We start from the raw sequence: 72,089 nt of genomic DNA, 5'->3' as shown, positions 1-72,089 counted from the left end.
AAATTTTCTTCAAAGGAAAAGAAGTAATAGAACACGAGGACATGCACTGAAACTGGAGGGAGGTAGGTTCAAGGGAAATGTTATAAAGAATTACTTCACAGAAAGGGTAGTGGATAAGTGGAATAGCCTCCCATCAGAGGTGGTAGAGGCTAAGACAGTAGAGCAATTTAAACATGCTTGGGATAGGCATATGAATATCCTTACAAGGATTAAAAAGGGTTGAGATTACCTAAAGGGTAAAAAAAGGGGCAGACTAGATGGGCCAAATGGTTCTTATCTGCTGTCAAATTCTATGTTTCTATGTAAAATGTGCAGAGAGAATTAGATTTGGGTGAGTTATTTTGTTTCTGTGTAGGGTAAATACTGGCTGCTTTATTTATACACTGCAATATAGATCTCACTTTGAAGTACAACCCCACCCAAATCTAATTCTCTCTGCACAAGTAACATTTGCCCCCCTGCAGTACACATGGGCCCTTATTCTGATCTGTGCGGCCGGAGCCGCATACGTTGCTCCGGCCGCACAAACCAATCCCCGCCTACAAGACGGATCGCCACGGCCGTCCGTACGCGGACGGCTGGCGATCCGCATGAAAATGGTGGGGCGTACGCCTCCACCATGGTGGGAGCTGCCCCCTGCATTCGATGGTCGACGACCATCGAAGGCAGGGCCGCACGCTCCACCAGCTCACGCAAGCTTAGACCACACGGACAATCGTCCGTGTGAAAGCTTGTATGGGGGCGGAGAGCTGACATCCGGCGATGTCAGCTTTCCGCCCCCATCACTGGCATCATAGCCTCATTACCATGCATACGCCCCGCGTTTGCATGGGAACGCCCATGAAACGCGGGGCGTATGCATAGGGAAATGAGGCTATTAAGCCCCTCACGCCCCTATACGCCCCCTTTGCGGCGTATAAAATTTTTGTGCGGCGATTTCGCCTGCACATGCGCAGAGTGACCTCTGCGCATGTGCAGAGTGAAAACATCGGCGGTACGGCCGCACGCGGGCCGTACCGCCGAGATCAGAATAAGGGCCATGGTTTTGTCCATCTAAGAAGGATTTTGTCAGAAAGAGTGAACTAGAATAAGGCCCAAAGTACCAGCCTACCAGCTTCTAACTGTCATTTTTTCAAACACACCTTGTAACATGGCAGTTCGGACCCAATTGGCTGGTACTTTATTTATCTCACAGGCTTATAAACAGACCCGAGAGTTAGTATTTCAGTGCAAAGATCAAAGGGGACAACTAGTAATTTTTGCCCTGATAGCTATAATGTATTTACAATGCGTATTGCAGCATAATGAAGACTATGAAGATTCTGTAACAACGGCTATTGTTTCACTGCTTACATTAGTGGTTTACCCACTGTGCCGTGGCATGCTAGTATGCCTTAAGCTGTTCTCTGTGCCACCAGAGCTAGAGATATTCACACCAGTGTACAGTCAATACCACCATTTCATTTCTTATACACACTGGTCTCTTTATTTCACGTGGTGGCCAATGTATTTTATTTTTGTTATCTGTGTGGACCAGTGTGATAATTTTTTCATATGGGGGCCGCTGAGTTTAATGGTGTACCTTGGCAATTTCAAAATCTTGTTTGGTGTAACGCAAGTTGAAAACGGATGGGAAATCACTGGCTTAAATAGTGCACAAGCACAAATACTGTAAATGTTTTAACCCTGGAGGGGGAATCGGTGGGGGGGGGGGGGGGGGCTGAAGAGATTCATCAGTAGGCCGTGGTAATTTATGACCCTGACCACTTTTTAGGTGGGTGGGGCCTAACAAAAACTTTTAATGTCTCTGGGTAGTCATTAGCATACCCAGGGCCGTTTCTAGACAATTTAGCTCCAATCATTATACACTATTTATCCGTGATGCCAATTACACATGACGCCGCACACCGTCATGACAATTACACATTATGTCGCACACCGTGATTACAATTACACATTATGTCGCACACCGTGATGACAATTACAAATTACGCCGCACACCGTGATGACAATTACACATTACGCCGCACACTGTGATGACAATTACACATTACGCTGCACACTGTGATGACAATTACATATTACGCCGCACACCATGATGACAATTACACATTATGATGCCTGTTACACCCCACACTGTGATGGCAATTACACATTATGTCCCACACGCCGCTGCCGCACAACTCATGCCATTTACTAATATGCCCCCACAGTGCCACACATATGCCCCCACAGTGCCACACATATATGCCCCCACAGTGACAGCTATGCCCCCACAGTGCCACATATATATGCCCACACAGTGCCAAATATGCCCCTAGTGCCATTTACTAATATGCCCCCACAGTGGCAGATATGCCCCCACAGTGCCATACATATAAGCCCCCAGTGGCAGATATGCCCCCACAGTGCCACACATATGCCCCCACAGTGCCACACATATGCCCCCACAGTGACACACATATGTCCATACAGTGCCAGATATGCCCCCACAGTGCCACATATATATGCCCCCACAGTGCCAAATATGCCCCTAGTGCCACAGATATGTCCCCAGTGCCACACATATGAGCCCACAGTGCCACACATATGCCCCCACAGTGACACACATATGCCCCCACAATGCCACAGATATGCCCCCACAATGCCAGATATGCCCCCGCAGTGCCACACATATGCCCCTACAGTGCCAGATATGCCCCCAAAGTGCCACATATATGCCCCCACAGTGCTAAATATGCCCCCACAGTGCCACACATGCCCCCAAAGTGCCAGGAGCACAACTCACTGTCGGCCAGATGTATCAAGCTTCAAAAAGTGATAAAATGGAGAGTGATAAACAACCAGCCAATCAGCTCCCACTTGTAATCTTTCAAATCCAGCCTGTAACATGGTACTTAGGAGCTGATTGGCTGGTTGTTTATCACTCTCCATTTTATCACTTTTTGAAGCTTGATACATCTGGCTCTGTCTCTCTGGGTCTCCCCCTCCAGTCTTCCGCCGCTACCCGCTGGTGCTGTTGCTTTCACTGTGTCCCTGAGCCATCAGCCATTCATACCTCCCGGGCTGGCTCCTGATTGGCTGGCAGCCCGCGAGCTCCTCTGATTGGCTGACAGCCCAATGACACAGTGAGTGAGGGGAAGGAGAGATGCGCGATGCGCCCCCCTCCCCTCCCCTGGGAAATCAGCTCGTGCTCACGCTGTGCCTGTTCATTGTGGACGGGGAGAGGGGGAGGAACTTGGAGGCGGCGGCGGCGTTGGGGGGAGATCAGCTGCCGGCCAGTGGCCCCGGCTTTTAACAGAGGCGGACAAGCCGTGCGGTGCCCCGGGCTGCTGCGCGACTTGTCCGCCTGTAGAAACGGCCCTGAGCATACCTCCCAACTTGACCCTCTCCAGGAAGGACACAATGCTCTGTTCCTGGACTTCCATCTTAGGGGGAATTTTACTAAGATGTGTATTCTACTTCACATGTGATATTGCTATGGGCAACCAATCAGATCCTGTCTACTATCTTCTAAAGGGTGCTAAATAAATAAGTAGATTCTGATTGGTTGCCCATAGCAACATCACATGCAAAGTAGAATTCACATCTTAGTAAATTTCCCTCTTAATGTATGATTGCCATCACCTTTGTTGAAACACCTTTCTTATCAATTAACCTGTTTAAAACAGGGGTCAGCAAGCATAAAGTGAGAGGAAAGTCCAGGAGTAGAGTAGTTTGTCCCTCCCGGCATGGGTCATGTTGGTAGGCATGTGGTAGTGGACGACTGACCCGGCGGTTGCAAGATTGTTTGTTATTGTCGCTGGGTCAATCATTGGCTACTGACTGCCTGGCTGGGGGAGAGAAGAGGAGCTGGGGCAGGCATGTGGGTTGCATTGTGATGTCATATGACCTGCCTCGCATCTGATGTCATCCCTCTGGGGGACCCTTACCCTCTCAGTCCGACCCTGATGGTGGAGTTTGATTACTTCTGCCCTATGTAATTAAATAGTGGCTACTAACTCAATAGATGTTCATATTCTATATTGAATCAGATGGTTCACCAAAAATGTTACTCTCTCTCTCTCAGTATAACACATATCCTCATCTGCTTCCCCGCAGCAATACAGTGAACTCGTTGCCACAGAGGCTCACCTCGTTTCATGTTCTGCCAAGTTCCATAGCAGAGAACCGGAAGGGATTACAAGAGCTCACACTAATAAAGTTACAGAATAACATGATTATTATGTTATTCGATGTGTTACAAGTTATTTTAATATAAATTACTAGTTGGAGAAAAATAAATTAAAACCTTTATGGAATATTATTTCTAGGAAACCGCTGCTATCCTACTGATGCTCCCATCTCCCCATACTTCGGGGATCGCATGAAAATCGGAACACTCTGGACCCCGGAAGGCCGGAAAGGACCAGGCTCTGTGCAGCAAACTCTGCCATTCTGAAGCTTGCAGTGCTCGTCCACATCCGGTTGGTGTCCCCACCAGGTGGGTATGATCCAGGGATGGGGTAATATCTAGTCTGGACCTAATGGGGGGGCTGTAGATCCACCCTCCCGGTAATAGCTGTCTCAGACAACCACCCAGCACTCTCTGGACAGGAGTTAGGACACCCCTGGACAGGGACCAATGGGGGCATGCACCACAAGTTCTGTATAGAGTTTTCTGTAGGGAGCTGGTCCAGTCCAGGATTTTGCAATCTGGGCCTTCCCACTTTTTACCTAACCTCCATACTTGTGCACACATGTCCTTATTTGGTTGGCGTATTTAGGGATTGATTTATCAATGCGTTTCATCATACTGAAATGATTAATGGTGCTCCAGACAATCACCTCCTGTCATGTGTTTGAAAAATGACAGTCGGAGCTGATTGGACGGAAGACCATTTTTCTTATGCAATAAAGGGCCCATTCAGACCTGTTCGCACAGGTCCAAATTCGGCCCCAGTCCCGATGTTGGGGGAGTGCGCATGTGCGTAGTAGTCGCACATGCACCCCCTTCCCCGAAGCAAATGCCTTATTGCCAATATTGCATATTTATGGTCAGGCGGGGTGGCGGTTGTAGGGGTCCGCCCACCGGACTCACAAGAACGATGGCCAGTAGGCTGCGATTATATGATGTCATGCATCCGCCCCCAATTTACCAATCTCTGTGCAGGATAAAAGTAAGTAGAGGCTTACTTTTATCATGCGAGCAGATTTGTAAGCATACACATCCGCCGGCATGGTAGCGCAGGGATTCGGGCGGGGTTGAGTTTACCTGCTTGCTATGCAGCCTAGCAGGCAGGCTTGAATTGCCCCCTAACTTTGAAAACTCATTGCAGATGATAAAACTCATTGATAAACCAGCCGTTTTGTAAACTCATGAAACTTCCATAGAAATGGTTTGTATAAAAGCTACTTCTTGTATTTGCTAATTAGCAATATGTCAACTACAGTATATAAAGCAATTAATTAAACCTTTATATAGAATTGTGTATATGTAGCTTTTAGGGGAGAATCCATAGTGTTATTATGCTGCCTGGCATGTCCAGCAACAGTATGCACACACATTATGGAGTTTATTCTGGTTGACTCGCAAGGCTGCAAATTTTGTCCCAGGCCGGCCCACACCGCACACACTGCACCCAGTTTTCCAGCACTTACAATCGGGAATCCAGCGGCGGCAACAGCAGCGCTGCCAAGATCCCAGAAAAATTGTGTGGCGGACATCTTTCTGGGAATCTGCGCATGCGCAGTGGAGTCTGAGCGCGCTAGTGCAATGCTGGCTGTGAAAACCGATAGAAAATGGCTTCCACTCCAATTTTCCAGAGGTTTGCGAATGCATGCATGCAGGTGTAGTATTACACCTCGCCGCAACAACTGCTAGTATTACACCTCACTGCTACTATAGGTAGTATTACATCTCACTGCTAGTATAGGTAGTAGTACGTCTCACTGCTATTATAGGTAGTATTACATTTCACTGTTACTATAGGTAGTATTACATCTCACTGCTATTTTAGGTAGTATTACATTTCACTGTTACTATAGGTAGTATTACATCTCACTGCTATTATAGGTAGTATTGCATTTCACTGTTACTATAGGTAGTATTACATCTCACTGCTATTATAGGTAGTATTACATGTCACTGTTACTATAGGTAGTATTACATCTCACTGCTATTATAGGTAGTATTACATTTCACTGTTACTATAGGTAGTATTACATCTCACTGCTATTATAGGTAGTATTACATCTCACTGCTATTATAGGTAGTATTACATCTCACTGCTATTATAGGTAGTATTACATTCCACTGTTACTATAGGTAGTATTACATCTCACTGCTATTATAGGTAGTATTACATCTCACTGCTATTATAGGTAGTATTACATCTCCTTGCTAGTATAGGTAGTATTACATCTCACTGCTACTATAGGTAGTATTAGATCTCACTGCTACTATTGGTAGTATTACATCTCACTGCTACTATTGGTAGTATTACATCTCACTGCTACTATAGGTAGTATTAGATCTCACTGCTATTATAGGTAGTATTACATTTCACTGTTACTATAGGTAGTATTACATCTCACTGCTACTATAGGTAGTATTAGATCTCACTGCTACTATTGGTAGTATTACATCTCACTGCTACTATTGGTAGTATTACATCTCACTGCTACTATAGGTAGTATTACATCTCACTGCTATTATAGGTAGTATTACATTTCACTGTTACTATAGGTAGTATTACATCTTACTGCTATTATAGGTAGTATTACATTTCACTGTTACTATAGGTAGTATTACATCTTACTGCTACTATAGGTAGTATTACATCTCACTGCTATTATAGGTTGTATTACATCTCCTTGCTAGTATAGGTAGTATTACACCTCACTGCTACTATAGGTAGTATTACATCTCACTGCTACTATAGGTAGTATTACATCTCACTGCTATTATAGGTAGTATTACATTTCACTGTTACTATAGGTAGTATTACATCTCACTGCTACTATAGGTAGTATTACACCTCACTGCTACTATAGGTAGTATTACATCTCACTGCTATTATAGGTAGTATTACATTTCACTGTTACTATAGGTAGTATTACATCTCACTGCTACTATAAGTAGTATTACACCTCACTGCTACTATAGGTAGTATTACATCTCACTGCTATTATAGGTAGTATTACATGTCACTGTTACTATAGGTAGTATTACATCTCACTGCTACTATTGGTAGTATTACATCTCACTGCTATTATAGGTATTATTACATTTCATTGTTACTATAGGTAGTATTACATGTCACTGCTAGTATTGGGATCATTACATCTCTTTGTTACTTTTGATATTATTACACCTCATTGTTACTATTTGGATCATTACAACAAATGAAAATGAAGTATCCACACTCTTCTTATCCTCCTACTCCACTACCTCTCCCCTAGATATATTACCTGCACAAGTCATTAAAACTCTATCTCCTGTGCTTATCCCAACCTTAACTAAAATCTGCAATCTCTCTTGCTACTGGTACTTTTCCATCTCTGTTCTAACATGGTGAATGATCTGGTAACGGCTAAGTCTAAAGGCCATTACTCACTACTTATTCTTCTAGATCTTTCTGCTGTGTTTGACACTGTTGATCAGACTCTTCTGATACAAACAAAGCACTCCTTAGGTCTTAATGATACAGCCCTTTCCTGGTTCTCATCTTACCTATCTGATCAATCTTTCAGTGTTCGCTTCTCTGACTCTACCTCCTCTTCATTACCTCTGTCAGTTGGAGTTTTGCAAGGCTCAGTCTTAGGTCCTCTGCTTTTCTCAATCTATACTTCCTCTCTTGGCAAACTCATCAGCTCTTTCAGATTTCAGTATCACTTTTATGTGGATGATACTCAAATCTATCTATCAACCCCAGAGTTGTCACCAGTGGTTTTGGGCCGAGTTTCTAAATGCCTCTGCCATCTCATCCTGATGTCTTCTTGCCACCTCAAACTCAAACTTTCCAAAACAGAATTACTTATATTTCCACTGGCCAAGAACAGTTACCATCCTGATATCTCCATAACTGTTGACAACACCTCAATTTATCATACCCCACAAGCTCGTTGCATAGGAGTCATCCTCGACTCTGACTTGTCCTTTCTTCCTCACATTCAATCTTTCTCCAAATCATGTTACATGCATCTAAAAAACATATCCAAAATACGATGTATCTCACACAAGAGAACATGGGAACATGGCTGCGGCTCAGTGAAAATGGCCGCCTGTCTCCTGCACTAAGGACCTGTCTAGACAGTGCAGGAAGTTGCTACAGAGGGCATGGCTGTGGGTGGACGAGGGGGCCATAGGAGGAACCAGGAAGCAGCACATCCAGCCTGCCTGCCTGTGCCAAATACCGATCCTCACACAGATCCATCGGTATGTGCGGACCGAGTGCCGGAGAAATTGGAACACCCTCCCCCGGCCTGAGGGAGCTGCTGCAGTGTGGGGCTTAAAGCCCCCATACACTATGCGATTTGGTCCCGATTTCACCCAATTCAGATGGATCGGGCAGTGAAATCGGGCCAAATCGCAGGTATAGACACACGGTCCGACCCAATGCGCGGTCCCGTGCGCATCGGGTCAGAGTCGGGAGGTCGGACCGGCTGCACATAAGATTTTCTAAATCTTATGTGCAGCCGGGCAGGGGACACAGGCGGCGGATGCTGGCGAGGGAGATGGGCAGGGGGAGCCGGAGCTGGGAGCTGTCAATGCTCCGTCCGGTGGAGGGAGCAGGGAGGGGGGGGGTGGGGGACGCTTCTAGTAGCGCAGAGGCAGCGGACGCTGCGGGGGACACAGGCGGCAGTAACATAGAGGCAGGCAGGGGGAGCCGGGAGCTGTCAGCGCTGGAGAAAAAAAAAGCCCATACAATGAATGGGCAGACTGTGATTGGCTGAGCGCTCTCTCAGCCAGTCAGCAATTGGCTGAGAGAGCGCTCAGCCAATCACAGGCCGCCCATTCATTGTATTGGCTTTTTTTTCTCCAGCGCTGACAGCTCCCGGCTCCCCCTGCCTGCCTCTACGTTACTGCCGCCTGTGTCCCCCGCAGCGTCCGCTGCCTCTGGGCTACTAGCAGCACCCCCCAGCCACCTCGCAGCGTCCTGCATCCGCCACCTGGATGTCCCTTGTCCCCCTGCTCCCTCCACCTTGTAGCTCCCCAGGAGTTGCACATGATACATCGCATGCGATGTATCATGTGCAAAATTTGGCACATCAGTGCCTAATCGTGTGTCCCCCCTCCCAGGGAGCTGCAGGGGGAAATCGGGTCTGACTTGTCCTTAGGACAAGTCGGACTAATGTATGGGGGCCTTTAGCTTGGCAACAGTGGTGCTGCTGGGATGGTCGGACTCCCGTAGGCAATGACGCGGTAATCATGTCGGTGGGTGGTGGTCAGGGCCGGCGCTACCCACTCAGCAGAGGATGCAAAGCAGGTAGGCGCCGTGCAGGAGAGGCGCCACTGTCCCTGCTCTGCATCCTCTGCTGTCCTCCGTGCCTGCCGGCTGCTGCGCCTGTCACACTTCATCACAGGCAGCAGTGCCGGAGGCACAGAGAGATCCCTCCTGGCCAGTTGCGTAATTTGGGGTCCGCAGCCCCGGCAGTGGCGGCGAGGAGCCTGTGCCACCGGGGCGCAGGTTTACAGTGTTCTGATGTAACCCAAGGGCAGTGGGCATGGTGGAAGGGGGAGCGCTCTCTGGCTGTCTGTGTGAGAACGCAGTGACAGGCTCCCCCTTCCTCCATGCCCGCTACCCTTTCGGCTTGCAATGCACGCTGCTAATGTGTATTTCTGGGCTGGGCTCCCTGGCGGCGAATGTACTCAGCTATGTACGGCGGACGCGGGGATGGCAGTTAGCAGGACAGCGCTGAGACCGTTTTTCTGCCTGCCTCGCTGCTCCTGGCCACAGTGATCAGATAGGCTGTCTGATCACTGTGGCCAGGAGCAGCGCGGCTGGTAGAAAGCGGGGGTCGGAGATGACAGGACGCAGGGCGGAGAGGAGGAGAAGAGGGCAGATGAGAGAGCACCAAGCCCCAGTGCTCACCTCCGCCGGCTATCATCCCCCGCCGTGTCAGCTACCAGCTTCCCCTGATCCCCATGTGGAGCGGCTGGTGGAAAGCGGGGGTCGGAGATGACAGGACGCGGTAAGCAGGGGGGGGGAAGGAGGAGAAGAGGGCAGATGAGAGAGCACCAAGCCCCAGTGCTCACCTCCGCCGGCTATCATCCCCCGCTGTGTCAGCTTCCAGCTTCCCCTGATCCCCGTACGGCGCTGCCGCCACTCCGCTCGATCTAAGGTGCCTGCTGGCATTTAGGGGGGGGGGGGCCGCAGATTTTTTGGGGGGCAGGGGGGAGCAAAATTGCTAGTTACGCCACTGCTCCTGGCTCATTATCAGATAGTCATCGGCAGGGTCCGAACGGGGGCGGAGCTACACGGACGGAGGGGGCGTGGCTACACGGACCAGAAGGGGCGGAGCTACAAGGGAGCAAGGCTGGCTGACTGAAGACACCAGAAAACAGGAAAGGATGAGCTGCCACCATTGTAAAGTGTAAGTGTACTAATGTCGGCAACTGATGTGGGCACGTTTGTAGGCAGCACTACTAATGTCGGCAACTGTTGTGGGCACATATGTAGGCAGCGCTACTAATGTCGGCAACTGGTGTGGGCACGTATATAGGCAGCACTGCTAATGTCGGCAACTGGTGTGGGCACACATATAGGCAACGCTACTAATGTCGGCAGCTGATGTGGGCATGTGTATAGGCAGCGCTACTAACGTCGGCAACTGGTGTGGGCACGTGTATAGGCAGCACTACTAATGTCGGCAACTGGTGTGGGCATGTCTATATGCAGCGCTACTAATGTCGGCAACTCGTATGGGCAAGTGTGTAGGCAGCGGTACTACTGTCGGCAACAGGTGTGGGCACATGTAGAGGCAGCACTACTAATGTCAGCAACTGGTGTGGGCACGTGTAGAGGCAGGGGCGAATTTAGGGGTCAGGCCGCCCCTAGGCACAACATTTTTGTGTGTCCCCCCCCCCCATTTCAATGTAATCATATATGTATATACATTGTTATTTATATATTTCATTAAAATGTAACTGTAGCCCACCTTAATATTTTTTTAAGCACTCTGGACTGCTCACTGCACGGAGGACCCGGAGGGAGGGAGGCACTTATTAGTACAGTGATTAGCACAGTGTCTCCGTCAGTCTCTCTCTGGCTCACACACTGACTGACTGAGTGCTGGGAGGATCTGTGCGCCGCTCAGCTGCTGGATACACAGCAGCCAATAGACTGTGTGTGTGTAGAGTAGCCAATGGGCGGGCGCCGGCAGCAGTGAGCCTGAGCCATTTCCGGACGTGCAGGGGGACCATTGGACCCAGCCACTAAGCGGTGATGTAATAGGCATGGCAGAGTGGGTGGGCAGTGGCGGGTACACAGGAAAAAACAAAGGACAATTTAAGGTTACAACGCTGTAACCTTAAAGCTGTGGAGGAAGAACTTCTTAAAACATTGTTGATTACAATATCTGTATCATTCCATTCTTGTTTTACATATTCGTATCTGTGATTTGGAGAGAAAAAAACAGTTTGGAGATCATATTGGAACACTTATAGCGCAAGGAGACAGACTTTTTGCTTTTGTATTTGGGCAGTGGCGGGTGATGAGCGGCGCTGCCGCCGATTTCTGGTCGTCACTCTCCGCTGCCCACCCGCTGTGCCATGCTGCTATTTAACAGAATGTCAGCCTGACTGCCGCCCTTAATTTGTGCCGCCCTGAGGCCGGTGCCTCACGGGCCTAGGCACAAATCCGGCCCTGTGTAGAGGCAGTGCTACTAATGTCGGCAACTGGTGTAGGCATGTGTACAGGCAGCGCTACTAAAGTCAGCAACTGGTGTAGGCACGTGTAGAGGCAGCACTACTAATGTCGGCAACTGGTGTAGGCACGTGTAGAGGCAGCGGTACTAATGTCGGCAACTGGTGTAGGCATGTGTACAGGCAGCGCTACTAAAGTCAGCAACTGGTGTAGGCATGTGTACAGGCAGCACTACTAATGTCAGCAACTGGTGTGGGCATATGGTTACACAGTGCTACTACTGTCGGCAACTGGTGTGGGCACGTGTAGAGGCAGCGGTACTAATGTCGGCAACTGGTGTAGGCACGTGTAGAGGCAGCACTACTAATGTCGGCAACTGGTGTAGGCACGTGTAGAGGCAGCGGTACTAATGTCGGCAACTGGTGTAGGCATGTGTACAGGCAGCACTACTAATGTCAGCAACTGGTGTGGGCATATGGTTACATAGTGCTACTACTGTCGGCAACTGATGTGGGCACTACGTATAAGCAGAGCAACTACTTTTGTCAACTGGTGTGGGTGTTATGTATAAGCAGAGGTACTACAAAGATTGTTTGTGATATAAACTGTTTGCTTTCAGCAATTCATGAAGCATAGCAACTAGTCACTATACTGTAAGTATATACGTAATAAACACTTCTGTAAGCTAAAATCATTTTGCAGAAAGTACAAAGTGTAAAAGGCGCAGACACTTCTGTGTCAACTTTGACTATTGCCAGCAAAGGCAAATTGATCAGTGAAAATATAGCGCACAACATAATAATAAGTATATTAACATCAACTGCTATCATAAAGAGTGTGTATGACTGACCCTAAGGCATCCTGATAACTATTCAGTAATACCAGGACTTGGTAACAGTCTCATTGATCAATTGGAGAATAAAACTATGTAATTATACATTTTGTACTATACTGTGATCTCACAGGCAACACTCTGCTTTACTTTCATGGTTTCTCTCATTCTGTTACCTACGACATTTTTTCTGCAAGTGTATCCCAACATCAGAATTAACAATTGTGATAGGTGACAGAAAAGCAGAAAACCATAACCTATGTACATTCCTTCTGGGTGACACCTGGCATTCATCTCTCATCTGTCATTCTATGCTAATATAGCAGATGACAGACAGTAGAATGATACCAGTTTGAATAACCCCAAATACCCTTCAAACTTTTGAGGTACGCAGCCTTGTGGAACTCCTCTGCCTACGCAGGTTCAGTGTGAACACTCTTAGTCAAAACAGCCGGGTGAAACATCTGCTCTGCATATTTACTGCAACAGTGACACTCTGAGCAGTATAGATTTGACTATATAGAAGGTTCGCACTACTTTATATCTATTACCTATCCTTACAGTGCCATAGGTACCAGTTGAACTAACTCTCACTCAGTATTTGACGGTAACACATGATACTGAAAAGCAGAAAGGTTCCCTAGGGAGAGACAGGCACTACCTGTACACACTATTATTTTCTCTGTACTATCCCTTACAAACCTGATCACAAACCCTCTCAAAGGAACATAATCCTTTTGAGTGTGTTTTGCAACAGTGTCTATCTAAGTGTCAACACACAGATCACTGATTTACAATGTTACTAAATGCTGAAACAAATGTTTAAACAAATTGTCTATACTAAAAATCAAAGCCGCAGTATATGATTTTGTCATCGAGACCTTTCTGTTTCCCATTTCTGGAACAGAAAGCAGGAGAACTAGTGCTGGGACAGGGAGCAGTAATATACCCTAAATATTAAAATAGGGCAGTACAGAATACTGATCTCCCATTTTTTCAGCGATATTTTCGCAAACTGGTAAAATCTGGGAAACCAGAGGAACAAGTATATAACCCTCTGTGTAATCAAAAATTGTGATCATAATTCTGATCGAATATTTTTATGAATGTTGATTATGCATGAATTATTCATTTATGTTTTGTATTGACAAGCACTATTCGTTTTAAGGTATACCTATTAAAAGTTAGTTTTTAAACTATAACACTATTACACCTATCAAATTAATAAAGAGTGCCCTGGAAAAGACATAATCAGTCTTTCTTTTCCTTACACCCTCCTGTGAGGAAAATCCCCCTTAACAGAGTTTTCCTGAACTTATTCCGGGAGCACCACCAACCCTGTAATATACACTAATACAAATCTGTAATTTGTTTCTATGTTGGTTTTTTCAATACAAAAATAATTATTGCCAAGATTATGTGCGGACTCACACAAGTCTAGTGTACTACTGTCAGCATCTGGAGTGGGTATATGGTTACGCAGCGCTACTACTGTCGGCAACTGCTGTGGGCACTACTTGTAAGCAGAGCAACTACTTTTCGCAACTGGTGTGGGTGTTAAGAATAAGCAACGCTACAAATGTGGGCATATGCAGGAGTACTCGGGGCATTATGTGTAGCATAATGTGTGTCAATGTCATATGGGCATTATAATGCATGGCATATTATTTAAGGGGAATTACAGTGTGTGGCATAATGTGTAATGGGCATTATGGTGTTCTGCATATTGTGCAAGGGGCATCATGATGTGTGGCATTACAAATAATGTGCATTACTGTGTGTGGTTACTATAATGTGTTATGGGCTTTGAGGTTTGAAGCATAATGTGTTATGGGGATTATGGTGTTATTGGTACTTTTATGTGACCACGCCAATTCCCCATGAAGCCACGCTTCTACAATTTTGCGCGCGCCTTCGGCGCGCACTGTCCCTATTTTTTCACACATGGCACCAAAATTGCTAGTTACGGCACTGGTGCTGTGTTAGGTGAATAAGATTGTGCTACTGTGTGGTGTAATTTGGAGTGGGAGTATTATTGTGTGGCCAAACCCCTCCCTTTGTAAAGTTTGGGTGGGCGCAATTTTTTAGTTTGCAGGAGGGCGCCGAACCCCCTAGCACCGGCCCTGGTGGTGGTGGACAATGCCTGGACTGTACAGGACTGAGGAGTAAGGACACCACAGGCTTCTTCCAGAGAACTTCTCTGAGAGAAGCCTGTGGTGTCCTGACTCCTCAGTCCTGTTATTATGCAGGGGGAGCAGCCTGTGGTGTCGTTATTGTGCAGGGGAAGCAGCCTGTGGTTATTGTGCAGGGGAAGCAGCCTGTGGTTATTGTGCAGTGGGAGCAGCCTGTGGTTATTGTGCAGTGGGAGCAGCCTGTGGTTATTGTGCAGGGGGAGCAGCCTGTGGTTATTGTGCAGGGGGGGGGGGGGGGGGGCAGCCTGTGGTTATTGTGCATGGGGAGCAGCCTGTGGTTATTGTGCATGGGGAGCAGCCTGTGGTTATTGTGCAGGGGGAGCAGCCTGTGGTTATTGTGCAGTGGGAGCAGCCTGTGGTTATTGTGCAGGGGGAGTAGCCTGTGGTTATTGTGCAGGGGGGGGGGGGGGGCAGCCTGTGGTTATTGTGCAGGGGAAGCAGCCTGTGGTTATTGTGCAGGGGAAGCAGCCTGTGGTTATTGTGCAGTGGGAGCAGCCTGTGGTTATTGTGCAGGGGGAGCAGCCTGTGGTTATTGTGCAGGGGGGGGGGGGGCAGCCTGTGGTTATTGTGCATGGGGAGCAGCCTGTGGTTATTGTGCATGGGGAGCAGCCTGTGGTTATTGTGCAGGGGGAGCAGCCTGTGGTTATTGTGCAGTGGGAGCAGCCTGTGGTTATTGTGCAGGGGGAGTAGCCTGTGGTTATTGTGCAGGGGGGGGGGGGGGGCAGCCTGTGGTTATTGTGCAGGGGGAGCAGCCTGTGGTTATTGTGCATGGGGAGCAGCCTGTGGTTATTGTGCAGGGGAAGCAGCCTGTGGTTATTGTGAGGGGGGGGGGGCAGCCTGTGGTTATTGTGAGGGGGGGGGGGGCAGCCTGTGGTTATTGTGCAGGGGGAGCAGCCTGTGGTTATTGTGAGGGGGGGGGGGGGGCAGCCTGTGGTTATTGTGCAGGGGGGGCAGCCTGTGGTGTTCTGTTATTGTGCAGTGGTGCAGCCTGTAGTTTCCTGTTATTATACAGGTGGAGTAGCATGTGGAGTCCTGTTATTATACAAGGGGAGCAGTCTGTGGCGTCCAGATTGTGTCATATTCTGTAGTGGGCATTATGGTGTGTTCCATAATGTGTAATGCCTCCTTTTTTTTCTGATGCCACACCTCATGGGTGTGGCATGAGACCACGCCCCACGCAAGGGTCCCTTCTACTGCATGTGGTCCTGTATGCTCAAAATGCCAGGGCAGATTTCTGGTCCCAGTCCGGCCCTGTGCACCAGTATATATCTCTTTACTTATCACAAACTACTGTATCTCCCATCTTGACCACTCCGCTCTGCGCTAGATCTGCGTCTCTCTTCTACACCGATCACTAGCTTCCGTTCACTATTACAGGACTTTTATTGGGCTGCTCCCACCCTTTTTGAATGCCCTTCCACGCACAATAAAACTCTCTACTAGCCTCCAAACTTTTAAGCGTTACCTGAATACTCACCTCTTCAGGCAAGCCTATCATATTTAAGTACAACACACAGTGCCAGATTAAGCCTTCGGGGGGCCCGGGGCACTTTAGACAGGTGGCCCCCCTTGCACTTGTCATTACTGGCCGCAAACTGTACTGGAGAATATTACACTGTCAAAACACAGAGTAAAGACAGTATAAACCAGTGGCGTAGCTAAGTTTTGGGCGCCCCCCCCCCCGCCACCCCGCCAAGCACCCGCCGCCCATGCAAACCCCCCCAATCCCCCACCTATCGCGTGTGTCCCGGCGGCTCCGTTCTTCTGCTGAGGACCACCACAAAATGGCCGCCCCCATACAGCAGACAGTTTCAGAGAACTGTGTGCTATAAGGGGGACGACCATTTTGTGGTGGTCCTCAGCAGAAGAACGGAGCCGCCGGGACCAGCGAGATAGGTAAGTCTGGTGGCGGGGGCTGCGGTGCTATAGTTAAGCCACTGGTATAAACTTGGTCAATGGGTAACTGCAGGGAGGATATATATATATATATATATATATATATAAAACTAGGTGATTCATCGCGCCCTACGGGCGCTTTTCACACCGTCGTAGGGGGCTGCGCCCCATTGGAGGCTATGGCTACACATGGCAGTGGGCGAGGGGCAGTGCGGTGAGGGTGTTTTGGGGAAGTGGTGTAACGGCGCATACACAGAGGCCCATGCTCTGTGCATCGCAAGGAGAGGCTCCTTTAGGAGGCCTGTCCCTGCGTCCATCAGGTTACACATTGGTGGTGAAAGTCTTGCTTTTACAAAGCAATTATGGGCGCTAATGGGGGCGGTGGTGGTGTGGTGGGGTTATGGATGTTATTGTAGGTAGGTGTAAAGTTCATGGGGTGGTATAGTTGTGGCAAGAAAGTGTGTGTGTGTGTGTGTGTGTGTGTGTGTATTTGTGTGCATGAAGGGGTGTTACAATGGAGTGTGAAAAGTACCTTTTATCCGTTGGTGGTATAGTGCTGGCCTGGTGTTGGCAAACATGCAGTTGAGAGATGAGTGGCCTGTTGGTGTCCACAGCGGGCAATGGTGGCAGGCATCGGCCACAGTAGTTGTGAGGAAGGAGGGGGTGGCAGGCAGCTGGCTCAGGCGGCCGGTGGTGGCATGCATCAGCCCAGTGGCGTAAGTTTGTTCCAGTTGCCCGGAGGCAAGATATATATTGGCGGCCCCCCCACACACATACAACCCTATATAACCTTATATAAAATATATATTTCTGTTTAGATAGATAGATAGATAACACATATAGATTTCAGAACTCAGCCACAGAAGCAATATCATTGGCTTTTAAATAACTGATTTAAACGTCCAGAGGGAGGAGAGGTGCCCCCTTGGGAGCAGGAGCCCGGTGGCAGATGACTCCATTGCCTCCCAGAGTTCTGCCTCTGCATCAGCCACAGTAGTTGTTTGCAGGGCTGCCAAGAGAAATCCTGGGCCCCGGTACAATAGTGTCACGGGGCCCCCCTGGAGTGGCGAGCTACAGAAAAGAGGTGTGGCCATTAAAAGGATATAGGGGTGTGTATCACACCATATACCCTTTATGCAACACAATAGTAGACTCCTTATACTTGCCCCTTACACATTATACTACACAGAATGAGCCAAAATTCACATGGAATGTCGTAAAATTCACATTATGCCACATGGAATGACACAAAATTCAAATTATTCCACATGGATTGTGCCAAAATTCACATTATGCCACACAGATTGTGGCAAAATTCAGGGACAGTGAGGGGAAAGGTGGGGATGCAGGGAGAGAGATGGCGGGGACAAAGGTGCATAGAGCGGGATGCAGGGACAGAGACGGTGGTGACGAAGGGCCAGAGGGTGGGGACAGAGATGGTGGGGACGCAGGGACAGAGACAAATTAGGTCTAGAAGGTCGCAGTGCAGAGGCCGCAGTGCAGAGGCAGGCATCGGGTAGACACGTGCGACGTGGGAGGCCCGGCGGCGAGCAGGTTCCGGCGTCGAGTATGATGTGGGAGGATGTGGGAGGCCCGGCGGCAAGCAGGTTCCGGCGCTGGTGGTCAGCGCTGCGGCCTGCGCAGCGTGACTTATGATCGAGACACGCAGCGCAGGCCGCACGCCGGGTCGGGAACAGCCGGGCAGTGTCTGAGCGAGCGATACATTATGCCACACACCACCATTTCTCTGAAACATGATGCAGCTCACCACAATGCCTATGATACTATGCTGCACACTGTAATGCTCCTGACACATTATGCCACACATTGCAATGCCCCTCACACCTAATGCATACCTCCCAACTTTGGCAGTGGAGAAAGGAATATATTTGCGTGCCAGAGGCAAAATTTTGGGGCGCCATTTTGTCGCTGTGAGGGCATAGCCAGTGCTGTGTGAACTGCTGGCCATGCCCTCAGCCTCCTTGCCTGCCTGCCTCATTAGACGCATGCAGTGTCTAATTCCCGCAGGACCGTCCCAAAAAAATGGGATGTCACACAAAAGTCGATACACACTGACTATGCCACACCACATTGCCCCCCACAGTAAGGCTTCTAATAAATTATAAATTACCTGCTTGTTGGCAAGGGGGTTAATGTCCGTTGCCAAGGGGGTTAATGTCCGTTGCCAAGGGGGTTAATGTCCGTTGCCAAGGGGGGTTAATGTCCGTTGCCAGGAGTTCTTGCTCGTTGCCAGGGGGGGGGGGGGGTTAATGTGCGTTGCCAGGGGTTCTTGCTTTTTGCCAAGGGGGGTTAATGTGCGTTGCCAGGGGTTCTTGCTCGTTGCCAAGGGATTAATATGCATTGCCAGGGGTTATTGCTTGTTGCCAATGGGTTATTGCTTGTTGCCAACGGGTTTATATTTGTTCCCAGGGGTTAATGCTCATTGCCAAGGGGGGGTTAATGTCCATTTCCAGGGGTTCTTGCTCGTTGCCAAGGGGGGTTTATTGTCCATTGCCAGGGGTTCTTGCTCATTGCCAAGGGGTTAATATGCGTTGCAAGGGGTTATTGGATGTTGCCAAGGGGTTAATATTTTTTGCCAGGGGTTAATGCTCGTTGCCAAGGGGGATTTCCGTTGCCAGGGGTTCTAGCTCCTTGCCAAGGGGTTAATATGTGCCCGTGTGTCCGGCCACCCGCCCATCAGCTGCAGCTGCCCCTACTTTACCCTGCCTTCCCCTGAGCACAGAGAGACAGACGCTAGAAGTCATTTTTCACTTCCAGCGTCTCTGACAGGGAGCACAGGCCGGCAGCGTTACCAGGAAGTGCAGAGCTGTGCTTCCTGTCAGACGCTAGAGGTGAACTATGACTTCTAGCGTCTGTCTCTGTGTGCAGGGGTAGGACAGACAGGGGAAGGCAGGGGCAGCCGCAGCTGACGGGCGGGTGGCCGGACACATGGGCGTGCGGGTCCTTGTCATCCCGGCGCACCCGCAGCCCAATAAATATTTTTTTTAAAGTGTGTGTCCGCCGGACCCGGGCCCCCCTGGCAGGCCCGGGCCCAGGTAATATGTACCCGCCCCCCCTGCCTCTCGGCGGCCCTGATTGTTTGTGCGGAAGGTGTGCCAGGCAGAGTAAAGTAGTCTTGCGGGGCTCAGCGCAGGGTTAGCAGCAGGAGTCAGCGGGCGCACGGCTTTCTCGGCACAGTGTGTCTGCGGAGCGTGTTCCCGCCAGATTTTGTTTGTGACGCGACACTGACTGCCCTGAGCGCTGGAGCCGGGGCACAGGGACCGGGACCAGTGTTCCCTCTAAGCTGTGCGCACGTGCGCGCGCACACAACTCGACGAGCATGCGCACAGACATTAGAACAGAGCGCACTAAGCAGCAGTGGTCCCTTTATGCAGTTGTGGACTCAATTAATGTGTGTTTCACCCATTAACTACATTGTGTGCTGTGTTTTGAATGTTTAAAATCATTTTGAAGTAAAGTTAACACAAATGCTGAATGTCATTTTCCAGTTATATATAAGTGACACACAAAATTTTTAATTTCCTTCCAAAGTTGCACAGCCAAAATCTTATGCCGCACACAGCCCTCGTAAAATTAGAGGGAACATTGACCGGGACCGTGCTGGTGGTTTTTGGTGCATTGCTGGTGTTTGAAGGTGTGCGTTATTGCGGGGGTTAGGTGGGCATAGGTGTGTGGAATGCAGGGTTCTCTTCTTTCTCTTATATATTTGGCTACGATTTTGCAGGCTGGGTGGTGTGTGACCCCGCCCAGCGTTAGAGACGCAGATGATTGACAGATGTAGCCAAATATATAAGAGATGGATCCAATAAACACACTGTACACGCTTCTTGAGTACAACGTTTCAGCGCCTGTGGCGCTTTTGTCAAGAACAATTTTACAAGTGATACGCTCACTATTTATGAAGGAGCTCAGGTTGGTACAGACCACGCTGCCATCCCCTTCCGTCCTCCCGGCCACTGCCCGGTCGCCCGGAAGTGACGCTGCGTCCGTGCTCCGGTTCCCTAGCAACCTAGGTATACAACCAAATTGTCGCAGTGTCACTTCCGGGCGACCGGGCAGTGACCGGGCAGTGACCGGGAGGACGGAAGGGGATAGCGGCGTGGTCTGCACTGACCTGAGCTCCTTCATAAATGGTGAGTGTTTCACTTGTAAAATTGTTCTTGATAAAAGCGCCACGGGCGCTGAAACGTTGTACTGAAAAAGCGTGTACAGTGTGTTTGTTGGATCCGAGTGCCGCCGCCAACGTCCATTATGTATTGCCAACTACTTTGATAGCAGCATCTGGAGGGCACCGGGCTAAGTAAACTATATAATCCAGAGTGCCGGGGACCAGACCCACTTTGGTGGAGCTCATTACATGCTTCTCAGGCCCATGGAGGACAGCAACAGCAGTCTAGTCATGGGAGGGTTTTAATCAGAGGCAGCACTGAGCCTGTGAGGTCTCCTACAGTCCTACAGAGCAAGGTGCAGAAGAACAAACACAGGCTTTTCATGTGGTATTTATATATGTGTTGTCTCACCTACACCTTGAAAACGGGGGCTTGATCCCCGAAATGTCGGAGTTTGCATTTACTCAATAAATGCCTTTTTGATACCTTTACAAGACCCTGGAGTGCCGCAGTTTGCTTTGCAGTATAACCAATACAAATATCATCCGGAGGACACCGGGGCGGACGAGAATTGGGAGAGTGCCAGGCCGCACGCCGAGTATATATATATATATATATATATATATATATATACATATATACATACATACCACATGAAAAGCCTGTGTCTGTCCTTCTGCACCTTGCTCTGTAGGACTATAGGAGACCTCACAGGCTCAGTGCTGCCTCTGATTAAAACCCTCCCATGACTAGACTGCTGCTGCTTTCCTCCATGGGCCTGAGAAGCATGTAATGAGCTCCACCAATCAGAGCTCAGCACAACCCTATCAGCCTCTGCCCTCATGTGCAAAGTGTTATGGGACTTAGTCAACGCCCAGTAATGTACTGCACACTTGTGCAGTCAGTGTGCCTTGGCTCCCGATGCTCAGCACCATTAATCATTGTCACATTGGCAGATAGGAGAAGCTGCAGCACTACGCCACTCCCATGCACAAAACCTTTAGCTAAAAATACAAAAACAATTTTAATTAAAAATAAATAAATTCATGCCAACCACAGGGGGCCCCTAGCTAGAGGGGGGTACTGACCCCCTTTGCCCCCCTTTAATCCAGCCCTGACCACACACACCTTTGAGGCACTTATGTATTATATAGCTTCCCTTCTGGACTTGTAACTTGGTGGGACTGCTATGCTATTACTGGTGCCTGTCCTTGGGTTTCCCTCCTACTGTATATACCTATAGATTGTAAGCTTGCAGCAGGGCTCTCCTACCTCCAAGTGGGTCTGTCTCTACCCAGATTGTTTTATCGGGATACGTTCGATTGGTCAACAGCATGTTGGTCGACAGTCATTAGGTCGACACCACTAGGTCGACATGCTGAAAGGTAGACATGGGTCCAGGTTGACATGGGACAAGGTCAACAGGTCATTAGGTCAACACAAGTGTTAGGTCGACATGGGTCTAGGTCGGCATGGGTGTAGGTCTTAAGCATTTGGTCGACATGGGCAAGCATTAGGTCGGCATGGGGTTTTTCACTTTTTTTTTAGCCGACTTGTGCCGACAGCTGGTATTTCATGCCCTACCATCCACTAGGGTCCGTGGGGAGAATAAAATATTGTGCTGAGCGCAGCGAGACACGGAGCCCGAAGCATGGAGAGCGCAGTGGTGCTACATTTCAGTGTCAATGTTGACTGTGTCGACATTCGGGTCAAAAAACAGTGAAAAACACCATGTCAACCTTTTGACAGTTGACCTTGCCCATGTCGACCTAATGCTTGTGTCGACCTAATGACCTGTCGACCTTGTCCCATGTCAACCTAGACCCATGTCGACCTAGTGGTGTCGACCTAATGGCTGTCGACAAACATGCTGTAGACCTAATGATCCACACCCGTTTATCACTGTCTACAATTGTTAAGAGCAACGGAATCTGCTGCGCTATATACGAAATTGTAAATAAATACATAAATTCCAACTTTCTGTCAATAGGAATAATGTTGGCTGTGTTTCCTTCTGTGCAGGGTGACACCAGCCTGAAGATGGACAGATGTGTGTCGCTGTGGGTGTTCCTCGTACTCCTGACAGGTAATAAAAATGCTGCATGCACAGAACTTTTAATGAATTTATAAATACTGAACTGATTTCTTGGAATACATTATAATTGCAAAGGTTTTATGGGTGTGTAAGGAATTTAATTGAAAGAGGAATTAATCTGCTCTAAATTTATTGATATGCTGGGTATGTGTCCTTGTAGCCAAGTATTACTGCCAATAATGCATACCTCCCAACTTAGTCACTTTTGGATGCGGGACGATGCTGCTTTGCACCGGAGGCGCGTAGAAATTTTCGGGGGGGGGGGGGGGGGGGGGTGGTGTGGTGGCCTAATTTGGGGCGTGGCCTATACTCGCGGCTCTTCCGCGAGGCCACGCACCCATTTGGCCGCTATGGGGGCATGACCCAGAGGCTCTGTGAGCCTCTAGCCATGCCCCCAGCCCCATGGCTGCGGGAATAAACGCTGTGCGCATGCGCACAGCGTTTATTCCCCGCTGTTTAGCAGCTGACAGGGGGGGGGACTCCCAACAGCCCCCCCACACCGCGGGACACTGCCGCCCGCGGGTGGGACAGCGGGACAGGCCCTGACAATCGGGACTGTCCCGATAAAATCGGGACTGTTGGGAGGTATGATAATGTCACATCGTAATGAGAATTGGTATTAATACAGACTAGTACATCAGACTCACTGACAGCAATTGTTCAACTTTAAGGACTTCTAATGAATAACATTTAATTGTCAGTGTTTAAATCAGGCATGACCAAACTGTGGCCCTCCAGCTGGTGTGAAACTACACATCCCAGCGTGCTTTACATTCCCTAATAGCAAAACTGGCAATGCATGATGGGACTTGTAGTTTTACAACAGCTGGAGGGCCATCGTTTGGACATGCCTGGTTTAAATGAATGCCACTGATTATTTGTCATTGGTTAAGGCCCAGAGGTTCCCAAACTTTTTTGAATCACGCCACCCTAGAGTATCAGAATATTTTTCAGGGCACCCCTAGGCCAAAGTTTGTTACCAAGAACAAAAAAAATAAAAATTAAATGAAATAGGTTGTGCTTAAATTTCATCCATTATCCGTAGGTCCAGTTATGTGGTGAGTAACATGATTCACTTCTGTTTCCCCACATATTTATAATTGGAAGCCACAAGCACTGATTTTGCCGGTTTCATTGGCCATAAATAATTTTATTTGGTTCTGGACCACCAACCTGAGGCACCCCTGCAAGTGCTCCGAGGCACCCCAGGGAGCCTAGGCGCACAGTTTGGGAACCAATAATTACATAGTTTGTCCAGCATTACGTCCACTCTAAAAAAAAAAAAAAAAATTAATTAAGCCCAGCACAAAAATCCTGTATTTGTTCCTGTGCCACTCCTTAAGAACTCACTGCAGATATACAGTGAGTTACTTGAGGCGGCACTCACAAAACTTGTGGAGAAAGTGTAAATCTATTGCTTAAAACTTCAACATATGTTGTGGGCAGATTCCCATCGTCAATCATCCTTAAAAACAGCAAAGGTCGACGTTCTCAGCGCTGCGTGTCTTTTTAAGCCTGCCCTCCGCTTGCTTTGCTGCCCGCCCCCCTTTGCAGGGCAAATTCGCCCACAAGGCTGCGAAAGCTCGGCGTTTCCATGGGCGCATCCCCTGGCCCCCTGGGTATATATAATGCCCCTTTTCCATCCCCCGGTGCATTCACCCTTAAGGTCGGAGGCCAGCAGCTGCCAGGTGGTGTGTAGCGGATATGGTGGCCGCACCAGGAGGACGAGAACTCTAGCATACAGGCAGAAGATTATTTGCTAAGGGCGCCGAGTTCCCCTTATCCTGCGGCTGGCCGACAGCAGCATCCTGACCCCTTGCAGGAACTGCCTTTCAGCAGCAGTGCCACCCACATCCCCAAAGCCCTGCAAGGTGCAGCCATTGTGACCGGTCCTGAATGGCCTCTCTGCCTGTGAGGGCACTGCTGTGGATGATCTGCACCTCGGCTTCTCAAGCAGCAAGTTCACTCATCCACGTTGGAGGTGGTGTGTGTCAGGCAACTCCTCTTTCTCTGAGCAACACCGCGACAGAGCAGGGAGATGGGTGCGCCAGTCTCCCGGTACCCAGAAATATTCAATGATCCCAGCAGCACCAGCTCTAGTAAACACTCCCTTTATTAAGTAGTCCTGTGCGTGGGCCCCTGGGACCCCGCTCGGCTCTGTGTTTGATCAGGTTGCTTTACGGTTAATCCACCAGTGATTGGCCCTGATTTGGTGATATATGTTAACGCACCTGCAGCTGCGATCTGCTGTAGCTAATGCATGAAAATATAGGAACTGTAAAGTGTGCATTTTCCATGTCGACCTTTTTGTCAATGCTGGCCATGGTTTCTGCCTATGGGATTGCATGGGTAGGCTGATGCAATCAGGCAATTCCTCCAGTGCAGACATCACTGCATTGCATTGAGCAGGTCTGCAACAACATGTGAAACACACTCAAGCTCATTTATAAGTTCTAGCTATTTAAATTTGTGTATCAATGACATTTAGCTATTAAAAACTCCCATCTGGTATTTTTTTTAAAAATATTACAGTTTGGAGTGGATTGGCTGGTTCACCATTTATCGTACGCAATGACAATAGCTAAAATGAGTGGCTAAATGGGCCCAATCATGTGATTGTCAGATATAGCACATTTTTTAGAGGTTTTGAAGATAGGGCACGATTCATTAGGTCTACAGCAGTTAGTTCGACAAGCATTGGGTCGACACCATAAGGTCAACATTCAGAAAGGTCGACATGGGTGTAGGTCGACATGTCATTAAGTCGACTCAAACTTTAGGTCAACATGGGCAAGGTCGACATTCAGAAAGGTCGATATGGGGTTTTTCACTGGTTTTTTTAACCCAAATGTCGACACAGTCGACATGGACACGGAAACGTAGCACCGTTTTCGCTGCGCTCGGCACACATTTTATTCTCCCACCATGCCCTAGTGGATGGTAGAGCATGAAATACCGCCTGTCGGCACATGTCGGCTAAAAAAACTGAAAAAACCCATGCCGGCCTTTTGACTGTTGACCTTGCCCATGTCGACCTAATGCTTAAGTCGACCTACACCCATGCCGACCTAGACCCATGTTGACCTTTCTGCGTGTCGACCTAATGGTGTCGACCCAATGCTTGTCGACCCAATGACTGTATCCCTTGAAAGTAAATGGGTATATTAACTGAGAAGCCACTTTAACAACTACAGTATGTTTAATTTCATTTAATATCTCCACCAGCAGCATTCAAATCGACAGTCTCATTGTCCTCTACAACAACTGCAACATTATCAGAACCATTAACACCAGCCTCCACCACTAAGGGATCCACCTCAACAGTTACAACATCAACTGCAGCATCTAAATCATTATCAGGATCAACAAATAAAGAACCCACAACAACTGCTGTACCAAGAACACCTTCAACCCGGACACCCAGTTCAACTGCTGCATCCAATATAATGATACCTACAACTACTGTATCTACATCAACAGCTGTCCCTACAATGACAGCTGAGAAACACATATCATCTGCTGAAACCACATCAGCAACTGCTGCACCCACAAAAGGTGCTGTATCCATAGCATCCTCTGAGATCTCAACAGCGTCTGCATCCACATCCACTGCACTTGCAGAAGCAACTGCTACACCCACTAAAACAACCACTACAACTACTGCTCCCACAACAACTACAACAACTACTGCGCCCACAAAAACCACTACAACAACTACTGCGCCCACATCAACCACTACAACTACTGCACCCCCATCAACCACTACAACTACTGTCCATGCAACAACGACTACAACAACTACTGCCCCCACATCAGCCACTACAACAACTACTGCCCCCCCATCAACCACTACAACAACTACTGCTCCCACAACAACTACAACAACTACTGCGCCCACAAAAACCACTACAACAACTACTGCGCCCACATCAACCACTACTACAACAACTACAACAACTACTGCCCCCCCATCAACCACTACAACAACTACTTCCCCCACAACAAACACTATAACTACTGCCCCCACATCAACCACTACAACAACAACTGCCCCGAATACAACTATTGCCCCCACAACACCCACTACAACAACTACTGCACCCACATCAACCACTACAACTACTGTCCATGCAACAACGACTACAACAACTACTGCCCCCACATCAGCCACTACAACAACTACTACCCCCCCATCAACCACTACAACAACTACTGCCCCCTCATCAAACACTACAACAACTATTGCCCCCACAACACCCACTACAACAACTACTGCACCCACAACACCCAATACAACAACTATTGCCCCCAAAAAACTCATTACAACAACTACTGCCCCCACAACACCCACTAAAACAACAACTGCCCCCACATCAACCAGTATTACAACTACAGCCCCCACAACAACAACTACTGCCCCCAAATCAACCACTATAACTACTGCCCCCACAACAACCACAACAGAAACTACTGCCCCCACAACACCCACTACAACAACGACTGTCCCCACAGCACCAAATACAACAACTACTGCCCCCACAACGCCAAATACAACAACTACTGCCCCCACAACAACCACTACAACTACTGCCCCTACCACACCCACTACAACAACTACTGCCCCCCCATCAACCACTACAACAGCTACTGCCCCCCCATCAACCAGTACTACAATTACAGCCCCCACATCAACCACAACAGAAACTACTGCCCCCACAACACCAAATACAACAACTACTGCTGCCACAACAACTACTGCCCCCACAACACCCACTACAACTACTGCCCCCACATCAACCAAAACAACTACTGCCCCCACATCAACCAGTACTACAACTACAGCCCCCACAACACCCACAGCAACAAGTACTGCCCCCACATTAACCATAACAACTACTGCCCCCACATCAACTACTACAACAACTACTGCCCCCACAACAACCACTATAACTACTGCCCCTACATCAACCACTACAACAACAACTACTGCCCCCACAACACCAAAAACAACAACTACCCCCACAACACCAAATACAACAACTACTGCCACCACAACAACTACTGCCCCCACAACAACAACTACTGCCCCCAAATCAACCACTACAACAACTACTGCCCCCACATCAACCACAACAGAAACTACTGCCCCCACATCAACCACTACAATTAGTACTGCCCCCACAACACCCACTACAACATCTACTGCCCCCACATCAACCAGTACTACAACTACATCCCCCACAATACCCACAACAACAACTACTGCCCCCACAACAACCACAACAGAAACTACTGTTCCCACATCAACCACTACAACAGATACTGCCCCCACAACGCCAAATACAACAACTACTGCCCCCACAACAACCACTACAACTACTGCCCCCACCACACCCACTACAACAACTACTGCCCCCCCATCAACCACTACAACAGCTACTGCCCCCCCATCAACTAGTACTACAACTACAGCCCCCACATCAACCACAACAGAAACTACTGCCCCCACAACACCCACTACAACTACTGCCCCCACAACACCAAATACAACAACTACTGCCGCCACAACAACTACTGCCCCCACAACACCCACTACAACTACTACTGCCCCCACATCAACCAAAACAACTACTGCCCCCACATCAACCAGTACTACAACTACAGCCCCAACAACACCCACAGCAACAAGTACTGCCCCCACATCAACCATAACAACTACTGCCCCCACATCAACTACTACAACAACTACTGCCCCCACAACAACCACTATAACTACTGCCCCTACATCAACCACTACAACAACTACTGCCCCCACAACACCAAAAACAACAACTACCCCCACAACACCAAATACAACAACTAATGCCACCACAACAACTACTGCCCCCACAACAACAACAACTACTGCCCCCAAATCAACCACTACAACAACTACTGCCCCCACATCAACCACAACAGAAACTACTGCCCCCACATCAACCACTACAATTAGTACTGCCCCCACAACACCCACTACAACATCTACTGCCCCCACATCAACCAGTACTACAACTACATCCCCCACAATACCCCCAACAACAACTACTGCCCCCACAACAACCACAACAGAAACTACTGTTCCCACATCAACCACTGCAACAGCTACTGCCCCCACAACGCCAAATACAACAACTACTGCCCCCACAACAACCACTACAACTATTGCCCCTACCACACCCACTACAACAACTACTGCCCCTCCATCAACCACTACAACAGCTACTGCCCCCCCATCAACCAGTACTACAACTACAGCCCCCACATCAACCACAACAGAAACTACTGCCCCCACAACACCCACTACAACTAGTGCCCCCACAACACCAAATACAACAACTACTGCCGCCACAACAACTACTGCCCCCACAACACCCACTACAACTACTACTGCCCCCACATCAACCAAAACAACTACTGCCCCCACATCAACCAGTACTACAACTACAGCCCCCACAACACCCACAGCAAAAAGTACTGCCCCCACATCAACCATAACAACTACTGCCCCCACATCAACTACTACAACAACTACTGCCCCCACAACACCAAAAACAACAAATACCCCCACAACACCAAATACAATAACTACTGCCACCAGAACAACTACTGCCCCCAAATCAACCACTACAACAACTACTGCCCCCACAGCAACCACAACAGAAACTACTGCCCCCACATCAACCACTACAATTAGTACTGCCCCCACAACACCCACTACAACATCTACTGCCCCCACATCAACCAGTACTACAACTACATCCCCCACAAAACCCACAACAACAACAACTACTGCCCCCACAACAACCACAACAGAAACTACTGTTCCCACATCAACCAGTACAACAGCTACTGCCCCCACAACGCCAAATACAACAACTACTGCCCCCACAACAACCACTACAACTACTGCCCCTACCACACCCACAACAACTACTGCCCCCCCATCAACCACTAAAACAGCTACTGCCCCCCCATCAACCAGTACTAGAACTACAGCCCCCACATCAACCACAACAGAAACTACTGCCCCCACAACACCCACTACAACTAATGCCCCCACAACACCAAATACAACAACTACTGCCCCCACAACACCCACTACAACTACTACTGCCCCCACATCAACCAGTACTACAACTACAGCCCCCACAACACTCACAGCAACAAGTACTGCCCCCACATCAACCATAACAACTACTGCCCCTACATCAACCACTACAACAACTACTGCCCCCACAACAACCACTATAACTACTGCCTCTACATCAACCACTACAACAACTACTGCCCCCACAACACCAAAAACAACAACTACCCCCACAACACCAAATACAACAACTACTGCCACCAGAACAACTACTGCCCCCACAACAACAACAACTACTGCCCCCAAATCAACCACTACAACAACTACTGCCCCCACAGCAACCACAACAGAAACTACTGCCCCCACATCAACCACTACAATTAGTACTGTCCCCACAACACCCACTACAACATCTACTGCCCCCACATCAACCAGTACTACAACTACATCCCCCACAATACCCACAACAACAACTACTGCCCCCACAACAACCAAAACAGAAACTACTGTTCCCACATCAACCACTACAACAGCTACTGCCCCCACAACGCCAAATACAACAACTACTGCCCCCACAACAACCACTACAACTATTGCCCCTACCACACCCACTACAACTACTGCCCCCCCATCAACCACTACAACAGCTACTGCCCCCCAATCAACCAGTACTACAACTACAGCCCCCACATCAACCACAACAGAAACTACTGCCCCCACAACACCCACTACAACTACTGCCCCCACAACACCAAATACAACAACTACTGCTGCCACAACAACTACTGCCCCCACAACACCCACTACAACTACTACTGCCCCCACATCAACCAAAACAACTACTGCCCCCACATCAACCAGTACTACAACTACAGCCCCCACAACACCCACAGCAACAAGTACTGCCCCCACATCAACCATAACAACTACTGCCCCCACATCAACTACTACAACAACTACTGCCCCCACAACAACCACTATAACTACTGCCCCTACATCAACCACTACAACAACTACTGCCCCCACAACACCAAAAACAACAACTACCCCCACAACACCAAATACAACAACTACTGCCACCAGAACAACTACTGCCCCCACAACAACAACTACTGCCCCCAAATCAACCACTACAACAACTACTGCCCCCACAGCAACCACAACAGAAACTACTGCCCCCACATCAACCACTACAATTAGTACTGCCCCCACAACACCCACTACAACATCTACTGCCCCCACATCAACCAGTACTACAACTACATCCCCCACAATACCCACAACAACAACAACTACTGCCCCCACAACAACCACAACAGAAACTACTGTTCCCACATCAACCACTACAACAGCTACTGCCCCCACAACGCCAAATACAACAACTACTGCCCCCACAACAACCACTACAACTACTGCCCCTACCACACCCACTACAACAACTACTGCCCCCCCATCAACCACTACAACAGCTAGTGCCCCCCCATCAACCAGTACTACAATTACAGCCCCCACATCAACCACAACAGAAACTACTGTCCCTACAACACCCACTACAACTACTGCCCCCACAACACCAAATACAACAACTACTGCCGCCACAACAACTACTGCCCCCACAACACCCACTACAACTACTACTGCCCCCACATCAACCAAAACAACTACTGCCCCCACATCAACCAGTACTACAACTACTGCCCCCACAACACCCACAGCAACAAGTACTGCCCCCACGTCAACCATAACAACTACTGCCCCCACATCAACTACTACAACAACTACTGCCCCCACAACACCAAAAACAACAACTACCCCCACAACACCAAATACAATAACTACTGCCACCAGAACAACTACTGCCCCCAAATCAACCACTACAACAACTACTGCCCCCACAGCAACCACAACAGAAACTACTGCCCCCACATCAACCACTACAATTAGTACTGCCCCCACAACACCCACTACAACATCTACTGCCCCCACATCAACCAGTACTACAACTACATCCCCCACAAAACCCACAACAACAACAACTACTGCCCCCACAACAACCACAACAGAAACTACTGTTCCCACATCAACCAGTACAACAGCTACTGCCCCCACAACGCCAAATACAACAACTACTGCCCCCACAACAACCACTACAACTACTGCCCCTACCACACCCACAACAACTACTGCCCCCCCATCAACCACTAAAACAGCTACTGCCCCCCCATCAACCAGTACTACAACTACAGCCCCCACATCAACCACAACAGAAACTACTGCCCCCACAACACCCACTATAACTACTGCCCCCACAACACCAAATACAACAACTACTGCCCCCACAACACCCACTACAACTACTACTGCCCCCACATCAACCAGTACTACAACTACAGCCCCCACAGCAACAAGTACTGCCCCCACATCAACCATAACAACTACTGCCCCCACATCAACTACTACAACAACTACTGCCCCCACAACAACCACTATAACTACTGCCCCTACATCAACCACTACAACAACTACTGCCCCCACAACACCAAAAACAACAACTACCCCCACAACACCAAATACAACAACTACTGCCACCAAAACAACTACTGCCCCCACAACAACAACAACTACTGCCCCCAAATCAACCACTACAACAACTACTGCCCCCACAGCAACCACAACAGAAACTACTGCCCCCACATCAACCACTACAATTAGTACTGCCCCCACAACACCCACTACAACATCTACTGCCCCCACATCAACCAGTACTACAACTACATCCCCCACAATACCCAAAACAACAACAACTACTGCCCCCACAACAACCACAGCAGAAACTACTGTTCCCACATCAACCACTACAACAGCTACTGCCCCCACAATGCCAAATACAACAACTACTGCCCCCACAACAACCACTACAACTACTGCCCCTACCACACCCACAACAACTACTGCCCCCCCATCAACCACTACAACAGCTACTGCCCCCCAATCAACCAGTACTACAACTACAGCCCCCGCATCAACCACAACAGAAACAACTGCCCCCACAACACCCACTACAACTACTGCCCCCACAACACCAAATACAACAACTACTGCTGCCACAACAACTACTGCCCCCACAACACCCACTACAACTACTACTGCCCCCACATCAACCAAAACTACTGCCCCCACATCAACCAGTACTACAACTACAGCCCCCACAACACCCACAGCAACAAGTACTGCCCCCACATCAACCATAACAACTACTGCCCCCACATCAACTACTACAACAACTACTGCCCCCACAACAACCACTATAACTACTGCCCCTACATCAACCACTACAACAACTACTGCCCCCACAACACCAAAAACAACAACTACCTCCACAACACCAAATACAACAACTACTGCCACCAGAACAACTACTGCCCCCACAACAACAACTACTGCCCCCAAATCAACCACTACAACAACTACTGCCCCCACATCAACCACAACAGAAACTACTGCCCCCACATCAACCACTACAATTAGTACTGCCCCCACATCAACCACTACAATTAGTACTGCCCCCACAACACCCACTACAACATCTACTGCCCCCACATCAACCAGTACTACAACTAAGTCCCCCACAATACCCACAACAACAACAACTACTGCCCCCACAACAACCACAACAGAAACTACTGTTCCCACATCAACCACTACAACAGCTACTGCCCCCACAATGCCAAATACAACAACTACTGCCCCCACAGCAACCACTACAACTACTGCCCCTACCACACCCACTACAACAACTACTGCCCCCCCATCAACCACTACAACAGCTACTGCCCCCCCATCAACCAGTACTACAATTACAGCCCCCACATCAACCACAACAGAAACTACTGTCCCCACAACACCCACTACAAATTCTGCCCCCACAACACCCACTACAACTACTACTGCCCCCACATCAACCAAAACAACTACTGCCCCCACATCAACCAGTACTACAACTACAGCCCCCACAACACCCACAGCAACAAGTACTGCCCCCACATCAACCATAACAACTACTGCCCCCACATCAACTACTACAACAACTACTGCCCCCACAACAACCACTATAACTACTGCCCCTACATCAACCACTACAACAACTACTGCCCCCACAACAACTACCCCCACAACACCAAATACAACAACTACTGCCACCAGAACAACTACTGCCCCCACAACAACCACTATAACTACTGCCCCTACATCAACCACTACAACAACTACTGCCCCTACATCAACCACTACAACAACTACTGCCCCCACAACAACTACCCCCACAACACCAAATACAACAACTACTGCCACCAGAACAACTACTGCCCCCACAACAACCACAACAGAAACTACTGCCCCCAAATCAACCACTACAACAACTACTGCCCCCACATCAACCACAACAGAAACTACTGCCCCCATATCAACCACTACAATTAGTACTGCCCCCACAACACCCACTACAACAACTACTGCCCCCACACCAAAGACTTCCCCCACAACACCCACTACAACTACTGCCCCCACCACACCCACTACAAAAACTACTGCCCTCCCATCAACTACTACAATAACTACTGCCCCCACATCAACCACAACAGAAACTACTGTCCCCACATCAACCACTACAACAACTACTGCCCCCACAACACCCACAACAACAACTACTGCCCCCAAATCAACCATTACAACAACTACTGCCCCCACAACAACCACAAAAGAAACTACTGCCCCCACATCAACCACTACAACTAGTACTGCCCCCACTACAACAACTACTGCCCCTACAACACCAAATACAACAACAACAACTACTGCCGCCACAACAAATACTGCCCCAACAACACCCATTACATCTATTGCTCCCACAACACCCACTACAACAACTACTACCCCCACAACGACCACTACAACTACCGCTCCCACAATCCCCACAAAATCTACTGCCCCCACAACACCCACTACACCAACTACTGTCTCCACATCCACCACTACAACTAATGCCCCCACAACACCCACTACAACAAGTACTGCCCCCACATCAACCATAACAACTACTGCCCCCACATCAACTACTACAACAACAACTACTGCCCCCACAACAACCACTATAACTACTGCCCCTACATCAACCACTACAACAACTACTGCCCCCACAACACCAAATACAACAACTACTGCCACCAGAACAACTACTGCCCCCACAACAACTACTGTCCCCAAATCAACCACTACAACAACTACTGCCCCCACATCAACCACAACAGAAACTATTGCCCCCACATCAACCACTACAATTAGTACTGCCCCCACAACACCCACTACAACAAATACTGCCCCCACAACACCCACTACAACTACTGCCCCCACCACACCCACTACAACAACTACTGCCCTCCCATCAACTACTACAATAACTACTGCCCCCACAACAATCACTTTAACTACTGCCCCCACATCAATCACAACAACAACTACTACCCCCACAACACCCACTACAACAACTACGGCCCACACATCAACCAGTACTACAACTACAGCCCCCACAACACCCACAGCAACAAGTACTGCCCCCACATCAACCATAACAACTACTGCCCCCACATCAACTACTACAACAACTACTGCCCCCACAACAACCACTATAACTACTGCCCCCACAACACCAAATACAACAACTACTGCCACCAGAACAACTACTGCCCCCACAACAACAACTACTGCCCCCAAATCAACCACTACAACAACTACTGCCCCCACATCAACCACAACAGAAACTATTGCCCCCACATCAACCACTACAATTAGTACTGCCCCCATAACACCCACTACAACAAATACTGCCCCCACAACACCCACTACAACTACTGCCCCCACCACACCCACTACAACAACTACTGCCCTCCCATCAACTACTACAATAACTACTGCCCCCACAACAATCACTTTAACTACTGCCCCCACATCAACCACAACAACAACTACTGCCCCTACAACACCCACTACAACAACTACGGCCCACAAATCAACCAGTACTACAACTACAGCCCCCACAACACCCACAGCAACAAGTACTGCCCCCACATCAACCATAACAACTACTGCCCCCACATCAACTACTACAACAACTACTGCCCCCACAACAACCACTATAACTACTGCCCCTACATCAACCACTACAACAACTACTGCCCCCACAACACCAAATACAACAACTACTGCCACCAGAACAACTACTGCCCCCACAACAACAACTACTGCCCCCAAATCAACCACTACAACAACTACTGCCCCCACATCAACAACAACAGAAACTATTGCCCCCACATCAACCACTACAATTAGTACTGCCCCCACAACACCCACTACAACAAATACTGCCCCCACAACACCCACTACAACTACTGCCCCCACCACACCCACTACAACAACTACTGCCCTCCCATCAACTACTACAATAACTACTGCCCCCACAACAATCACTTTAACTACTGCCCCCACATCAACCACAACAACAACTACTGCCCCTACAACACCCACTACAACAACTACGGCCCACACATCAACCAATACTACAACTACAGCCCCCATAACACCCACAACAACAACTACTGCCCCCAAATCAACCATTAAAACAACAACTACCCCCACAACAACCACAACAGAAACTACTGCCCCCACATCAACTACTACAACTAGTACTGCCCCCACTACAACAACTACTGCCCCTACAACACCAAATACAACAACTACTGCCGCCACAACAAATACTGCCCCAACAACACCCATTACATCTATTGCCCCCATAACACCCACTACAACAACTACTACCCCCACAACGACCACTACAACTACCGCTCCCACAACCCCCACAAAATCTACTGCCCCCACAACACCCACTACACCAACTACTGCCTCCACATCCACCACTACAACTAATGCCCCCACAGCACCCACTACAACAACTACTGCCCCCACAACACCCACTAAAACAACTACTGCCCCCAAAACAACCAGATCAACTACTGCTCCCACAATCTCCACTACAACTACTGCCACCACATCAACCACTACAGTAACTACTGCCCCCACAAAAACCACTACAACAAATGCCCCCACCACAAACACTACTGCCCCCACATTAACCACTAAAATAACTACTGCCCCCACAACATCCACTACAACAACTACTGTCCCCACAACTCCCACAACATCTACTGCCCCCACAACACCCACTACAACAATTACTGCCCCCACATTAACCACTACAACTAATGCCCCCACAACACCCACTACAACTGCTGCCCCCACATCAACCAGTACTACAACTACAGCCCCAACAACACCCACTACAACAACTACTGCCCCCACATCAACCATAACAACTACTGCCCCCATATCAACCACTACAACAATTACTGCCCCCACAACAAACACTACAACAACTACTGGCCCCACACCACCCAATATAACAACTGCCCCCACATTACCAAATACAACAACTACCCCCACAACAACAAATACAACAACTACTGCCACCACAACAACTACTGCCCCCACAACACCCACTACAACTACTGCCCCCACCACACCCACTACAACAACTACTGCCCCCACAACAACCACTACAACTGCTGCTTTGAAAACAACCACTACAACTAATGCTCTGACAACAACCACTACAACTAATGCTCCCACAACCTCCACTACAACTACTGCCCCCACATCAACCGCTACAACAACTACTGCCCCCACAACAACAACTACTACAGCAACTATTGCCCAACCATCAACCACTGCAACAACCACTGCCCCCACAACATCCAATACAACAACAACTGCTCCCAATACAACTATTGCCCCCACAACACCCAATACAACAACTATTGCCCCCACTAAACTCATTACAACAATTACTGCCCCCACTACAGCAACTACGGCCCCCACATCAACCAATACTACAACTATAGCCCCCATAACACCCACAGCAACAACTACTGCCCCCAAATCACCCATTACAACAACTACTGCCCCCACAACAACCACAAAAGAAACTACTGCCCCCACATCAACCACTACAACTAGTACTGCCCCCACTACAACAACTACTGCCCCTACAACACCAAATACAACAACTACTGCCACCACAACAAATACTGCCCCAACAACACCCATTACATCTATTGCCCCCACAACACCCACTACAACAACTACTACCCCCACAACGACCACTACAACTACCACTCCCACAACCCCCACAAAATCTTCTGCCCCCACAACACCCACTACACCAACTACTGCCCCCACAACACCCACTAAAACAACTACTGCCCCCAAAACAACCAGATCAACTACTGCTCCCACAATCTCCACTACAACTACTGCCCCCACATCAACCACTACAATAACTACTGCCCCCACAAAAACCACTACAACAAATGCCCCCACAACAACCACCACAAACACTACTGCCCCCACATTAACCACTACAATAACTACTGCCCCCACAACATCCACTACAACAACTATTGTCCCCACAACTCCCACAACATCTACTGCCCCCACAACACCCACTACAACAATTACTGCCCCCACATTAACCACTACAACTCCTGCCCCCACAACACCCACTACAACAACTGCTGCCCCCGCATCAACCACTTCAACTATTGCCCCCACAATACCCACTACAACAACTACTGCCCCCACAAATCCCACTACAACAACTACTGCCCCCACAACAACAACTACTGCCCACACAACACCCACTACAAAATATACTGCCCCCACTACAACCACTTCAAAAACTACTGGCCCCATATCAACCACTACAATAACTACTGCCCCCACAACACCCACAACTACGGCCCCCACAACAACCACTACAAAAACTACTGCTCTTACAACAACCACTACTATATCTACTGCCCCCATATCAACCACTACAACAACTTCTGCCCCCACAACACCCACTAAAACTACTGCCCCCACATCATCCATAACAAAAACTCCTACCCCCACAACACCCACTACAACAACTACTGCCCGCACATCAACCACAACAAAAACTACTGCCCCCACATTAACCACTACAGTAACTACTGCCCCCACAACAACAACTACAAAAATGACTGCCTCCACATTAACCACTACAGTAACTACTGCACCCACAACAACCACTACTGCCCCCACATCGACTTCTGTACCAACAACCAATGCACGCACATCAACTGCTGCACCCACAACTATTTCTATGGAAAAAAATAAAACTACAGAGGCACAAACAAAAACTTCACCCACAACTACAGCGTCACATATTCCCAATACTACATATGCTGGGAAAATTGTTTATTTGGAGTTTAGAATTACCAACATGAACTTCAGTACATATCTTACTGACAGGTCCTCAGATAAATACAGATCGCTAGCGGCTATGGTTGAACAACAGGTAAGTTTTACTATAGAGATATATTTTTAATTAATTAAACTAATCTGTGATAGAATGACAAGTAATGCGATTTTGAACCAATATATTATTTGGGCAATTAAGGCCCATTAAGGAGACCAAAAATGTCCCTTATTAGTGCAGTTGCACCTACTTGTATTTCTACACTGGGGTGAATTTAGGGGTCAGGCCCCCACTGAGGCACAACATTATTGGTTACCCAATTTCACTGCCCTCGTTGACCCCTTCATGTCTATTCCAGTTCTGATGCCTAGAGACTGTCAAAGCAGGCCCAGACTGCACACCTCCAGCCCCACACAACAATGGCCCCCTACAATGGCCCCCACACCCATGGCCCCCTACAACAACTTTACTGGTGGCAAAATAAAAAATTGAAGTCGTACTGACAAACAAATAAACAACTGTCCTCTTTAGAACAGCGGTCTATCAGGACTCCTATACAGGTTTAGGCATATGTTAGGCATCCATCCAGACATCGTGGTTGTAGACAAGGTGCTTGTTGACTCATGTCATCGTGCTACAAATTAACAGTTCGAACATAGCCTGTACAAGCGCCATCCTGTGGTGTAAATGTATATTGCAACTATAAACAAAATAAGTAGTAATTACATAGATGACAGAAAGTGATACAATGAGAGTGATAAACAGCCAGCCAATCAGCTCCTATCTGTCATGATAGTGGCTGGGTTTGAGAAATGACAGGTAGGAGCTGATTGGCTGGTTGTTTATCACTCTCATTTTATCACTTTTTGAAGCTTGATACATCTGGCCCTTAGGCATTAATATATCTATTTTTGCAAGGAAAATAAAAATGCAATCTTAATATTTATGATTTATGGTCAAATATGTGGTCAGCTGGTCATCATCATGCTGTCAGGACTATGGACCTATTTTTATGTGTCAGTTTGGAGCTGCAGCTCCATCTGCCCCATTGATAATTCACATACTGTATGACAGTGATGCAGTACCTATAATACATAGTTGCCTACCCTTCCATATCCTGCAGGAGGCTTCCATTTTTTACATAAATATCCTGCTGCCCTGCATTTACTACAAATCTCACCGATTCTGCCAGCGGTGCCAATAGAGATGCAAAATCACTGTGATTTACTGTAGCTGCTCAGGTGTCCCTGCTGATGACTCTCATTATCCCTCCTTTGTGAAAACCCCTAACAGGAGAGAGATGGCAACCCATGATCTCCTTAATTGCACTGGTGTGCACTCATCCATAGTGTGCTGCTGCTGCTCCACCTCTAGTGAGTTGTGACTTGACATTCTGTACACATTTGTTTATTAATACCCATTTCACACCAGCCAAATTCCCGGGTTGGCCCCAGGAACAACCTTGGACTAATGCTGGTGTGAGAGGCTCCCGGGCCAAAATCCCGGGATTGATGTGCCAGGATTTCATCCTTGGTAGCTACCAGGGTTGCTCCCGGGATGGCCCGGGATACAGGCCAGTGTGAAAGGTACTTACTCGGCTTGCTGACACTGGTCGTGGTGCTGGTAGTGTGGTAGTGAGTGCTGCAGTTGGGGAAGCCACCGGGTCACTGCCTGGAGACAGAGCTGCTGCCTCCTGCCACAGCCCACCGCTGGAGGAAGCCACAGGCACACTTCTGCATTGCTAGCCTCCCTGGAACCAGAGATACCCCGGGCAAGGACGGATCATTTTCCCCATAGAATAACATGGGACCCGTTAACTCCGACCCCCACCTGGTTCCGAAGATGCGGTCTTTAGGCAGAATATGACCAGGCCCTCCATCAGCTACGCCGGGCCCCGGTAAAAAATGTGTTAGTCACGCCTAGTGATAGTTACTACCATTCCCTACCACTAGTGAGCCCCTAATTCCCTAAAAACTAAAAGTGTCTCAATTAGATTGACATAATAGACCTCATCTAGACCATCCTGCAAAGTACCTGTGATAATTATTTTATAGCCTGTCTACAAATATTATTCAATGAATGAATGAATGCATTGAATATACAGTATGACATCTGCATTAAACCTGTACACTTCTTTTCTGCAGACATTTAATATAGTAAAGGAGGCGTTCCCGGGCTGTGAAAGATTAGAAGTCATTGGGTTCAGGTAAGTTTGTGAATACATTTTAGTAATGATAATGAGCCAGATTCAGTGCAGATGAATCAGGTGGGGCAGTGGCAGCACACGTGATGGTAGAAGCAGGGGCAAAGTCATCTTTCCAGGTAAATAAAAGATAAAAACAGGGCTTAAAGTGGTCCCGGAGTGGTGGCGAAACTCGTTACCCTGCCAATACTCCCAACCACCCCTCCCAATTAAGCAGAGCCCAGGTCAGTGTCAGGGCTTCTTGCACCCCCTAAACTATAACTATGTGCCCTACATCCCATACTAAAAAAAGGACAGTGGTCTGATAAGGAGGGGGTGTGTGGTCACACAGTAGTACCTGTACCACCAATTCAAATTACGCCACACAGTAGCACAATCATAGTCACATTACACCTCGTGTGTCATCCCTGATTCATATTACCAATGGGGGAAATTTACTAAGAATCCAAAATACGACCGATGCCGAGTAGGAATTCATACCACTGCCGTCGGTTGTATTTTCGGAAAAATACAATTCGTAAATAGGGCAGACTTTTCTAATCTGCCCCATTTACAAATTAGTATTTCCCCGATGGCGTAGGCAGTCGTATGCCGCTGTATTAGTATTCGTAATTTAGCAGCTGTATATAAGGCCACTAAATACAACGATTCAGCAGCTTGCACGGTTAGTCAGATCTGTGCAAGCTGCAGTGTAATAAAATGGTAAAAATAAGTAAATCAATTAAAAAACTAACCCTGCCCGGGCTGGATCCTGGGGTTGTCCCTGGTGCCCCAGGGCAGTGGGTACTGGATTGATATTACACACTACATTCTTTATTACACACTATAAGCATCCACTCATACTCACCTATGAAATCCCTCGTGGGCCTGTCCTCTTCTCCATGTAGAATCCATTAGGGCTTCCTGGGGAAAGAAATCATACTCACCAGCTGTCTTCTCTGCTTCTACGGCTCCACACGAACACTATACACACAAGCTCTGCTTGTGTTTACATCTGTGGCTTCGCCTACAGACCTGGTGTTAGGACCAACCACCGGCCAATCATGAGTGGAGAATTCCCGATGCCCGCTCATGATTGGCTGGTGGAGGGGCCAGCCTGTTGCCCACCGCCCTGGGGCACCAGGGACAGCCCTGGGCTTCATCCCAGGAATGGTTAATCCTGGAGGGGGGACCCTTCCATTGGGGGGGGGGCACTCCTCCAGGGTCCCTGCCCGGGCTGACTGGTCAGGGGGATAATGGTTTGGATGGAAAACGTTTCCCCAAGCTGTGCCATTACCCTGCTGGCTGGTTGGGCCCGGTGCTGGTTCTCAAAATACGTGGGACCCCCAGTCATTTTGTCCCCCGTATTTTGGGAACCAGGACCGGACTTTTTAGCCTGGTGCTGATTATAAAAATTACAGAGAACCCTTACATAAATTGAATGGTGATTCCTACTCACATTCTTTCGATGGCGAACGCATTCATATTTGTAAATATGAATATGCCATAAATACGAATTGCCATATTTTTGGCATAGTAAATGCCGAAAATACATATAGGCAGTCGTATTTGCATATGACTGCCTATGAATACACCAAATCCAGGTGTATTTACCATAGCAACATATTAGTGTCCCTTATTTACATTATGACACACAGTAGTACCTCTTATTCACATTACTCTAAACAGTAGTGACTCTTATTCATGTGCTAGCTGGGTGGTAAATCTTTGATAGGGTCATAGAGATGATCTTGGATGTGTAGCTGGAGTTCCGTGCTATTCCGAGGCATACGTACAGTGTCTTAAAATGCCCCTGTTGCCATCCCCATCACTGATAGCCCGCATGGATGTACAGGCACCATTCTGAATATCAGATATTTCTGTTGTTACAGAAATGGCTCGGTGGTTGCAGAAAACAACCTTTTCTTCCGGGACCCAAATGATGCCCCCAATGAAAATACTCTGGAAAAGAACTTTACTAACGCTCTGGCAGAGAAGAGCAACAGAGCAGGTGACTTGGACATTGCTCCTGACAGCGTCTCTGGATTCGGTAAGTAGGACTTATTTCTAATCACGCTAATAACTAGTTTCTTTGAGGGCCATAAATGTGCTGTGATTATTAACATAGTATTACACAGGGTAGGAAACGGGTCCATAGCATGCCTGTAGAGCTGCACAGCATAGCATGGTCTGCTAGGAACACTTGATGGAATAAGAGTACATCATACCCAGTAGACAGCCAGTAATGCCCTGGGCCGGAATGTTTAAATATTTTATACAGTGCAATGGTCCTGTGGTGGCTAGGCCCATGGATCATGGAGGGCATGTCCACATAAGGGAGAAAAGGAGCACCAACATGGCGTGCATGCATGATGGAGCATGTCAGAGTTCAGGGCATCCCGCTGAGTCGTTGTGGTCCCAGAGACCTCCTTCTTATGTTACTTACAGCATGATAGATGCAGACAGAATGCTCCTCATCCACCACTACCACCTAATTAAATGGTCCAATGTGCACATCCCACATCATTAGACATCTCACCTGTGAATAAGAAACAAGTAGGGTTATGGAAAAACATTACTCAGGATTCAAAAATGTTCCAGTCTTTATTCCTGCAAGAAAACATTCTGGACGAGTTATGAGGTTTACATAAAAATCTGAATCAGGCCCAAAGTCCCTATCAACCAGAATGCCTCTTTGTCTATTTTGGTCATCGTCATATACTCCAACTTAGTGGTAGAGAAGGTGACTTCCTGTTGCTTACTACTCGTCCAGCTGACAGCTGCAGGGGTTGGATTGGTCATTGGTTTTACAGGGAAGATCCTCACGGATCTGTGAGGCCTGTTTTATTTGCTGAAATGATTCCCCCACAATGCTCAAAAGATAAATGGTCAACACGATTCTTTTTTTGAGGGGGTGTCATTTAGTAGATTTTATCATGAGACCACAATCCATGGAAATGTGTACCATTACAGGCTCGCTTCACTTATGTCGTCCTTTTGTACCTATCGACCTAATACACGTTGATTATACAGTGTTAACCATATGGTGTTGATCAACTCACTGTCGACTTAAACATGGTCAACCTACAGTATCATCCAGGTACTGTTGGCACCAGGTTGCTGCTTTGGTTTTACTGAGCAAAAGTGGAGAAGTGAGCCAGAGGAGAAGTGACCCATGGCAACCAAGCTGCACGGAAATAAAGGGTGATATTTAATAGGAATCGATTTTTTTTTTCTCGCAAAAAATGACAATTTGCGCAAGTTTTCCGAAAATCGCATATTTTATAGGATGTGAATTGCGGCAAAAAAAAATCACACTTTTTTTCCGCAATTTTCACAAATTCTGAATTGGCGATTTTTAGTCACTCCGGAATTCGCATCCAGATGTTTTCCCATTGTAAAGTATACAAATCGCAAATTTAATGGGATGCGAATTCAGGAAATTGCCACCCCAAACTGACCAGGTTGTGATAGGCAAAGTCAACAGAACCAAGCACAGACCAGTGTGATCTGTGCATGATTCTGTTCAAAAAAGTGTAAAATGATTTAAAAAAAAAAATGTGTAAAAAACAGCGTAGGGTTTCCCCTCATGAGTATAACCAGTCCTGGGCTCAAAGAGCCGGTCCTGGTTTCATAAAATCACGGGGAAAAACAAACAGGTTTCCCCTTGATTCTATAAAACCAGCACCAGGCTCAAGGGGTGGTCCTGGTTCCCAGCAACGGGCCCAGCCAGCAGGGTAATGCCACAGCTGGGGGGAGACTTTTATACAAGTCCACCCGGCCAAAGCATTCTCCCCCTGATAGGTCAGTATTGGAGGGGATCCTGGGGAAGTGGGGACCCCCCAAAGAAGGGGTCCCCCCTTCCAGAACTTACCTGCCCATGCTGAAGCCCGGGACTGTCCCCGATGGCCCTGGGCTGTGGCCCTCGGGCTGATAAACTTGTTAAAAAAGAAGAAACTATTGTGTATTGCTGTCGAACTACAAGTCCCAACAAGCCAGCACCGCATGTAGGGACTTGAAGAACCTTAAGTCCCAAAGGGCCCTAGGACTTGTAGTTCCACAGCAGTAAAATAAATATACACACTCCAGTAAATAAAACTGTATTACATACGGAGCCCATTCATCCAGATACCTGATAGTAGTAGTTCGGTCTTCTTGTCCAGCAGTATCCATTTGGGGTACCTGTTGAAAGAAAACATATTCACCAGCTGACTTAAGTGCTTCTCCGGGACCCCAAGAACGCTGTAGCCACAAGCCAGTCTTCTGTTTACATCTGGGGCTCTGCCCCCAGACCGGGAGTTAGGCCGGACAAGCAGACAATCATGTTCGGCCATCAGGATTTCCCCGAACATTTCCTATACTTTCAGGATAGAGCCCCTAAGGTCAGTGCTACTAGGCATGGAACCAGGAGAATTTTTGGCATCCATAGATCTTCAGGATATATACATGTGCCTATTTGCAAAGAACATCAATCTATGCTTCGATTCGCCATAGTTCTCTCAACATTTCCAGTTTCAGGCTCTTCTGTCTGGCCACTGCACCGAGGGTCTTTACAAAGGTGTTGGCTGTCATGGTGGCTGCCCTTAGGTTGAAGGGAGTTGTGATCATCCCATACCTAGATGACCTGTTGTTCAAAGCAGAGTCGGCCAAGATGCTGCGGGAACATCTGGTAGTTGCCATGCAGTTTCCCCAGGAACACGGGTGGATATTGAATATCCAGAAGTCTCAGTTGGGCTCGACCCAAAGATTGCAATTTTTGGGAGTGGTTCTGGATACTCAACTGCATCGGGTGTTTCTACACAAACAAGGCCAGAGTGTTAGGCAGGGCTGAGTGCAGGGACCCGATTGCAGTGGATCGACGGTCCTGCTGGCCTCCAGCAAGCTAAGACTTCACCAATAACAAGCACGTTTGTGGGGTCGAAATAAGTCCGGCCCCAGACCGGTGTCACCTGGCCTTGAGTTTGACAAGGTGGGGGTATGAACCCACAGGTGCAACAATGCACAGATGGTAACTAAGTGAATGTCCCTAAAGTACACAATGGGTGCAACAATGTACAGATGGAAAGAGAATCAAAATAACCCTGTATACCTGCACTAGGAGAGGGGAACCTCCTGGGCAGGCAAGGCCTGACCCTCCTGTGCAGGTAACTGCAACAATGCAGAGATAACAAAGGATTACGCAACAAAGGATAACAAAGGATAATGCAAAGATAAGGATGCAGGGGACCCCTGACTTATCTGAAATGACGGCTGACAGCAGACTCTTGCAAGGACACTGCAGGCTGGACAAAGCAGGTACTGAGGACTGAAGCAACCAGGAACACGAGTCACAGACACTGTGGACGCTGGATACAAGGTGTTGGGACCGGGAACACTCTGGAGCAGGAACCCTGACAGAACTATAACCGGCAGGGTCTGCATGCTGGAAGCATAGCTAAATGACATAACACACTTAAGGACCAGGGTATGCATGAACACCAGGCAAGGTGGATCAGCAAAACCCGGAGCACTAATCCAGCGAACCAATACCAAGCCCAAACAGAACATGGTGACCACAGAGCTACACGACCCTCTGGAGGCGTATCGTAACACAGAGACATACGTCTCCTGGTCTTGTCACTTCTTCACTCCCCAAACCCATCAGTCTGGAGGTGCCTGAAGTTCTTGGCCACATTCGAAACTCTGCAGTATGCAAGGTTTCACTTCAGGATATTTCAATGGAACATTCTTCACACTTGGTCAGGGGATCCAAAGACCATGAAGCAGGAAAAGCTTGTCCTGACTCAGGATACAAAGGAATCATTAGTCTGGTGGATGGATCTAGAATTGCTCCAGCTGGTTCATTCTCTGCAGACAGGATTGGTTTGTAGGGTACTTATATGTTAGTTGGGCGCCCACTAAGCTATTTGCTTAGTTTTCCGCGTCCGCTCACCACGCTTCGGGCTCGTGGCTTGCTGCGCTCGCCACACTATATAAAATCAACTCCATGCCGACATGGATAGTGGGAGTAGGAGCGTACTAACTATAGTGGGCGCCCAACTAACATATAAGTACCGTTTGTAGTAACAACCAATGCCAGTCTCAGGGGATGAGGAGCGGTGGCTCTACATCTCAGGCTGCAGGGGCTCTGGTCAAGCACAGAATCGGCCTTGCCAATAAATATATTGGAACTTGGATTATGCAGTGTGGAGAGCTTTTGAGCAAGCGGAGGAGCGTCTGACAGGGTTACCGATAAGGATACAGTCAGACAATGCCACGGCTGTGGCATATCTCAACCATCGAGGGGGCACCCGCAGCAATATGGCAATGCGGGAGGTGTCTCTGATTTTTAAGTGGGCGGAATCTCGGGTTCCGGTCCTATTGGCTGTGTTTATTCTAGGCATCCGGATTGTGGAAGCAGACTCGCAGATCGGATTTGCTGGAAGGGGTATGGGTGTTGAATCTGGAGGTGTTACAGGACATTGTGGCTCTCTGGGGGCTCCCAGAGATGGTCTTGATGGCATCCAGACACAATTGTCAAGTGGCCAGATTTTGTTCATGAACCAGGGATCCAACAGCATGGGCAGTTGATGTTATTACTGTCCCTTGGAACTTCGACCTGGCTTATGTCTTCCCTCCTTTTCCCATGATTGTTCCTGGTATTCAGACATACTGAGATTGTAGGTGGCATCACCATGGCATCTTCCTCTTCGTCCAGACCTGCCCCAGCAATGTCCATTTCTTCATCAGGACCTAGCTCATCTCAGTTTGATGGCCTGGCTTTTCAGACCTCTTTATTGAAGAAGAGGAGTTTCTTGGAGGCGGTTATTCTGACTATGCTGAGGGCTCGAAAACCTTTGTCTGAGGCTAACTATCATAGGAAAACCTACAGTATTTCAGGTGGTGTGAAAAGCAAAAGGTGCACATCTTTAGGTTTAAGTTGACCAGGCTTCTGGATTTTCTCCAGGATGGGTTTTCAGCAAGTTTGAGTTTGCAGTCCTTGAAGGTACAGCTTTCTAAGCTTTCTATTTTCTTTCAGAAGAGAGTGTCTCTGTTTCTGGAGGTTCAGACCTTCCCTCAGGGGGTTATATGCATGAAACCCCCATAGCAACAGCCGGTAGAACCATGGGATTTGTTATTGGAGCTGGCAGTTTTACAGCAGCCGCCTGTCGCACCTATTCGGCTGACCTAAAGTTTCTTTCATGGAAACAGGCTTTTCTTTTGGCGATTGCCTTGACCAGACGAGTGTCTGAGTTGGGGGCTTTGTCTTGCAAGTCGCCTTTTCTTGTTTTTCATGAAGATAGGGCTGTCCTTTGTACGGTACCTACGTTTTTACCAAAGGTGGTGTCAAACTTCCATCTGAACCAGGAGATTGTGTTAAAAGTGTTTTGTCCTCCTGAGGAGGCAAGAAATAGGGACAAACTTAATTTTTTGTATGTGGTGCGCACACTGCGTGTTTATGTGGACAGAGTGAAGGAGTTTAATAAAAATAACGGATCATACTCACGATAATTCCTTTTCTTCGGAATACTTCATGGCAGCCTTACAATGGGTTAATCCCTTATCTCCCAGTATGTAGACAGTTAGTTTTTTCACACGTGATGCTAGGATCCTCCCCTTGGTCCTCCTCCTTATGGTATATCTGTTCACTCCCCCTGTTCCCCCTCAGTCTTTGAATGTCTCCGCTGGATCCTAGCCATGAAAAAACATATAGAGGGAGGGTATATATGGGCTGCCATGAAGTATTCCGAAGAAAAGGAATTATTGTGAGTATAATCCATTATTTTCTCCTTCATACTTCATGGCAGCCTTACAATGGGACATACCAAAGCATAAATGAGGGAGGGCAATACAATACCTTAAGACATGACTTTACTGAGAACCTGTTTCCCGAACTGTTCTCTAGCCACATCCAATTCATAGTTTTTTGCAAACGTATGAATAGAAGACCACGTCGCCACTTCACAAATATCCTTCAAAGATACTCTTGCTTCCTTAGCCCAAGATACAGACATTGCTCTTGCCGAGTGTGCCTTTATAATTCCTGGTAATTGTCTTCCAACCTTTTTATAACAAAATGTAATAGTTTCCTTGACCCATCTGGTTAGGGTTTGCTTCGATGGCATGAATCCTTTCTTTATGCCTAATGGGATTACGAATAATGTCTCTGAATGCCTAAATGTTTTGACTCTTTTCAAATAAATTGATACTGCTCTCACAACATCCAAGGTATGAAGATATTGTTCCTTTTTACTTGCTGGTTTTGGATAGAAGGAAGGAAGTATGATTTCTCTATTTATATTGAATGTTGACACTACCTTCGGTAAAAAGGATGGATTTGTTCTGAGTACTATACGGTCTTCAAACATCTTCAGGTAAGGCTCCTGCAAAGTGCCTGTATTTCTCCAATCCTTCGAGCTGAAGTGATGGAAAGCAAAAATATAGTCTTCCATGTTAAAATTTTTAATTTTGCTCTATCTAATGGCTCAAAGGGAGGCCGCATGAGTGTATTAAGGACCAAATTTAGATCCCACTGGGGAACAATTGATTTTATTCTTGGTCTTATCCTTCTCATAGCTTGAAAAAATCTATTAATTAATTTTTCTTCTGCCAGTTTCTTATCTAACAAAATACTCAAGGCTAAAGTCTGTACCTTTAGAGTTGAACTGGCCAAACCTTTTTTGTAGCCGTCACCTAAAAATTGTAGGACATCTGAAATTTTCAAATTGGTTGCATCGCATTTATTCTTGCACCATTCAAGGAAAGTTCTCCAAATTCTATAATAAATTTCTGAAGTTACCTTCTTTCTTGCTTGAAGGAGAAGTTCTATAACATATTCTGACAGACCTTTACTTCTCAATAATTGCCTCTCAATTTCCATGCTGTCAAAACCAGTTCTTGAGGTTCCTGGTAGTAGATAAGACCCTGACTCAACATGTAGGGGGATGTCGGTAAGGTCCAAGGTTCCTCCAGTGCCATTTCTAGAACCATCGGGAACCAAGACCTCCTGGGCCAATAAGGGAGAATCACTATACCTTGTACTTTCTCCTCCCGTATTTTCTTTAACACCTTGGATATTAGAGGGAAAGGTGGGAACATGTAAACCAGTCTGAATTCCCATTTCTGAGACAATGCATCTATCCCGGATGACCCCTGTATCCGGTACCTGGAGAAGTACAGATTCACCTTCTTGTTCTTGTTGGTTGCCATAAGGTCGATTTCCGGTTCTCCATATCTCTGAACTATTAACTTGAACAAGGAGAGCTGCAGTTGCCATTCTCCTGGACATATTACTGTTCTGCTCAGGATATATGCTTTCTGATTTACCTTGCCTGGAATATAGAAGGCCGATATTGATTGCAGATTTGTTTCTGCCCACTTCATAATTTTTGTCAACTCTCTCAACATGTTTGCACTTTTTGTGCCTCCTTGTTTGTTTATATATGTCACTGTGGTGATATTGTCTGACATAATTCTTAAATGAGAACCTTGAATTTGATCTTTGAAAACACAAATTCCTCTCCATACCGCTCTTAATTCTCTGTGATTCAAGGAAAGTTGGCTTTCTTGAAGGGACCAAGCTCCTTGACAAATCTCTTTCTGAGTATGAGCACCCCAACCTACTGCACTCGCATCTGTGGTGATGATGATAAATTGAGGATTTTCTAGAGATGAGAATCTTTCCTTTAAAAGATTTTGGTCCCACCAACTTAAAGAGTCTTTTGCCTCTATCGGAATGGTTATGAAATAACTTTGCGCTGTTTGATGCCTTGCATACTTCAACAGACTCCACTGGAACACTCTCATCCTCCATCTGGCCCAGGGAATTATTTTGACAGCAGATGACATCATGCCCAGAAGACTTACTGCTACTTTTAGCTGAATCTGTTTTCTTGTTTGAATGATATCTATTAATTGTTGAATTTTTGAGTAACGTTCTTCCGACAGGGATACTGTGAACTCTGTTGTGTTTATTATTACTCCTAAAAATTGGATAATTTTTGATGGTTGAATTTGGCTTTTTCCCCAATTTATCAACCACCCATGATTTTGGAGTATTTCTAACACCATTGCTGTGTCTGCCACTACCGATTCTCTTGAGGACCCTGCGATGAGGAGATCGTCGAGATATGCCCAAATTCTTATTCCTCTTCTTCTGAGAAGAGCAATTAATGTTACTAATACTTTTGTGAATATTCTTGGCGAAGAAGTAAGGCCGAACGGCAGACAAGTGAACTGATAATGTGTTCCTCTCACACAAAATCTTAGAAACTTTCTGTCTGCCTTTTTTACTGGAACATGTAAATATGCATCCTTTAAATCTACTGAGATTAGATAGTCTTCTTTCCTTATTCCTGAAATAATGGAATCTAGCGTTTCCATATAGAATTTCTTCTTTATCATTCTTTCGTTTAATTTCCTTAGGTCTAATATTGTCCGGAACCCTTCGGATGCTTTTTCTACTGTCAATATTCTTGAATAGAATCCTGTTCTTCTTTCTGAGGCCGGAACTTCTTCCACTGCACCTGAAAGAACCAGCTCTTGTATACTTTGACATAATACTGATCTTTCTATTTTTTTAAATGGAAGACTGGATTCTATGAAGATGTCCCTTCTTGGCTTTGTGGCAAACTCCAATTGATATCCCCTGGTTACAATTTGTAGGACCCACTTGTCAGTTATTGTTTGCTCCAAAATTTCTGAGAACTGAGCGAGTCTTCCTGCCACTGTAACCACAGGATCTAAATAGTTACTGCTTGTGACCGCCTCTTCTGTTGGATTGACGAAAAAAATGATCTTGTCATGCCTGAAGCATATATGTACCTATAGGACCGACCAGGACGATAAGATCTTGCCTGCTTGAATGTCTGTCTAGACGAAGAATCATCATATCTGCCATGTTTATCCTGGGGTAATCTAACCGATTTTCCCCCTGACATCCGTTGAATCATAGCATCTAACTTAGTGCCGAACAAACATGAGCCCTCAAAAGGTAAATTCGCCAATTTGTTTTTAGAGTGCGAATCCGCGGCCCATGATCTGAGCCATAATGCTCTTCTGGCCACTACACCTGATGTAATGGATTTTGCTGAGAAATCTAGCGTATCCAGTGACGCCTCGCAGATATAATCTATTGCTGCTTGAATGGAGGACAATTTTTTTGCGATTTGCTCCCTAGGCACTCTATCATAAGAAGCACACCACAACCGTAGTGCTCTAGATACTGAGGCCACCGCCACACCAGATTTTATAGACACCGCATTTGAAATATGCAACCTTTTTAAAGCACATTACATTTTGCGATCCATTGCATCTCTCAAAGATGCCCCGTCCTCTAGAGGAATAGTGTTTTTTGTGGTTAATTCTGCTACTGCAGCATCTGGTACAGAACACCATTTTAAAAATTCTTCATCCTTAATAGGATACATTTTATCAACTCTCTTCATATTTTCAATAAGTTTCTCAGCATTCTGCCATTCTTTAGTCAATATATCTTTGACTACTTTATGTATCGGAAATGTCTGCCTTTTTTTATCTCTGTCTTCAAAAAGCACATCACTTTCCTCTTTGGCAGTTTCTTTGTAATTCAAGGTTTTGTACAGATTTTTAAGTACTAAATCCACAATCTCAAAATTAAATGTACGGCCATCATCCACCACTTCTTCTGACTCTATAGAAGTGTTTAAGGAATCAGCATTATCTGACAAATAAGGGTTAGGATTTTCTGAATCCTGATCCAAACTTGTCTGAGATCTACTTCTTTTGGAAGTGGACAAATAATCCTCCTTGGACATAAAAATGTCAGCACACGCCAGTATACACAGCATTGTGTCTTAAATACTGCCCTTGATTTGAAGCGCCAGACTGGCCCTTCCGCCAGCTGGAACGCACACTGATTACTCGTGGAACGCACCATCCCCGGACGCGGAAGTGCGTCACCTCGCCGGACAGCACTAATAGCCGCCGGGAGCACACACGCTGTAAGCATACCTTTACCGCCGAGACGCTGTCACTGCTCCAGAGATTGGGAGAAAACTTTCACTTGCGCACATGTCACTGCCGCCGGCCCGGACCAATCGCTGGGATATCGGCACCGCCATCCCATTCTACTGCCCAGTGATCAGTCTCATAACCAGAACACCGACCAGGTAAAAATAACAAACCTATCTACCTGTACCTACTCCTAAGGAGACAGGAAAAAGACTGAGGGGGAACAGGGGGAGTGAACAGATATACCATAAGGAGGAGGATCAAGGGGAGGATCCTAGCATCACGTGTGAAAAAACTACCTTTCTACATACTGGGAGATAAGGGATTAACCCATTGTAAGGCTGCCATGAAGTATGAAGGAGAAACTGACTTGTTATTAGTACTGTATGATGTACATAAGAGAGGGTGGCCAGCTTCTAAGTAGACCATTGCTAGGTGGCTGAGGTCGGTTATTGCCTTGCTTACACTAAAGTTGGCAGGACTGTTCCAGCTAGGATTAATGCCCATATCACAAGGTCAGTTGCTTCCTCTTGGGCTGTGCGTCACAGGGCTTTAGCGGAGCAGTTATGCAGGGCTGCCACTTGGTCCTCTGTTAACACTTTCACCAAATTTTACAGGTTTCATGAGTTTGCGTTGGAAAATGCTTCATTTGGGCGAGCAGTGTTACGAGCTGTGGACCTGAGCATACCCTCCTAAAGGACTGGCTCTTGAACGTCCCCAGGTTGAACTGTGTCACCAGGATAAACGTCAGAGTAAAGGGGATTTTTGTAAGACGTTACCATTTAAATCCTTTTCTCGGAGTCCATCCTGGTGACACAGCGATTTCTCCCTTTACATTCAGTAAGTGTTATACCATTTCATGTTAAGTTATCATGTCATATGGTTGTTCATGATTGTGCATATTATTATGTTCAGGCGTTGTACTGAGTAATGTATCCTAGTGGGCTCTTGAAGTTGTATTTCTGGGAGGCAGCAGGGGAGGAGCCTGCCTATTAAAGAAGTAGCATAGGTACTTGGCTCTTTTGGACCCCACTACATCCCAGGGTTGAGCTGTGTCACCAGGATGGACTCAGAGAAAGGAATTCGAACAGTAAGTTCTTACAAAAATCTGACTATAGAACCGGTTAAAAAATCTAGTACTGTATGATGTTGGCTGTGTTATTGTACCAAACTGTCTGTCCATCATCCAGGTTGTACCAACCGTAGTGCTCTAGATACTGAGGCCACCGCCACACCAAATTTTATAGACACCGCATTTGAAATATGCAACCTTTTTAAAGCACTTTCCATTTTGCGATCCATTGCATCTCTCAAAGATGCCCTGTCCTCTAGAGGAATAGTGGTTTTTGTGGTTAATTCTGCTACTGCAGCATCTGGTACAGAACACCATTTTAAAAATTCTTCATCCTTAATAGGATACATTTTATCAACTCTCTTCATATTTCCAATACGTTTCTCAGCATTCTGCCATTCTTTAGTCAATATATCTTTGACTACTTTATGTATCGGAAATGTCTGCCTTTTTTAATCTCTGTCTTCAAAAAGCACATCACTTTCCTCTTTGGCAGTTTCTTTGTAATTCAAGGTTTTGTATAGATTTTTAAGTACTAAATCCACAATCTCCAAATTAAATGTAGGGTCATCATCCACCACTTCTCCTGACTCTATAGAAGTGTCTAAGGAATCAGCATTATCTGACAAATAAGGGTTAGGATTTTCTGAATCCTGGTCCAAACTTGTCTGAGATCTACTTCTTTTGGAAGTGGACAAATAATCCTCCTTGGACATAAAATTATTTTTCATCCATTCCATAAGCTCAGAGTATTGAGCAGGGACATTATGTGCTTCTTGTGGAGGAGTTTTTGACGTGATGCACTGCTCACAAACTGTAGACATTGCTTAGATGTGTATTTCTTCTTAGCAGTCTTCTTTTTCGGTGCTGAAGGCACACTACAAAACAGAAAAAAGAAGAAAAAATTCTAACTATCACCTGAAACTAAACTAATAACCAGTCCTCTATGAGGACTTACCTGGGCAGCGCAATCACAGTATTAGAGGGCTCTTCCATAGTGTCAGCACCTGCCAGTATACACAGCATTGTGTCTTAAATACTGCCCTTGATTTGAAGCGCCAGACTGGCCCTTCCGCCAGCTGGAACGCACGCTGATTACTCGTGGAACGCACCATCCCCGGAAGCGCGTCACCTCGCCGGACAGCACTAATAGCCGCCGGGAGCATACACGCTGTAAGCAGACCTTTACCGCCGAGACGCTGTCACCGCTCCAGAGATGGGGAGAAAACTTTCACTTGCGCACATGTCACTGCCGCCGGCCCGGACCAAGCGCTGGGATATCGGCACCGCCATCCCATTCTACTGCCCAGGGATCAGTCGCATAACCAGCACACCGACCAGGTAAAAATAACAAACCTATCTACCTGTACCTACTCCTAAGGAGACAGGAAAAAGACTGAGGGGGAACAGGGGGAGTGAACAGATATACCATAAGGAGGAGGAGCAAGGGGAGGATCCTAGCATCACGTGTGAAAAAACTACCTTTCTACATACTGGGAGATAAGGGATTAACCCATTGTAAGGCTGCCATGAAGTATGAAGGAGAAACTGACTTGTTATTAGTACTGTATGATGTACATAAGAGAGGGTGGCCAGCTTCTAAGTAGACCATTGCTAGGTGGCTGAGGTCGGTTATTGCCTTGCTTACACTAAAGTTGGCAGGACTGTTCCAGCTAGGATTAATGCCCATATCACAAGGTCAGTTGCTTCCTCTTGGGCTGTGCGTCACAGGGCTTTAGCGGAGCAGTTATGCAGGGCTGCCACTTGGTCCTCTGTTAACACTTTCACCAAATTTTACAGGTTTCATGAGTTTGCGTTGGAAAATGCTTCATTTGGGCGAGCAGTGTTACGAGCTGTGGACCTGAGCATACCCTCCTAAAGGACTGGCTCTTGAACGTCCCCAGGTTGAACTGTGTCACCAGGATGGACGTCAGAGTAAAGGGGATTTTTGTAAGAAGTTACCATTCAAATCCTTTTCTCGGAGTCCATCCTGGTGACACAGCGATTTCTCCCTTTACGCTCAGTAAGTGTTATACCATTTCATTTTAAGTTATCATGTCATATGGTTGTTCATGATTGTGCATATTATTATGTTCAGGCGTTGTACTGAGTAATGTATCCTAGTGGGCTCTTGAAGTTGTATTGAGGATTTCTGGGAGGCAGCAGGGGAGGAGCCTGCCTATTAAAGAAGTAGCATAGGTACTTGGCTCTTTTGGACCCCACTACATCCCAGGGTTGAGCTGTGTCACCAGGATGGACTCAGAGAAAGGAATTCGAACAGTAAGTTCTTACAAAAATCTGATTATAGAACCGGTTAAAAAATCTAGTACTGTATGATGTTGGCTGTGTTATTGTACCAAACTGTCTGTCCATCATCCAGCCTATGCTGTAAACATTTTTTAGCGCATTCCCATATCTACTATGCTTGGATCCAATGGGTAACACCACCTTTGGGTGGCCTTAGTATGTACGCAGGAAGTGGTGGGATGTATAAAATCATGGATGCGATGTTGACACCCCACAAATCCTGCTATAGACATGTACTAAGGTCAGTCACTAAGATATCCAAATGTCCATGATAAATTGTGATTGTGCCTGGAGCTTCCGCTTCTTAAATGACAGATTTTGCTGTGAAAGTTGATAAAAGGAGTAGGCCTACTAAGAGAATTTATTTTGCAGAACGACTAACTAACACAACTACAGCAGAACCTGAAGCAACTTCTACAGCTACAGGGACAATGACCACTATGGAAGCTACAACTATAGTTGCTCACACAACTACTTCATCTATAGCAACATATGTGCCCAAAACCTCTGCTGTACCTACAAATGGTGTAGCCAAAACAACTGCTGCACCCACATTATCTGCTACACCAACAACTACTGCACTCACAATGTCTGCTATACCATTAACTGCTGGACCCACATCAACTGATAAACTCATATCAACTGCCGCACGCACAACAATAGCACCCACTTCAAACTCTGTACCCACAACAATCATTAAACCAATAACAATTGAACCCACAACAACTGCTAAACTTACAACAACCAATGCACCCAAACCAACCACTAAACCAACAACAACCATTGCACCCACAACATCTGCTGCACCCACATCAACCACTATATCTACAAAAACTACTGCAACCACAACAGCAACCGCATCAACCACTACAATAATAGCAAATGCTGCACACACAACAACCCCTGCACACACAACAACCGCTGCACCCACATCAACTACTGCGACAACAGCATCCACTACAACTTCTGCACTCACCACAATCATTGAACCAACAACAATCATTGCACCCACAACTACACCCACAACTACTGCTGCGACCACAACCGAATCCACCACAATAACCACTGCACAAAAATCAACTGCTGTAACCACAAAAGTATCCACCGAAACAGCAGTACCCACTATACCTGCAAAATCCACAACAAACACGAAATTCACAACAAACCCTACAACCACATCAACCACTACAACCACAAGAGCATACATCACAACTGCTGCACCCACAACAACCACTGAACCAACAAAAACCGCTACATCTACAACAACCATTGTGACCACAACAGCACGTACAACAACTACTACACCCACAACAACTGCTGCACACACAACAACCACTACACCCACATCAACTGCTATATCCACATCAACCACTGGGACCACAACAGCACCCACAACAACCGCTGCACTCACAACAACCACTGCACCCACATCAGCACCCATTACAACCACTACATCCACCTCAACTGCTGCACCCACAAAAACCATTGTGCCAAAAACATCCGCTGCACCCACAGCAACAACCGCTGCAAGAACAACAGCACCGGCTACAACTACTACATCCACCACAAAAACCCCTGAAACAACAATAACCATTGCACCAACCACATCCGCTGCACCCACATCAACCACTGTGACCACAACAGCACCCGCTACAAACACTACATCCACCACAACTGCTGCACCCACAACAACCATTGCCACAACAACAGCACCCACAACACCCACAGCTACATACTCAACAACCACTGCGACCACAACAGCACCCGCAACAACCACTACACCCACAGCAACTGCTGCACCCACAACAGCATCTACCACAACTAATGCATCCACAGCAACCATTGAACCAACAACAACAACCATTGCACCAACAACATCCGGTGCACCCACAACAATCTCTACATCCACAGCAACCGCTATGACCACAACAGCACCCTCAACAACCACTACACCCACAACAACTGCTGCACCCACTATACCTGCTACACCTAAAACAACCACTGCACCCACATCAACCACTGCAACCACAACAGCACCCAGTACAACCACTACATCCACCACAACTGCTGCACCCACCACAACCATTGCACTTACATCAACCGCTACATCCACAACAACCACTACACCCACAACAGCATCCACCATAACTGCTGCACCCACAACAACCACTGAACCAACATCAACCATTGCGCCAACAACATCCACTGCACCCACAACAACCGCCACATCCACAACAACTGCTGAGACCACAAGAGCACCCTCAATAACCAGTACACCCACAACTGCTGCACCCACAACAGCACCCGCTACAACCACTACATCCACCACAACTGCTGCACCCACAACAGCATCTACCACAACTAATGCACCCACAACAACCATTGAACCAACATCATCCGCTGCACCCACATCAACCGCTACATCCACATCAAACGCTGTAACCACAACAGCAACCTCAACAAACACTACACTCACAACAACTGCTGCACCCACAACAACTGCTACATCCACTATACCTGCTATACCCACAACAACCACTGCAACCACAATAGCACCCACTACAACCACCTCAACTGCTGCACTCCCAACTATTGCATTCACATCAACTGCTACATCCACAACAACCACTGAGACCACAACAGCACCCACAACAACCACTACACCCACAAGAACTGCTACATCCACAACAATCGCTACACCTACAAGAGCATCCACCACAACTGCTGCACCCAAAACAACCACTGAACCAACAACAACCATCGCACCAACAACATCCGGTGCACGCACAACAACTGCCACATCCACAACAACCGCTGTGACCAAAACAGCACCTTCAACAATCACTACACCCACAACAACTGCTGCAACCACAACCACTGCACCCACAACAACCACTGCAACCACATCAACTGCTGCACCCACATCAACTGCTGCACCCACAATATCATCTACCACAACTAATGCACCAACAACAACCACTGAACCAACAACGACCATTGCACCAACAACATCCGCTGCACCCACATCAACCGCTACATCCACAACAACCACTGAGATCACAACAGCATCCACAACAACCACTACACCCACAAGAACTGCTACATCCTCAACAATCGCTACACCTACAAGAGCATCCACCACAACTGCTGAACCCAAAACAACCACTGAACCAACAACAACCATCGCACCAACAACATCTGGTGCACCCACAACAACCGCCACATCCGCAACAACCGCTGTGACCACAACAGCACCTTCAACAATCACTACACCCACAACAACTGCTGCTTCCACAACATCCACTGCGACCACATCAGCACCTGCTACAACCACTACATCAACCACAACTGCTGCAGCCACAAGAACCATTGCGCCAACAACATCCACTGCACCCACAGCTACATCCACAACAACCGCTGCTACAAAAGCACCCACTACAACCACTACATCCACCATAACTGCTGCACCCACAAGAACCACTGCAACCACAATAGCACCCACTACAACCACCTCAACTGCTGCACTCCCAACTATTGCATTCACATCAACTGCTACATCCACAACAACCACTGAGACCACAACAGCATCCACAACAACCACTACACCCACAAGAACGGCTACATCCACAACAATCGCTACACCTACAAGAGCATCCACCACAACTGCTGCACCCAAAACAACCACTGAACCAACAACAACCATCGCACCAACAACATCCGGTGCACCCACAACAACCGCCACATCCACAACAACCGCTGTGACCAAAACAGCACCTTCAACAATCACTACACCCACAACAACTGCTGCAACCACAACCACTGCACCCACAACAACCACTGCAACCACATCAACTGCTGCACCCACATCAACTGCTGCACCCACAATATTATCTACCACAACTAATGCACCAACAACAACCACTGAACCAACAACGACCATTGCACCAACAACATCCGCTGCACCCACATTAACCGCTACATCCACAACAACCACTGAGATCACAACAGCATCCACAACAACCACTACACCCACAAGAACTGCTACATCCTCAACAATCGCTACACCTACAAGAGCATCCACCACAACTGCTGAACCCAAAACAACCACTGAACCAACAACAACCATCGCACCAACAACATCCGGTGCACCCACAACAACCGCCACATCCACAACAACCGCTGTGACCACAACAGCACCTTCAACAATCACTACACCCACAACAACTGCTGCAACCACAACCACTGCACCCACAACAACCACTGCAACCACATCAGCACCCGCTACAACCACTACATCAACCACAACTGCTGCACCCACAAGAACCATTGTGCCAACAACATCCGCTGCACCCACAGCTACATCCACAACAACTTCTGCAACAAAAACAGCACCCGCTACAACCACTACATCCACCATAACTGCTGCACCCACAAGAACCACTGAACCAACAACATCCGTTGCACCCACAACAGCACCTGCAATAACCATTACACCCACAATTGCTGCAACCACAACAACCACTTCACCCACAACAACTACACCCACAACAAATGCTGTGACCACAACAGCATCCACCACAACTGCTGAACCCAGAACAACCACTGCACCCACAACAGCATCCACAACAACCGCTTCACCCACAACAACCACTGCACCCACAACAGCATCTACCACAACTGCTGCACCCACTATAACCACTAAATCAACAACAACCGTTAAATTTATAACTACCACTGCAACCACAACAACTGCTGCACTCGCATCAACTGCTGCACCCACAATATCATCCACCACAACTGTTGCACCCACAACAACCACTGCACCCACAACAGCATCTACCACAACTAATGCAGCTACAACAACCACTGAACTAACAATGACCATTGCACCAACAACATCCGCTGCACCCACATCAACAGCTACATCCACAACAACCGCTGTAACCACAACAGCACCCTCAACAACCACTACACCCACAACCACCCCCACAACAACTGCTGCATCAACTATACCTGCTATACCCACAAAAACCACTACATCCACCTCAACGGCTGAACCAACAACAACCATTGCACTCACATCATCCGTTACATCCACAACAACCGCTGCGACCACAACAGCATCCACCACAACTGCTGCACCCACAACAACCACTGCACACACAATAGCATCTACCACAACTAATGCACCCACAACAACCACTGAACCAACAACAACAACAACCATTGCACCAACAACATCCAGTGCACCCACCACAATCTCTACATCCACAACAACTGCTATGACCACAACAGCACCCGCTACAACCACTACATCCACCACAACTGCTGCACCCACAACAACATCTACCACAACTAATGCACCCACAACAACCACTGAACCAAAAACAACCACTGAACTGACAACATCCGCTGCACCCACATCAACTGCTACATCCACAACAACCACAGTAACCACAACAGCAACCTCAACAAATACTACACTCACAACAACTGCTGCACCCACAACAACTGCTGCATCCACTATACCTGCTATACCTACAACAACCACTGCAACCACAATAGCACCCACAACAACCATTGCACTCACATCATCCGCTACATCCACAGCAAATGCTGCGACCTCAACAGCATCCACAACAGCATCCACCACAACCGCTTCACCCACAACAACCACTGCACCCACAACAGCATCTACCACAACTGCTGCACCCACTATAACCACTAAATCAACAACAACCATTAAATTTATAACTACCACTGCAACCACAACTGCTGCTGCACCCGCATCAACTGCTGCACCCACAATATCATCCACCACAACTGTTGCACCCACAACAACCACTGCACCCACAACAGCATCTACCACAACTAATGCAGCTACAACAACCACTGAACTAACAATGACCATTGCACCAACAACATCCGCTGCACCCACATCAACTGCTACATCCACAACAACCGCTGTAACCACAACAGCACCCTCAACAAATACTACACTCACAACAACTGCTGCACCCACAACAACTGCTGCATCCACTATACCTGCTATACCCACAAAAACCACTACATCCACCACAACTGCTGCACCCACAACAACCACTGCACACACAATAGCATCTACCACAACTAATGCACCCACAACAACCACTGAACCAACAACAACAACAACCATTGCACCAACAACATCCAGTGCACCTACCACAATCTCTACATCCACAACAACTGCTATGACCACAACAGCACCCGCTACAACCACTACATCCACCACAACTGCTGCACCCACAACAACATCTACCACAACTAATGCACCCACAACAACCACTGAACCAAAAACAACCACTGAACTAACAACATCCGCTGCACCCACATCAACTGCTACATCCACAACAACCACAGTAACCACAACAGCAACCTCAACAAATACTACACTCACAACAACTGCTGCACCCACAACAACTGCTGCATCCACTATACCTGCTATACCTACAACAACCACTGCAACCACAATAGCACCCACAACAACCATTGCACTCACATCATCCGCTACATCCACAGCAAATGCTGCGACCTCAACAGCATCCACAACAGCATCCACCACAACTGCTGCATCCACAACAACCATCGCACCCACAACAGCACCCACTACAACCACTACATCCACCACAACTGCTGCACCCACAACAGCATCTACCACAACCAATGCACCCACAAGAACCACTGAACCAACAACAACCATTGCACCAACAACATCCATTGCACCCACAACAATCTCTACATCCACAACAACTGCTATGACCACAACTGCACCCGCTACAACCACTACACTCACAACAACTGCTGCATACACTATACCTGCTATACCCAAAACAACCACTGCAACCACAATAGCACCCGCTACAACCACTTCATCCACCTCAACTGCTGCAACCACAACAACCATTGCACTCACATCAACCGCTACATCCACAGTATCCACTGTGATCACAACAGTACCCACAACAACCACTACACCCACAAGAACTGCTACATCCACAACAATCGCTACACCCACAAGAACATCCACCACAACTGCTGCACCCAAAACAACCACTGAACCAACAACAACCATCGCACCGACAACATCCGGTGCACCCGCAACAACTGCCACCTCCGCAACAACCGCTGTGACCACAACAGCACCTTCAACAATCACTACACCCACAAAAACTGCTGCATACACAACAACCGCTGCACCCACAACAACCACTGCGACCACATCAGCACCTGCTACAACCACTACAGCAACCACAACTGCTGCAGCCACAAGAACCATTGCACCAACAACATCCACTGCATCCACAGCTACATCCACAACAACCGCTGCTACAACAGCACCCACAACAACCACTACATCCACCATAACTGCTGCACCCACAACAACCACTGAACCAACATCAACCATTGCGCCAACAACAACCACTGCACCCACAACAACCGCCACATCCACAACAACCGCTGAGACCACAAAAGCACCCTCAATAACCAGTACACCCACAACTGCTGCACCCACAACAGCACCCGCTACAACCACTACATCCACCACAACTGCTGCACCCACAACAGCATCTACCACAACTAATGCACCCACAACAACCATTGAACCAACATCATCCGCTGCACCCAAATCAACCGCTACATCCACATCAAACGCTGTAACCACAACAGCAACCTCAACAAACACTACACTCGCAACAACTGCTGCACCCACAACAACTGCTACATCCACTATACCTGCTATACCCACAACAACCACTGCAACCACAATAGCACCCACTACAACCACCTCAACTGCTGCACTCCCAACTATTGCATTCACATCAACTGCTACATCCACAACAACCACTGAGACCACAACAGCATCCACAACAACCACTACACCCACAAGAACTGCTACATCCACAACAATCGCTACACCTACAAGAGCATCCACCACAACTGCTGCACCCAAAACAACCACTGAACCAACAACAACCATCGCACCAACAACATCCGGTGCACACACAACAACCGCCACATCCACAACAACCGCTGTGACCAAAACAGCACCTTCAACAATCACTACACCCACAACAACCACTGCAACCACATCAACTGCTGCACCCACAATATCATCTACCACAACTAATGCACCAACAACAACCACTGAACCAACAACGACCATTGCACCAACAACATCCGCTGCACCCACATCAAGCGCTACATCCACAACAACCACTGAGATCACAACAGCATCCACTACAACCACTACACCCACAAGAACTGCTACATCCTCAATAATCGCTACACCTACAAGAGCATCCACCACAACTGCTGAACCCAAAACAACCACTGAACCAACAACAACCATCGCACCAACAACATCCGGTGCACCCACAACAACCGCCACATCCACAACAACCGCTGTGACCAAAACAGCACCTTCAACAATCACTACACCCACAACAACTGCTGCAACCACAACCACTGCACCCACAACAACCACTGCAACCACATCAGCACCCGCTACAACCACTACATCAACCACAACTGCTGCACCCACAAGAACCATTGTGCCAACAACATCCGCTGCACCCACAGCTACATCCACAACAACTTCTGCAACAAAAACAGCACCAGGTACAACCACTACATCCACCATAACTGCTGCACCCACAAGAACCACTGAACCAACAACATCCGTTGCACCCACAACAGCACCTGCAATAACCATTACACCCACAATTGCTGCAACCACAACAACCACTTCACCCACAACAACTACACCCACAACAAATGCTGTGACCACAACAGCATCCACCGCAACTGCTGAACCCAGAACAACCACTGCACCCACAACAGCATCCACAACAACTGCTTCACCCACAACAACCACTGCACCCACAACAGCATCTACCACAACTGCTGCACCCACTATAACCGCTAAATCAACAACAACCGTTAAATTTATAACTACCACTGCAACCACAACAACCGCTGCACCCGCATCAACTACTGCACCCACAATATCATCCACCACAACTGTTGCACCCACAACAACCACTGCACCCACAACAGCATCTACCACAACTAATGCAGCTACAACAACCACTGAACTAACAATGACCATTGCACCAACAACATCCGCTGCACCCACATCAACCGCTACATCCACAACAACCGCTGTAACCACAACAGCACCCACAAAAACCACTACATCCACCTCAACTGCTGAACCAACAACAACCATTGCACTCACATCATCCGCTACATCCACAACAACCGCTGCGACCACAACACGATCCACCACAACTGCTGCACCCACAACAACCATTGCACCCACAACAGCACCCGCTACAACCACTACATCCACCACAACTGCTGCACCCACAACAACCACTGCACACACAATAGCATCTACCACAACTAATGCACCCACAACAACCACTGAACCAACAGCAACAACAACCATTGCACCAACAACATCCAGTGCACCCACCACAATCTCTACATTCACAACAACTGCTATGACCACAACAGCACCCGCTACAACCACTACATCCACCACAACTGTTGCACCCACAACAACATCTACCACAACTAATGCACCCACAACAACCACTGAGCCAAAAACAACCACTGAACCAACAACATCTGCTGCACCCACATCAACTGCTACATCCACAGCAACCACAGTAACCACAACAGCAACCTCAACAAATACTACACTCACAACAACTGCTGCACCCACAACAACTGCTGCATCCACTATACCTGCTATACCTACAACAACCACTGCAACCACAATATCACCCGCTACAACTGCTGCACCCACAACAACCATTGCACTCACATCATCCGCTACATCCACAGCAAATGCTGCGACCTCAACAGCACCCACAACAGCATCCACCACAACTGCTGCACCCACAACAACCATCGCACCCACAACAGCACCCACTACAACCACTACATCCACCTCAACTGCTGCACCCACAACAGCATCTACCACAACTAATGCACCCACAAGAACCACTGAACCAACAACAACAACCATTGCACCAACAACATCCATTGCACCCACAACAATCTCTACATCCACAACAACTGCTATGACCACAACTGCACCCGCTACAACCACTACACTCACAACAACTGCTGCATCCACTATACCTGCTATACCCAAAACAACCACTGCAACCACAATAGCACCCGCTATAACTACTACATCCATCTCAACTGCTGCACTCACAACAACCATTGCACTCACATCAACCGCTACATCCACAGTATCCACTGTGATCACAACAGTACCCACAACAACCACTACACCCACAAGAACTGCTACATCCACAACAATCGCTACACCCACAAGAACATCCACCACAACTGCTGCACCCAAAACAACCACTGAACCAACAACAACCATCGCACCGACAACATCCGGTGCACCCGCAACAACCGCCACCTCCGCAACAACCGCTGTGACCACAACAGCACCTTCAACAATCACTACACCCACAACAACTGCTGCATCCACAACAACCGCTGCACCCACAACAACCACTGCGACCACATCAGCACCTGCTACAACCACTACAGCAACCACAACTGCTGCAGCCACAAGAACCATTGCGCCAACAACATCCACTGCATCCACAGCTACATCCACAACAACCGCTGCTACAACAGCACCCACTACAACCACTACATCCACCATAACTGCTGCACCCACAAGAACCACTGAATTAACAATAACCATTGCACCAACAACATCTGCTGCACCCACAACAGCACCTGCAACAACCATTACACCCACAACTGCTACAGCCACAGCAACCACTTCACCCACAAAAACTACACCTACAACAAACGCTGTGACCACAACAGCATCCACCACAACTGCTGAACCCAGAACAACCACTGCACCCACAGCAGCATCCACAAAATCCGCTTCTCCCACAACAACCACAGCACCCACAAAAGCATCCACCATAACCGCTAAATCAACAACAACCACATCAACCACTGCACCCACAACAACCGCTGCACCCACATCAACTGCTGCACCCACAATATCATCCACCACAACTGTTGCACCCACAACAACAACTTCACCCACAACGGCATCCACCACAACTGCTGCACCCAAAACAGCCACTGAAGCAACAACAACCATCGCACCGACAACATCCGGTGCACCAACAACAACCGCCACATCCACAACAACCACTGTGACCACAACAGCACCTTCAACAATCACTACACCCACAACAACTGCTGCTTCCACAACATCCACTGCGACCACATCAGCACCTGCTACAACCACTACATCAACCACAACTGCTGCAGCCACAAGAACCATTGCGCCAACAACATCCACTGCACCCACAGCTACATCCACAACAACCGCTGCTACAAAAGCACCCACTACAACCACTACATCCAACATAACTGCTGCACCCACAAGAACCACTGAACCAACAATAACCATTGCACCAACGACATCTGCTGCACCCACAACAGCACCTGCAACAACCATTACACCCACAACTGCTGCAACCACAACAACCACTTCACCCACAAAAACGACACCTACAACAACTGCTGTGACCACAACAGCATCCACCACAACTGCTGAACCCAGAACAACCACTGCACCCACAGCAGCATCCACAAAATCCGCTTCACCCACAACAACCACAGCACCCACAAAAGCATCCACCATAACCGCTAAATCAACAACAACCACATCAACCACTGCACCCACAACAACCGCTGCACCCACATCAACTGCTGCACCCACAATATCATCCACCACAACTGTTGCACCCACAACAACCACTTCACCCACAACGGCATCCACCACAACTGCTGCACCCAAAACAGCCACTGAACCAACAACCATCGCACCGACAACATCCGGTGCACCAACAACAACCGCCACATCCACAACAACCACTGTGACCACAACAGCACCTTCAACAATCACTACAGCCACAACAACTGCTGCACCCACAACCGCTGCATCCACAACAACCACTGCACCCACGGCAACCACTGCGACCACATCAGCACCCGCTACAACCACTTCATCAACCACAACTGCTGCACCCACAACAACCATTGCACTCACATCAACTGCTACATCCACAAAAACCGCTGGGACCACAACAGCACCCGCAACAACCACTACACCCACAACAGCATCCACCACAACTGCTCCACCCACAACAACCACTGCACCCACAACAGCACCCGCTACAACCACTACATCCACCACAACTGCTGCACCCACAACAACCGCTGTACCCACAACAGCATCTACAACAACTAATGCACCCACATCAACCACTAAACCAACATCAACCATTGAACCAACAACATCTGCTGCACCCAAATCAATCGTTACATCCACAACAACCGCTGTAACCACAACAGCAACCTCAACAAACACTACACTCACAAAAAGTGCTGCACCCACAACAACTGCTGCACCGCCAACAACTGCTGCATCCACTATATCTGCTATACCCACAACAACCAATGCAACCACAATAGCACCCGCTACAACCACTACATTCACCTCAACTTCTGTACCCACAACAACCATTGAACTTACATCAACCGCTACATCCACAGCAACCACTGCGACCACAACAGTGTCCGCAACAACCACGACACCCACAACAGCATCCACCATAACTGCTGCACCCACAACAACCACTGAACAAACAACAACCATTTCCCCAACAACACCCACTGCACCCACAACAACCGCCACATCCACAAAAAACGCTGAGACCACAACAGTACCCTCAACAACCACTACGCCCACAACAATTTCTGCAGCCACAACAACCGTTGCACCCACAACAGCACCCGCTACAACCACTACATCCACCACAACTGCTGCACCCACAACAACCATTGTGACAACAACAGTACCCGCAAAAATCACTACACCCATAAAAACCACTGCACCTGCAACAGCATTTACCAAAACTAATGCACCCACAACAACCACTGAACGAACTGGTGCACCCACAACAACTGCTACATCCACAACAACCGCTGTGACCTCAACAGCACCCTCAACCACTGTTGCACCTACAACTGCTGCATCCACAACATCTGCTGCACTCACATCAACCGCTGTGACCACAACAGCACCCTCAACAACCACTACATCAGCCACAACTGCTGCACCCACAACAACCATTGCATCCACATCTACCAGTACATCCACAACAAATGCTGCAACCACAACAGCACCCACATCAACCACTACACCCACAACAACCACTGAACCAACAACATCTGCCACATCCACAACACATGCTGCGACTACAACAGCACCCACAACAACTTCTATACCCACAACAAACACTGCACCCACAACAACTACTGCAACCACAACAGCACCCATTACAACCACTACATCCACCACAACTGCTGAACCCACAACAACCATTGCACCAACAACATCCGGTGGACCCACAACAACTGCTACATCCACAACAACCGCTGTGACCACAACAACACCATCAACAACCACTACACCCACAACTGCTGCATCCACAACCACTTCATCCAAAACATCCACTGAACCCACATCAACCGCTACATCCACAACAACCGCTGAACCAACAACATCTGCTGCACCCACAACCGCCTCATCCACAACATCCACTGAACCCACATCAACCGCTACACCAACAACAAGCATTGCACCAACATCTGCTGCACCCACAACAACCGCTGTGACCACAACAACACCTTCAACAACCACTACACCCACAACAACTGCTGCACCCACAACCACTTCATCCACAACAACCACAGCACTCACATCAACCACTGCAACCAAAACAGCACCCACTACAACCACTACATCCAACTCAACCACTACATCCACAACAGCACTCACAACCACTACACCCACAACAACTGCTACACCCACAACAGCATCCACAACTGCTGCATCCACAACAGCCCCTGAACCAACAACAACCCCTGAACCAACAACAACCATTGCACCAACAACATCCAGTGAACCCACAAAAACTGCTACATCCAAAACAACCGGTATGACCACAACAGCACCCTCAACAACCACTACACCCACAATAAATGCCGCACGCATAACAAACACTGCATCCACAACAACCGCTGCACCCACTACAACCACTACATCCACCACAACTGCTGAACCCACAACAACCATTGCGACAACAATGGCACCCACAACAATCACTACACCCACAACTTCCTACACAACAACCGCTGCGACCACAATGGCACCCGCTACAACCACTACACCCACAACAACCGCTGTACCCACAACAACAACTGAAACAACAACAACAACCATAACACCAACAATATCCGGTGCACGCACAACAACCACTGTGAGCACAACAGCACTGTCTACAACCACTACACCAACAACTGCTGCACCCACAACATCCGCTGCACCCACAACAACTGCTGAACCAACAAGAACCATTGCACCAACAACATCCAGTGCACCCATAACAACCGCTACATCCACATCAACCGCTGTGACCACAACAGCACCTATAACAACCACTACACCCACAACAACTGCTGCACCCACAACCGCTTCATCCACAACAACCACAGCAACCAAAACAGCACCCTCTACAACCACTACATCCACCACAACTGCTGCACCCACATCAACCGCTACATCCACAACAAACACTGTGACCACAACAGCACTCACAACCACTACACCCACAACAACCGCTACACCCACAACAACATCCACCACAACGGCTGCACTCACAACAACCATTGCACCAACAACATCCGGTGCACCCACAACAACTGCTACATCCAAACCAACCAATATGACCACAACAGCATCCACTACACCCACAATAACTGCTGCACCCACAACAACCACTGCACCCACAACAACCATTGCGACCACTTCAGCACCCGCTACAACCACTATGTCCACAACAACTGCTGCACCCACAAGAACCATTGCACCAACAATATCC

General features: G+C 47.8%; 2 protein-coding genes across 2 annotated transcripts in view; both read left to right on the top strand.

The window, feature by feature from the left end:
* Positions 1-26,485: 26,485 nt before the first annotated feature.
* On the top strand, positions 26,486-51,313 carry LOC146027316 (uncharacterized). The gene is made up of 12 exons (XM_083158248.1): positions 26,486-31,682; positions 31,836-33,846; positions 34,075-34,472; positions 34,692-35,075; positions 35,223-35,374; positions 41,653-41,714; positions 43,583-43,740; positions 48,070-48,117; positions 48,420-48,560; positions 48,637-48,675; positions 49,339-49,435; positions 51,223-51,313. The coding sequence occupies exons 1-12, from the start codon at positions 26,486-26,488 to the stop codon at positions 51,311-51,313; spliced, it is 8,778 nt and encodes a 2,925-aa protein (XP_083014374.1).
* A 6,313-nt stretch (positions 51,314-57,626) lies between these two features.
* LOC146027315 (uncharacterized) overlaps positions 57,627-72,089 on the top strand; it is a 21,092-nt gene continuing 6,629 nt past the window's right edge. Inside the window, exons 1-5 of the mRNA XM_083158247.1 lie at positions 57,627-58,920; positions 58,951-61,357; positions 61,598-65,095; positions 65,153-65,440; positions 65,513-70,543. Coding sequence (XP_083014373.1) covers positions 57,627-58,920; positions 58,951-61,357; positions 61,598-65,095; positions 65,153-65,440; positions 65,513-70,543 — 12,518 coding nt within the window. The remainder of the gene's footprint in view (positions 58,921-58,950; positions 61,358-61,597; positions 65,096-65,152; positions 65,441-65,512; positions 70,544-72,089) is intronic.

Source organism: Crinia signifera, chromosome 8, assembly GCF_055691185.1.
Source record: "Crinia signifera chromosome 8, ASM5569118v1, whole genome shotgun sequence".
In the NCBI taxonomy this organism is placed as follows: Eukaryota; Metazoa; Chordata; class Amphibia; order Anura; family Myobatrachidae; genus Crinia; species Crinia signifera.
Note: the sequence above shows the minus strand (reverse complement) of the source record. Positions and strands in the feature narration are given on the sequence as shown.

What these genes read in the sequence shown, in the direction of transcription:
- LOC146027316 (XM_083158248.1), top strand. Translation starts at nt 26,486, where the DNA reads ATGACAGCTGAGAAACACATATCATCTGCTGAAACCACATCAGCAACT. An exon ending in GATCGGATTTGCTGGAAGGG is followed by an intron (nt 48,118 to 48,419) that starts GTATGGGTGTTG and finishes TTTCTTCATCAG; the next exon opens with GACCTAGCTCATCTCAGTTT. An exon ending in TGAGTTTGCAGTCCTTGAAG is followed by an intron (nt 48,676 to 49,338) that starts GTACAGCTTTCT and finishes GTTCCCCCTCAG; the next exon opens with TCTTTGAATGTCTCCGCTGG.